This window comes from Nicotiana tabacum, chromosome 22, assembly GCF_000715075.1.
Source record: "Nicotiana tabacum cultivar K326 chromosome 22, ASM71507v2, whole genome shotgun sequence".
Taxonomy (NCBI): Eukaryota; Viridiplantae; Streptophyta; class Magnoliopsida; order Solanales; family Solanaceae; genus Nicotiana; species Nicotiana tabacum.
Genome location: NC_134101.1, coordinates 169564142 through 169636230, shown reverse-complemented (window position 1 = coordinate 169636230; position 72089 = coordinate 169564142). Strand labels below are relative to the sequence as shown.

Here is a 72089-nt window from a genome sequence, read left to right as displayed (position 1 = left end):
ATATGTGTGGGCACTAAAATAAGCCAAGAATTCATGCAACGAGTGGCAGAACGACCAGGAGAAGCAATTGCTTGCATTTAAAGAAAGTTGAGAAGGAAAAAAGGATTTATTCGATCAATAATCCAGCGATAATTACATAACGAATGTACCTAAGATTTCGGAGTATTATCCATGCGACATATATGTTGACAATCATACAGTCGTAGAGGACTCCGGTATAATTTAAAAGAAAGAATTGAGTCCAAGTCATAGACAAAGGATTGAATCCTTAGAAGATTGTATCATAGATATTCCATAACGCCCATGAAAGGCTAAAGTAATAACTAATACCATGAGCTGCAGATCGAAAGATAGCTTAAGTGTACATAAAGGTTGATCAAAGGGAAGAGGAAACTAAAGAGTTACATCAACTACGTAAATGAGGAGTCTGGTTGTTGGACCTAGAAATTATAGACCTCATGATTGAGAACATTACAGGATCACTCTTAAATATCAGAGGTACAAGAGAGATAGTAAAGTAGCCACATACTATAAGGGCGCCAGAAAAGTAACAGCCTCATAAGAAGTCAGTATGAAGCTCCCTACAGATTATGTATGCACCAGAGGTGCAAGTATTATAATAGAGCTCAAGTTGTGATGTGAATTATACTTATGTGGAAAGGAGGTCATGAAAGGGGTAGAAGATGTGATGCGAGATTTTAAGGTAAGTAAGGTAAAGGTGAACAACGTACGAGATTGTCCAATGCAGAAGGTTGTGGATAGTCCATACTTCAGATAGAAGGCTAGGAGAACAAGGATTCAATATCCATGAATGATAGCAGCACCGTTAGTGGCATGTCTTCCAGCCTATGGTTTCTTGGTATCGAGAAGATTGATTAAGAGAGTAATGAAGAGTTAGAGACAATGTGATGTCTCGCTTGATGTTCCAGAATAACATCAAGAAATCTATGATGTAAGCAAGTTGAAAGTTTGTAAGTAATATAAATAGATATGTGTAGGTCGCAAGCTATTGTATGGTAAAACTACAAGGTTGTAGAAAGGGCAAGTGAGAAGGTGACGAGAATGGATAAGTCCTTAGGATTAAGCCTATGAAAACAAGAGAGTTAATGGTTTCTCTAAGTTACAAAAAGCTCAGTATAGCCTGAACAAACTCAAAGGAATCTAAGACTAGTAGCATTTAGAAGAGATGGAATGATGCCCCGGTAGTAGAATAAGGGTGTAATTAGGATAAATAAAGGATGACGTTTGGGCCTTCGATTAAGTAATGAGTGCATAAATTGTACAAGATTAAAATACCCATGTCAGGCGAATCACATTGGAATGACTATGATATGAAATAGGGTTACGGAAGTACAGTATCGCCCCATATGGGTCAGGAAAAATCACTTCAAATGTTCCTAGATGCAACGTGAGCCCTAGTGATTACGTAAGAAATTCCAAGTTATTAGTATTGTAGATCAATATTGAGATGAATCAACAATAGATGGACATAAGTCACAAAGTATGAGATGAGATTAGGCCGTCATTCTTAAGATGAATAGCAATGAGGAAGCATTAAAAGACATAGATTTATACATATGGGATAAGCAAAGAAAGTAACCTAGAGTTTAATAGCAGGCCTCAGTAACGATAAATAAAAGTAGGAGTTATGGTATAATATGAGCTACCTAGATGCAGTAAAGTCATACGAATGAATAACTAGGTCTATGAAATAAGATATAACAATGTTCGTAAGTCGACAAAGTATCGAGCAAAGAACTTCAGTATAGATGCCCAGAGGAATATCTATGTATTTGTTTACAAAGTGAGGCCTAGAGATTGGCTAAAAGCTGGAAGAAAACGAAGAGAGGAGTTGCATAGGCGCACTTACAAATTCAGAGTCGTACAGGTTGGAAGATAAAATATAGCAACAGTTACAAGATTGGAAAGATTCAGACCACGAGTCGTGGTGTGAAAAAGAAGCTTAAAGGGAGGAATGCCCTGGCCCTTAGAATTATTCACAGAACAGTTGCCTAGATGGAAAGGAAAGTACTAAAGTATTAAGAGGACATAAGTTATGAAAATGATAAGTACATTAGTCAACATTCAAGGAGGAATGCTCCAAAGGGGGGAACGATGTTACATCCCGCATTTTCGTACGATAAAGTTTCGTATTAAATTAATCGACGTAAATTCGGGAATGAGATTATTGTGAGATTATAAATATTGTACTATTTCAAATAAGTGATAAGTAAATCCGCGAAGGTGAGAGGTTGAGCGAATCAAAGAAATGAATTTCGCCGAAATTTGATATTTTGGGGTAAAATACAATCTAAGCTATAATACCCCGTATTTATGGACTAATACCATTCAAGGTACCACATGACCATGATAGTGAGGTGTATAAAGTGTGTTAAAAGTGAATAATATTTTAAGTAATTTGAGATAATTCTTAATTATGTGGATAATTGGGTAGTTATAAATTTTTAAGTGGGAGATTAACTTGTAAATGAAATTTTGTGGATAATTATTTGGATAATTGTTGGGGGAAAACCTACGTGTGATTTATGTGGACTTGGAAACAAGCTAAAGTTAATTTTATGACTCTTGAATTATGATGGAGAGGTGTTACACTTAAGTTGATTTGGTGGCTTAGTCATTAGATGTGGGGCCCACACCATATTAAGCATAAAAAACCTCTCTATTTTAAAGAGAGGTGCTTATGTCCATTTGAAAAGAAACAGATATTCACCAAGAATTCAAGCAAAAATATGGTATCATCTTATCAACGTGAAGTGTCTTCAATCTTTCATACAAAGACAATGTAATGTTACAGTAATGGGATTTTGCCATTCTAAGTGAGTACGGTGCAATCTTTCTCAAGGAATATCATACGGATTTTCCTCTACTTTGATCTGCTATTACATGTTTTGTCGTAATCAACGTGTATTGGAGGGAGTGTCAAGAGAATTGATTCAGGTATGTTAAGGCTATTCCTTCTTTCTCTTTGGCATGATCCATACGATACAAACGAAACAAGCAAATGCACAATTTTCATAAATGACTCTAATCATAGAAATGCTAGAGATGCTTATGTTCTTGATTCTCCATGTGTCCTAATATTATATCATTTCTTCATGGGTCTCAAAAAAATGCTTAAGTTGAAAAAAGTTTACTTCATGATACTACTCAAAGACATAATGGTTTTATGACATTCCGAAAGATTTTTTTGGCGTACTTCTCATGCATTACATTCATTTACATTGACCCATGACCAGATAGTGTTATATATATGTATATATGTGTATATATGTGTATTATATGTATATGGGATATGGGAAAAGGTTATGGCGTTATATACGCACCACCACCTGATCAGCTGGTATACGTTGATGATTTTGCCCACAGTGGCCGAGATGATATGATGGGATGCCCTCAGAGGCTTGATGATGGTATGAACACATGTACCTATGCACAACATGATATTCATACACATATTCATGACACTATAAGTATTTCATAATTTACAGAGTTATTCAGACTTACATGTCGAGTCTTTTACTCCATGTTTCTCTCATGTCTATTATTTACTGATTTCATTCCTTACATACTCGGTACATTATTTGTATTGACGTACTTTTTGCCTGGGGACGCTGCATTTTATGCCCACATGTCCCGATAGACAAGTTGAGAGTCATCTAAGTAGGCTATCAGCTCAGCGGAAGATGTTGGTGCGCTCCATTTGCTCTGGAGTTGCTTATTTGGTCAGTATAATTAGGACATGTATTGATTGGTATGGCGGGGCTCAGTCCTGACCTTTATGATACTTATGTACTCTTAGAGGCTTGTAGACAGATATCATGTATACGGATACTTGTATGACCTTGTCGGTTGTGTTTAGTTTACAAATAATCATGTTGGCCTTATACACATGTATAAGTTTTTCTATTAGGTTGGGTCATCCTATATTGAGTATTCCCTTATGTTTATTCTGGTTAGCCCATGACGTCCTGTTTGGCCCATTTGCCAATTAGAGTGCGATAAGAAAGATATGTATGTTGGTACTCGGTTGAGTAAGGTACTAGGTACCCGTAGCGGCCCATCGGTTTGGGTCGTGACAATTTTAAGTAATTTGAGATAATTCTTAATTATGTGGATAATTGGTTAATTATTGAATAATGGGATATTACCCAATTAATTAAGGAATTATTTGGATAAAGATAAGACTCCCCCAACGTGGCAACCCCCTATCCAATTTGAGTGAGTCATTAAGCCTTGCTTAAATGCCAGTTTTTGAGAATTAAGGTGGCTAGTCATCCACCAAGTGGATCCCACACCACCAAGGCTTAAAAGCTTGTGCTTGGCTTGGTTACACTTATTTTTGCATTAGGATGAAGATGATGGAAGATTCATCCTTAAGCTTAAATCAAAGAGATTTTAATAAGTGATGCTTGTACTCTTGAAAAGCAAAAATGATGCATTTTGATGAGAAAAGTGGAAATTTTTATGGCACTAAGCGTGGTCGTATTGCAAGCCACTTTTATATCTAGTATACTAGTGTTGAAACTTGCAATGAAATGTTGTCACGCCATATGAATGAAAGCGAGGTATGTCAAGTGACAGATGAAGTTTCAATAAAATATCACACAAAGTTATATAGATTTTTCCCTACTTCGATCCTCCGTTACGTGTTTCATTGCAAAATACGTGTGTTAGAGGGATTGTCAAGAGAATCTGCTCAGGTATGTTAAGGTTATCCCTTCTTTCCTTTTGGCATGATCTACATGACACAAACGAAACGAGCGAATGCACAACTTCCATAAATGACTCTATTCATAGAAATGCTAGAGATGTTTATATTCTTGATTTTCCATATGTCTTATTATTCTATCGTCTGTTCATGGGTCTCAGAAAATATGTAAGTTGATAAAGTTTATTTCATGATATTACTCAAAGGCATAATGGTCTTATGATATTCCAAGGGATATTATTGACATAATTATCATGCATTGCATTCATTTATACATGTACATTGACACATGACCAGATGGCATTATCTACACGTATATTATATGTATATGCGCATATATATATGTATGTATATATATGTATATGGGATATGGAAAAGGTTATGGTGTTATATACGCACCACCACCTGAATCAACTGGTATACGTTGATGATTTTGCCAATAGTGGCCGAGATGATATGATAGGATGCCCTCAGAGGTTTGATGATGTTATGTACACCTATACATATGCATGACACGACATTTATATGCATGTGCATGACATTATAAATGTTTCAAAATTTACAAAGTTATTTAGACTTAGAGGCGAAATTCTTTATTCCATGTTTTATCTATGTCTCTTATGTATTGATCTTCATGCCTTACATACTCGGTACATTATTTGTTCTGATATCCTTTTTGCCTGGGGATGCTGCGTTTCATGCCCGCAGGTCCCGATAGATAGGCCGAGAGTCCTCCAAGTAGGCTATCAACTCAGCGGAAGATATTGGGGCACTCCATTTACTCTGGAGTTGCTTGTTTGGTCAGTATGATTTAGACGTATATTGTTTGGTATAGTGGGGCCCTGTCCTGACCTTTATGATAAGTATGTACTCTTAGAAGCTTGTAGGTAGATTTCACATATACGGATACTTGTATGGCCTTGTGGGCCTATATTTTAAGTGTATAACGGATCACATTAGCCTTATAGGCTCGTATGTCACCGGTATGCATTTCTATATCAGGTCGAGTCATTCTATGTCGGATATTCTCTCATGTTTACTCTGGTTATCTCATGACGCCCTTTCTGGCCCACTTATCTATGATGATGTGATAAGTAAGATATGTATGCTGGTACTCGATTGAGTAAGGTACCGGGTGCCTGTTACAGCCCATAGGTTTGGGTCGTGACAAGTTTCTAGATGAACTACATAGTACTAAGTACTTTTCCAAGCTAGATCTCAGGTCTGGCTACCATCAAATTAGAATGTTTGAGCTTCATTTTCCTAAGACAGCATTCAGAACACATCACGATCATTATGAGTTTATTCTTATGCCATTTGGCTTAACTAATGCTCCTTCAAATTTTCAGATTTTGATATAAGATCTTCCATTCTCACTTGAGAAAGTTCATCCTAGTCTTCTTTTATGATATCCTCATCTACAGCCCCAACTGGCAAGACCATATGATTCACTTGAAAGAGGCCTCCAACATCTTGAGAACCAATGTCTTGTTTGTAAAGAAGAGCAAGTGTACCATTGGGGTCAGACAGATTGATTATTTAGGCCAAGTCATCTCTAAAGAAGGTGTCTCCATGGACAGACAAAAGGTGGAGTCTATACTCAATTGGCCTTAATCAACCACTCTCAAAAATTTGAAGGGGTTCCTGAGATTAGTTGAATACTACATAAGATTTATCCAAGGTTTTGGCATCATTGCAAGACCACTCAATGATCTACTGAAGAGGGACAACTTCAAGTGGAATGATGCAGCTGCACATGCCTTTGAGAAGCTAAGAAGAGCAATCACTTCAGCTCATGTCTTAGCTCTTCCAGATTTTTCCCAAGAGTTTGTGGTGGAAACAAATGCTTCAGGTAGTAGAATTGGGATTGTGTTGGCTCAGCACAACAGACCTATAGCATTCTTTAGCCAAGGCAAGTCTTAAAGGATCAAGGCCCTTTCAGTCTATAAGAGAAATTGTTAGCACTTGTTACTAATGTGCAGAATTGGAGGCCATACCTACTAGGAAGGTAATTTACTATCAAAACTGATTACCATAGCTTGAAGTACTTGCTAGAACAAAGGATCACTACTCGTACTCAACAAAAATGGCTAGTGAATTACTTGAGAATTGGCTATGACTACACTATTTCTTATAGTTGCAGATGCCTTGTCTAAGAAGCAGGTGCCTATCCAACTATTTAGCATCTCTAGTGTGAAATTTTAACTATTGAAGGTTGTCAAGGATTCATGGAACCAGGATGCTAAGTTGCAGCTTCTAGCTCAATCCATCCAAGCAGGCAAAAACTCCAAACCATATTATAAGTATCAAGGTGGTATCCTCATTAGAAAAGGCAAAATGATGGTTGGAAATATATCTGAACTTAGGAAGGATCTGATATTCTTCTATCATGACAGTCCAAGTGGTGGCCACTCTAGTATTACAGCAACTTTGCAGAGGCACAAATAAGATTTTTACTGGAAAAAGATGAAACAAGATGTGTATTCCTACATTAAATGATGTGATGTCTGCCATAAGTGAAAAGGTAAAAATGTTTCCTACCTTGGCTTGCTACAATCTCTGCCAATCCCTTATACGATTTGGCAAGATATTTCTATGGACTTCATTGAGGGACTTTCCAAGGCAGCTGGCGAGGAAGCCATCTTTGTTGTGGTGGATAGGCTAAGCAAGTCAGCTCATTTTATGGCACTCAAACATCCTTACTCAACATTAGATGTTGCACAACTGTTCATGGATGGTGTATTCAAACTGCATGGAATGCCTAAAACTATTAAGTATTCAAACTGCATGGAATGCCTAAAACTATTATCTCTGATATATATGCTATTTTCACTAGTAAATTATGGAAGGAATTGTTTAAACTACAGAAGTTGTCTCTCCTAACTTCCACCTCCTACCACCCCCAAACTGATGGACAGCCAGAGGTGGTCAACAGGTGTTTGGAGTGTTTCTTGAGGTGTATGACCTTTGAAAATCCAAAAGAGTGGCCTCAATGGTTGTCCAATAGCTGAATGGTGGTACAACACCACCTTTCATAATGCTGTTAACATGACTCCATATGAAGCTGTCTATCACGACCCAAACCAAAAACTTATACATATGAAGTACAGGCCTATAAGACCAAAATAACCACTAGTATACTGAACATAGGCCGACAAGGCCATACAATCTTTTACGTACATGACATCTATCTACAAGTCTCTAAGAATACATAATTTTCATAAAGGTCGGAACAGAGTCCCACCATACCAAACAATACATGTCTAAATCATATTAACCAATCAAGAAACTCCGAAGCAAATGGAGCGCACCAACATCTTCCGCTGAGCTGATAGCCTACTTAGAGGGCTCTCTACCTGTCTATCGAGACCTGCGGGCATGAAACACAGCGTCCCTAGGCAAAAAGGGATGTTAGTACGAATAATGAACCAAGTATGTAAGGCACATAAATAAGTACATAACAGACATGAAAGAAATATAGAGTAAATGACTCAACCTGTAACTCTGGATAACTCTGTAAATTATGAAATACTTATAGTGGCATGCATATGCATATGAATGTCATGTCGTGCATAGGTACATGTATTTAAAACATCATCAAGTCTCTGAGGGCATCTCATCATATTATTTCGTCCACTGTGGGCAAAATCATCAAGGTATACCAGCTGATCAGGTGGTGGTGCGTATATAACGTCATAACCTTTTTCATATCCCGTATACATATATATACATATACATATATACACGTATATAATGACATCTGATCATGGGCCAATGTACATGAATGCAATGCATGAGAAGTACGTCAATAAAATCTCTTCGAGTGTCAAAGACCATTATGCCTTTGAATAATATCATGAAGTAAACTCTTTTCAACTTTTGTATTTTATTGAGACCCATGAACATATGATAGAATATTATGACACATAAAAATTCAAGAACATAGATATCTCTAATACTTCTATGAATAGAGTCATTTATGGAATTTGTGCATTTGCTCGTTCCGTTTGTGTCGTATAGATCATGCCAAAAGAAAGAAGGGATAGCCTTAACATACCTGAGCCGATTCTCTTGACAATCCCTTAAACACACGTCAATTTTGACAAAACACGTAATGGTGGATCGAAGTAGGAAAAAGTCCGTATGATATTATTGAGAAAGATTGCACCGTACTCCCTTAGAATCGCAAATCTCACGCTTTATTGTGATATGAAGTTTCAAACGAGCTATTTGAGCTTCATCCATTAGCAAGTTTAGCATCCAAAGTTGCTGGTCTAATTCACATCCACAATGATGCAAAGTAATAAACATATCCAACTCCTAGGAGATTAAAGCTTCTCCATGTATAATATCTCTTTCCCACTTGCCAAGATAAGTATCAATTTGTTTAGGCTTAAAGGTCATCTTTCAACTATATCTGAAAGGAGTGAAACATAGCAGAAACCATCTACTTTAGCCTTTTGTAAGTTAACATACATGTGAAACTATACAAAATAAGAAACCAATCCAAGGTAATTCCAAGAATTCCTACGTGTAAAGAAGGCATCATATGTCTTGTGACTCATTATGCACATTGTTCCCACTTTGTCTTTGTTTTATTACCACGTGGCAGCCCCAAAAGGATCTTTATCCATTTATCATAATTAATACCATAATTAAGAATTATCTTAATTAGGGTAGTATTTAATACCATAATTATTCTCACAATTAATCAATTATCCACATAATTAAGAATTATCTCAAATTACTTAAAATATTGCTCATATTTAGCACACCTTGTACACCTCGCTATTATGGTCATGTGGTACCTTGTATGCTACTGGTCCATAAATACCGTTTATTTTAGCTAGGGCCATATTTTATCCCGAAGTGCAAAATATCAATGAAATTTATTTTCTTCGACTTGCTTTCCCTCTCACCTTCAAGAACTTACTCATCACTTATAATCTTTAAAATCTCCAAATAATTTTTTCCTTGGACTGATGTCAATTACCTTACAACAAATTCAACGTACAATACTACAGGGTGCAACATCGTCGTAACTTAATACTGCAAAGCGTAACAACACCGTAATGTAATACTGCAAGGCGTAACATTACTGCAAGGCGTAACATCATCGTAATGTAATATTTCAAGGCATAACATCATCGTAATATAATACTGCAGGACGTAACATCATCGTAATATTGCTGGGTGTAACATCATTCTCCCCTTTAGAACATTCATCCTCGAATGTTGACTGATGCTCTTATCATTTTCATAACTTATAGCTCTTGTGAATACCTTAATACTCTCCTTGAGATTTAAGCAGTTTCTCTATGAATAAATCCAAAGTCTAGGGTATTCCCCCCTTTAGTCTTCTTGCTCATATCATGACTTGTGGTGGAAATCTTTCTAATCTCGCAACTGCTGCTACCTCCTGTCATGCGGCCTGTATGACCCTGGCTTTGCAAGTGTGCTTATGCGATTCATCTTCCTTTTTTCCTTTTATCTTTTAGTCGATTTCTATGTCTTACTTTGTAAGCATATACAAGGCTTAATAGGATGCCTCTCTAGGCATCTATAGGTGTACTGAAATTCTTGGCTCGATACTTTGTAGAACTTGCGAATATGGCCATATCTTATTTCATATATCTGGTTATTCATTCGTATGGCTTTACTGCATCTACATGGGTGATACTATACAATAATTATTTACTTCAATTTATCGTTATTGAGGTATGCTTACCAAACTCCCAGTTACTTTTGTTGCCTATTCTTTAGGTATAAATCTCAGTCCTTTAATGCTCCTTCCTTACCATTCGTCTTAAGAAGGATGGCGTAATCTCATGTCATACTTTGTAACTTGTATCTGTACATTTTTTATTCACCTCAATGTTGATCTACAATCCTCCACTTGAAGATTTGAAACTTCTTATGTAATACATTGTCGCTAGGGCTTATGTTGCATTGAGGAATATTTGAAGTGATTTCCATATTCGTATTTCATAGTGTCTCAATGTAATTCACCTTATGGGGGTATCCTAATCTCATTCCGTTAGTGAAATCTTTTCTCCTTCTCTTCTTTTTTTTTCCAAAATCATTATTCAAATGAAGGTCCAAATGTCATTCTTTATCTACCACAATTACACCCTCATCTCTTTCAAATGATATTAGTCTTAGACTCCTTTGAGTTCATTCAGGCTATACTGAGCTTTCTATGACTTAGAGAAACCATTAACTCGCTTGTTTTCATGGGTTTAATCCTGAGGACTTATCCATTCTCGTCACCTTCTCACTTGTCCTTTCATATCCTTACTCTTGCTTTCCTAAAACCTTGTCTCTTTGCCATACTTAAGCTCGCGACCTACCCATATTTATTTATATTACTCGCAACCTTCCTTCAACTTGCTTGTATCATAGGTTTCCTTATATCACTCTGGAACATCAAGCGAGATATCACATCATCTCTAACTCTTCTTTACTGTCTTAATTAGCCTCCTCGATACCTAGAAACTATATGCTATGAGATATGCCACTAACGATGCCGCTATCACTCCTGGGTATTGAATCCCCGTTCTTCTAGCCTTCAATCCGAAGTATGGACTATTCACAACTTTCTGCATTTGAGTATCTCGTACGTTGTTCACCTTTACCTTACTTACTTAAAATCTCGCATCATATCTTATATCTCCTTCATAACCTCCCTTCCACATAGGTATGATTCACATCACAACTTGAAGCTCTATTATAATACTACACTCCGGTGGGCGCTTCATACTAATTTCCTATGAGGCTGTTACTTTTTACATTTTTTAATTGGATTTATCATAGAGCCGTTATAGACTATGGTTATTGTACTATCTCTCTCGTACCTCTGGTTTTAAGGGAGATCCTGCAATGTTCTCGATCATGATGTTTCTAGTTTTCTGGGTCCAATAATCAAACTCCTGATTTACATGGGTGATGTAACTCTTTAGTTTCCTTCTTCTTCTGATCGGCCTTTACGTCGGCTTAAGCTATCTTCCAATCTGTAGTTCCTGGTATTATTTATTATGTTTAGCCTTTCATGGGTGCTGAGGAATATGCATGATATAATCCTTTAATAATTTAATTCTTCGTTTATTATCTGGGCTCAATTCCTTCATTTACCGTATACCAGAATCTTCTATGGTTGTATATGCTGCATGTATAAAATTCTGAACCCTTAAGTGCGTTCATAACGTAACCAACTCTGGATCATTGATCGAATAATTTCTTTGTTCCATCTTAGATTTCTTTCAACGTAAGCTATTACTTTTTCTGGGTTTTTTTGCCCCCTTGTTGCGTCCATACTTAGCTTATCTTAGTGCCAACACATGCCAGAGTTTCCATGTAACTCATATGATCTCAAATATTACTTTTAATTTTACTTCCCGTTCATTAGCCATGGTAGGTGCCACTTTCCTTTGGAGTGCTTACAATGTTGTTATGAGACTGTTGTTACACGACCATTTCCTCTTTAGGTCGTTGTGCTTAAGTTGAAGCCTTCTTCCTTATTTCCTCAGCTAGCCTTTCGTTGTAGTACTTAGGGAGAACCCTTGACCCTCGTAAAGCTGTGAGCTTATTACGGACCTTTTGATGTCCTTCCTTGCCTATAACTATCTATAGTTGCTTACCTCTGTGCCCTTGTGCTTGTAGGGTTTCTTATGAACTTACATTTTGATTGCCTTCCAGTGGCACTTTCTTTTATCCCCGTAACACTCATACGATACCTTTAACTACTCTGACTCATATTTGAATATATCTCAAGTATTATAATGACATTACTGCGAGGCTGAATTCTCTATGTCGGGGTTTACTACATTTATCTTACATGATCTGCTAATTTGTCCGCAACTTCTTGTCTAGCCATGACTAGGCTCTTCCTGAATCAACTACTAATTACTCGTCGTCCCATTCTCATATCCATATTCTGCGTGATCTTTCTTGGGTTATTTTCTTAACATACCTCACTCCTTATCTATCAATAACATCCCGGGCAGGAACCCTTACTTTCCCTTTTTTTTTTTGACTTCGTGCTTACATAACATCCTGGAATCATAGCATATCTGTAACATTTGGATAAGTGAAATCTCATCCCTTTCTCATTTTTATTGCATTCTTCCTTTATCATTTCATATTCCCCCCTTTAGGGGAGTACTAAGACTTGGAGCTATAACAACCTGCCTATAGATGTTTTTCCTCTTCATCTTTGGCGTCTTTTCACATCATCGATGACCCTTACTCACTTGCGATAATCTTTTTGTACCAAGGATAGCAAAATTCCTCACTCACGATGGTGACATTTAGTGTAACTGGCACATACAGTCGTTTAAGCTTATCTTTGCTCACATTGCTTGCTTTAGGGAAACGTCTTCCTGAATGACCATTCTTTGAATTTCTCATGAATCTTCTTCTGTTGTCCATTTTATTATTGATGGCATGAAATCTAAAATTCTCATGTTGTCGACCATTATCAAATCATTAAATCCCTAATTTAGGTTTACTTTATCTTGTTCACCAACCCGTACTGATCTCTATTATTCTGGGGTCTAGCTTTTCCTATTGGTAATCATGTTAAAGTCACGAACTTGCTTCTTAAAATGAGGATATGACTTCATGGCCTATACTTTTTTGTTGTCCTAAGGCCTGTCACCTCTCGTCTCTTCATTTACTTGACTAGACTCTGTGATACTGACATTTCTTCTTTTTTTCTTTTTTTTTGTATCACACCTTATTCATAATGCTTCCTTATCTCTCTTCTCATTACTCTGCTAATATTTCTGCATATCATTTTTCTTGTGAAAACTTCAACACGACATTCTTTTGCTTTTAGCTTTCCTTGCTTCATTCATCAGCTTTTTGGGTTGCTCAACGTCCTCGCTCTACTAGGGATGAGAGTCACCCTAAGGTAATATTTATCCCTTCCAGGTTTTCAGTGCCTATCATCTGAATCTTTTTTTTATCATGCTAGTATTCATATCTAATTGTAATATTCTAGAGTGCACCATCTGGGTGTCTCACAAGAAGATTTATTGGCATATTTGTACCCTTGGGAAATGTCAACTAACACAAATAATCCATTCACCATTTTGGGTTACTCTAACCCGAACCGGATCTTGATGTTCCGTCCTTTTCTTAAACTACACCGGTTATCCCTCATAGGGCATAATTGAGATGGGTACGGCCAATTATATACCTCTGTAATTGTTGAATATAACTCAAAAAGCTTATATTCCTCTGCCTGAATTATAAACATTGTTAACCTTCATTAATTGGGCGCCTCGTACTCTTATTCATCTTGCTTCTTTTGCTTGTTGAAACTTGTATTTATCTTCTGAATCTCTCATTGTCTTTCACCGTTAAGGTGGATAGGCATTCTTTTCTTAAGGCTTCTTATCAGGAAACTTACACCTTTAAGTATACCCATGATCTGCCAAAGACCTCACATTTACTTATCATAGGCATCATACAAAAATCAAATTCCTCTGACTCAGCTTTTCCACAACTATCTCTCTTTCCAACCTTCTTTCTAGATGTAGGTATTCTTATTATGAATAAAATAGAATTTCGGAATTTGAACTCTTATAAGTGAGCACAACCACACGATGTAGAGTAAGAAGAAAGAGTGACAGTCCTAAATACCCTGTAGCCTCTTACTTATAAGTGTGGTGCACGACACACCCATAAATAAGACTCTACTAGACACGGCTTGTGGACTCCCTAGGACAGAACTGCTCTGATACCACTTTTGTCACGACCCAAACTGATGGGCCGCGATGGGCATCCGGTACCCTGCTCAACCGAGTACCAACATAACATATCTTTCATATTATTCTATCATAGGTAAATGAACCGGAGTAAAGCATGAGGGAATACAAACTTATACATATGAAGTACGACCTATAAGGCCAAAATAGTCACTCGTGTACTAAACATGGGCCGACAAGTCCATACAATCTTTTATGTACATGACATCTATCTACAAGCCTCTAAGAATGCATAATTTTCATAAAGGTCGGAACAGAGTCCCATCATACCAAACAATACACGTCTAAATCATACTAACCAATCAAGCAACTCCGAAGCAAATGGAGCGCACCAACATCTTCCACTGACCTGATAGCCTACTTGGAAGGCTCTCGACATGTCTATCAGGACCTGCAGGAATAAAACGCAGCATCCCCAGGCAAAAAGGGACATCAGTACGAATAATTAAGGAACATAAATAAGTAAATAACAGACATGGAAGAAACATAGAGTAAATGACTCAACCTGTAAGTCTGGATAACTCTGTAAATCATGAAATACTTATAGTGGCATGTATATGCATATAAATGTCATGTCGTGCATAGGTACATGTATTCATAACATCATCAAACCTCGTAGGGCATCTCATCATATCATTTCGGCCACTATGGGTAAAATTAGCAACGTATACCAGCTGATCAGGTGTGTGTGTGTGTGTGTGTGTGTGTGTGTGTGTGTGTGTGTATATATATATATATATATATATATATATATATATATATATATATATATATATATATATATATATATATATATATATATATATACATATATACACGTGTATAACGCCATCTGGTCATGGGTCAATGTACATAAATGCAATGCATGAGAAGTACGTCAATAAAATCTCTTGGAGTGTCATAAGACCATTATGCCTTTGAATAATATCATGAAGTAAACTCTTTTCAACTTTTGTATTTTTCTGAGACCCATGAACAGATGATAGAACATTATGACACATGGATATTCAAGAACATAGATATCTCTCATACTTCTATGAATAGAGTCATTTATAGAATTTGTGCATTTGCTCGTTCCGTTTGTGTCGTATAGATCATGCCAAAAGAAAGAAGGGATAGTCTTAACATACCTGAGCCGATTCTCTTGACAATCCCTTTAACACACATCAATTGCGACAAAACACGTAATGACGGATCGAAGTAGGGAAAAGTCCGTATGATATTATTGAGAAAGATTGCACCGTACTCCCTTAGAATCGCAAATCTCACGCTTTATCGTGATATAAAGTTTCAAATGAGCTATTTGAGCTTCATCCGTTAGCAAGTTTAGCATCCAAAGTTGTTGGTCTAATTCACATCCATAATGATGTAAAGTAATAAACATATCCAACTCCTAGGAGATTAAAGCTTCTCTATGTATAATATCTCTTTCCCACTTGCCAAAATATGTATCAATTTGTTTAGGCTTAAAGGACATCTTTAAACTATATTTGAAAGGAGTGAAACATAGCAGAAACTATCTACTTTAGCCTTCTGTAAGTTAACATACATATGAAACTATACCAAATAAGAAACCAATCCAAGGTAATTCCAAGAATTCCTACGTGTAAAGAAGGCATCATATGTCTTGTGACTCATTATGCATATTGTTGCCACTTTGTCTTTGTTTTATTACCATGTGGCAGCCCCAAAAGGATCTTTATCCATTTATCATAATTAATACCATAATTAAGAATTATCTTAATTAGGGTAGTATTTAATACCATAATTATTCCCACAATTAATCAATTATCCACATAATTAAGAATTATCTCAAATTACTTAAAATATTGCTCATTTTTAGCACACCTTATATACCTCACTATCATGTTCATGTGGTACCTTGTATGGTACTAGTCCATAAATACCGGGTATTTTAGCTCGGACCGTATTTTATCCCAAAATGCAAAATATCAATGAAATTTATTTTCTTCGACTTGCTTCCCCTCTCACCTTCACGAACTTACTCATCACTTATAATCCTTAAAATCTCCAAATAATATTTTCCTTGGACTGATGTCAATTACCTTACGACAAATTCAACGTACAATACTACAGGGTGCAACATCATCGTAACTTAATACTGCAAAGCGTAACATCACCGTAATGTAATACTGCAAGGCGTAACATTACTGCAAGACGGAACATCATCGTAATATAATACTGCAAGGCGTAATATCATCGTAATATAATACTGCATGATGTAACATCATCGTAATATTGCGGGGTGTAACACTGTCTATGGCCAGAAACAACCTCCTCTACTGCCCTGCATGGCCTTTGACTCACAACTTAACCTTGAGGATAGAATCTTACAGGCTAGAGAACCAACACTAAGGTGCCTCAAATTCCACCAGCAAAGAGCTCAAAATAGAATGAAAACTCAGGCTGACAAAGGAAGAATTGATAGATTTTTTCTATAGGAGATTGGGTGTACATTAAGGTGCAACCTTACATGCAATTGTCTCTAATGTCCCATAATTTCCAAAAACTATCTGCTAAGTTCTTTGGTCTATTCCAAATCCTTACAAGGATAGGAGTTGTGGCCTATGCCCTGAACTTACCCAAGGACTCTAAGATTCATCTCACTTTGTATGTGTCTTAACTCAAGAAGAAAGTGGGATCACATATAGCTTTTGTCACACTACCTGTAATTCACTTAAAGACGGGTCATGTTCTGATGGTCCCTGAAGCTATCATTGATAGGAGGTTGATCAAGGAGGATGGCAAACCAGGAGCTCAACTACTGGAAAAATGGCTCAATGCTACTGAAGAGGATTGCACATGGGAAGAGTAGGAGTCCTTTTGCCAGCAATTTCCTGATTTCAATCCTTGAGGACAAGGATTGTCTAAGGGGGAGTATTGATATGAGTTGATCCAGTTAGATTTTCAGATTAGGTATTTTAATTGCCAATTCGTATTTTAGTTGAAGCCAATTTGTATTTTAGTTGAAGCCAATTTGTATTTTTTTTTAAAGATTTAATCATTGTATTAGTTGTTAGTTAAGGTCACGTGCAGCATGTGACTTCTAGTACATATATGAGGGAGTTAGTTATAACTAACTTCTGGATTCCTTTTCTCTTCCCAACTGCTCGTGTATACATAGTAGAGGATTTAGTTGTACTATTCATTCAAACATTTTAATCAAGCTCAACTGTTCAGGAGCAATTCTGCATATTTGCTTCTTAGGTTTTGCTTATTCTCTTTCTAATTCTGTATAGTGCGTATCATGTTCCAAGAGAGACGAGTTAAGAGAAATTTGGCAGAAACTCACTCGGTCTGCGCATCTACCGGGGCTGAGAGAAATTAGTGTCTATCGATCGCTATTTGTTTATCCTAAAATTTGGTTATTAGGTAAAACAATTAAATTTATGATATTAAGGCCTATCTAGCATCTAAATAAACTAAATTTAGTTGATCCTTTGACAATGCAAAAATAATAGAAGTAACGTAAATGATAACAAAATAAATAATTAAGAAAAAATAATAGAAAGAAAAAGTAATTCGTGTTTAATGATTTGGGCTGATTGATAGTCAATGAACAATAGTTATAAGCACTAGATGAATATTGATTTTTCTAGAGTTTCTGTATAAGAATGCCCCTACATTTATTAACTAAGAAAGAAATTCACCAGGGCAAAAATACTATAGATGCAAGATAGAAAAGAAGAGTGAATGCTTTCTTTTTGTCATTTTTTATATGTGAATTGTTAATCAACCCATTAATACACTCTATGCGATCGAATATTTCTTACACACATGAGTTTTATACAAGGTATTGGACTAATAAATCTATTTTCTTTGTGATTTTGTGCTTAGTCTTTGAATCTAGAAATACTTCAGAAAAAATATTTATAGGATATCTAGCCCTAACTAACTCCAAGCACATCTCTAGTATGTTGCGAGATAACATCATGGTTGTTGCCCGTGGTAAGACGAAATCCTAGATCTTTAGAGTTTGCCGGTGCTGGGATGACGATTGCTCGGGTACCTTGGACCTTCCGAATAAATTATTTGGAACATTATTATCTGGTATAGGCAAAGCAGACCCGAGACGAAATTCTCGGATGATTAAGAGTTCTTTAGTCTTTGGCCTAGCTGGCACATCTCAGGGTTGATTATGAGTTCCTTCGATGCTTATCACGTGTCCGGTCAAAAAATCGTCATACATAGAGATTACCAATACACTCTTCAGATAATAAAGTAAATACTCCTCCCCCTGCTCCTGTTTTAGTTTACATGATATAGTTTGATTCAACATAGAGTTTAAGAAGAAAAAAAGGAAGATTTTTAAAATTTGTAGTTTTAAAAGCTTAAAGGATAAAGCTTTTGTGGGACTTTCACTTTGTATTGCTGGTAAAAGAGAAAATTTAAACTTAATTTACTTTCAAATAAAAAAATATTTTTTTTAAACAGAGTAAAGTATTCTATATAAATCTAAATAAATAGAGTAACTAAAATAGAATCTCTTTGGCTGCTACCACTAAATAGAGCTACTAGTGAAAAACAAAAGACGATAAGTTTGAATATACTAAGGTCTAACAATGTTCATGGTCAATAAATTTTATAGATCACACTAGTCGTTACTAGAGCCGTCAATATGGGTTTGGCCCATCTGGGCCGATCCTATCCAGCCCGTGATTTAATAGGATTGGGCTAAGATTTTTTGAGCACATTTAAAAATGAGTCTTTTAAGCCCGGACCAAGTAAGTTTGTGGCCCATGAGGCTTGACCGAGGTTGGATTGCGCCGACCTATGGGTTTAATAACGTATTTAATTAAAAATAGAAAAAAATAGAAAATATTAATAACTAAATAATATTGCATATAATTATATATTTAGATGAAAATAAAGATATTAAGACATCTTTATTTTGAACACTTTCCAGTTGTTACGGGGTTGCACCAAGGGTCTGCGCTCAGCCCATTCCTATTTGCCCTGGTGATGGATGCACTGACTCATCATATTCAAGGGGAGGTGCCATGGTGCATGCTATTTGCTGATGACATTATTCTAATTGACGAGACACGAGGCGGCGTCAACGAGAGGCTAGAGATTTGGAGACATGCTCTTGAGTCTAAAGGTTTCAAGTTGAGCAGGACGAAGACGGAATACCTCGAGTGCAAATTTGGAGTTGAGCCGACGGAAGCGGGAATTGAAGTGAGGCTTGACTCTCAAGTTATTCCCAAGAGGGGTAGTTTCAAGTACCTTGGATCGGTTATTCAGGGGATCGGGGAGATTGACGAGGATGTCACACACCGTATAGGGGTGGGGTGGATGAAGTGGAGGTTAGCGTCGGGAGTCTTGTGTGACAAGAAAGTGCCACCGTTACTAAAAGGTAAGTTTTATAGAGCAGTGGTTAGGCCTGCCATGTTATATGGAGCTGAATGTTGGCCGGTAAAGAACTCATACATCCAGAAGATGAAAGTAGCAGAGATGAGGATGTTGAGGTGGATGTGCGGGCATACAAGGATGGATAAGATTAGGAATGAAGATATTCGAGAGAAGGTGGGTGTGGCCCCCATGGAGGACAAGATGCGGGAAGTAAGACTCAGATGGTTCGGGCACATTCAGAGGAGGAGCACTGATGCACCGGTGATGAGGTGTGAGCGACTGGTTGTAGTGGGCACACGGAGTGGTAGAGGGCGACCTAAGAAGTATTGGGGAGAGGTGATCAAACAGGACATGGCGCGACTTAGGATTACTGAGGACATGGTCCTTGACAGGGAATTATGGAGGTCGAGCATTAAGGTTGTAGGTTAGGGGAAACTTGTGAATATTTCTACAACACAATAGAGTGAGACTAGCCGGTTAGGAGTTAGACTAAGAATGTCATTGGTCATCTATTGATGCAGGACTTTAACTGCTAGTTTTACTATACCAACCATCTATTTCGTATTTCGTATTCTGTATTTCATATCTCTTATATTGCTGTTATTTTATTATGCATTTTTATGGTACTAATATATCGGCTCTTGTTGCTTTTATGAGCCGAGGGTCTCCTGGAAATAGCCTCTCTACCCTTCGGGGTAGGGGAAAGGTCTGCGTACATATTACCCTCCCCAGACCCCACTTGTGGGATTATACTGGGTCGTTGTTGTTGTTGGATATGCCATGAGCACCTTGAAAATATTTTTGAGTAGTTTGTTTTGAGCATTGACCATTTTAAGGCCCATCGAAACAGTAGGTCGGCCCAGCCCAACCCGTTAAATGTCAAAGCTCGTGCAGGTTGTGCTAGACGGGGCTAGGCTAGCCTATATTAACAGCTCTACTCGTTACTGTATTTGTATTGAAATTTTTTTTCTCCTTTGCATTTGGCTCAAATGCACTTCTTTTCCATCACCTTAAAGGCATATTCTGCTAGAAATCTCAACCTTTCTACTTTCTCAAAATATTTCCCTTTTCTCTTTTGTTTAAGCAGGGAGGCTGTAGTCTAGAGTTGAAATTGATTTTAGCAGATCACAAAACGTAAACTTTGAAAGTTGGCCTAATTGGGCAGCAAGAGTGGATTGAAGACTCTCACATCTTGGGTCTGCTTTGATCAGTTTGGGCTGGACTGCACAAACATTTGGCAATACTTTTGGAGAAATTTTCACAAAGCACCATCTTTTAGTCCTGATTAGCCATTTATAGATACCTTTTGCTATATTACGCTCTATAGATATCTTTTATGTTTTTATACAATGTATTTCATGTATTTAAACGGTTGTATTCATTAATACAAGAAAAAAAATAGGCGTAAAAACGGGAAATCCAGCTAAGTGTTATCTGTATTTAACTGTATTCAAGCGAAATTTCAGCTGTATTTAATAGTATTCAAGCAAAATTTCAGTGAAATACAGTAACTTTTTTGCGCAAATTCTGGGAACTTAAACTTGTTAAAAACGGAAGAAAATCAAATCACATGATAGTCTCCTAATTTAACTCAAAGAACTAAAACGAGTACACAATAATTTGTATTTTGCTCAAAGAAAGAAACTCAAAAACGTGAAAAGAAGGAAAAACTAGAGCAATACATCTGATCGAACTTCTCAACTCTCTTCTCCTTTTTTCTATTGAATACAATAAACTACAATTGAATACAGCTGAATAAAACTCTTGAATGCAACAAAATACAACTAACTTCTGCTGAATAAAATAGTTGAATATAACAAACTACAACTGAATACAACTGAATGCAGTTGTATAAAACACTTGAATACAACTAACTACTGCTGAATAAAATAGTTAATTACAACTGATTAAATCTGAATACAAGAGAATAATCATAACTTTTTAATACATCTAAAATATATAAATGAATGTTGCTGAATACATGTGAATACAGTTTCACCTCTTTCATCTGTAAACATGGCTTTCGACAAAATCAAGGTTGAAAACCCTATCGTTGAGATGGACGGTTAGATCTCTTTCTCCTCTACTTTCTCTATCTCTATATTTCTTCCGTTTTTCTTGCTGAAATTTGTTGTTTTATAGATCTGTTTTTGTATGCCAAATAATAATAAAGATTGATTATGCTGTGAAAATACAGAGAGGACAAAGAATTTGATTAACGATGTGGGAGAAGAGAGTAGAGGTGACAATGGCGGAGAAATAGAGATTTAGGGTGGGAGAAGATTTATGAAACGTAGGTTTGTGGGTGAAGAGGGTAAAGTGTATGGAAGAAGAGAGAGAAAAGCTGGTCAGAGGAGATATACGCTAATTAGGTGAGAGAAAATATAAAAAATGAGAGAAAAATATTTTGTAGCATATATGGAGCCTTAATTGTAGGATGAAACTATATTTAGATTTTTTGCTATAAACTATAAAAGGTATTTATAGGATGTAATATTTTAAAATGGTATTTATTTAATATAAATAGGGTATTAACCTATTCTATAGGTGGTAAAATTTCCATACTTTTATACAAATGCAGTTTGGGGAAGCCCATGTTGGAGAGTGACACTTCTCTAACTATGCCACGATTGGTACTTTGAGAATAAGATCCCATTGGACATAAGAATTTTTTCTATCTTTTTTCGAAATTAGTGTTTGGCTATAAAATTTCTAGTTTTATTTGAAGATAAATTTTGGAATTTTTCAAAAATTTAAAAACTCCAAAAAGATGTTTTTCAAATTTTTTACTCAGATCACTCACAAAAATTCAAAAACAACCCAAAATTATATTAACGTCTAAACACAACTCTAATTTTTAAATACCATTTTTACTTGAAAAAAAGTTCACTTTTTTTTAAAATTTTACAATTCTTATGTCCAAACGCCCACTAAGTTTGTTCACTTTTGAACCAAAATGTTGTCACAAAAGCAAATAAATAACCAAAAAGAATAAGATAAATATGATATGATTATTTATCAGGGGGGGGGGGGGGGAAGTTTCAGCATTGAAATTATTTCCAGCTTTTGATTCTCTTTAAACTATAGAAACGTTTACCTTCGCACTCCTGTTCACTTGCTTGTATCAATACATTAACTCTTTAGTACTTATTCATAATCACAGAAGCGCGTCTTGTTCACTTTGCAAGGAAGGAAAGGCATCTATGCAGCCCTTAAACCTTTTGTCCATAAAAAAAATGAATAGGAAACCGTAACATGAAGAATAAAGAGGAAAAAAATATGAAGGAAAACATGAAAGGAGCAGGACAGGGCAAGGCTTGGCGATGTAGGACGGGAGCAGAGCAAAATTGTGAAAAAATACTAAACAAAGCAGGGTAAGGCAGATTAAACCTTTAGCGGATAAAGGCTTGTCGTGCCCCGCCCTGCCACATTTACATCCCTATATGCAGGTAGAAAAGGACAGATCAAACTATGGACAAAAGTTGTGAGTTATATCAAATTACTTTTTTTTTTTTTTTTGGTTTGTCATTAAGCCTCAAGTATTTATTGCTTGTTCAGTTGCCCTTAGTGAAAAGTGTATAAAGTAGGCTCTATTATCAAAATCCTGACCAAATTCGTAACCATGTATCTAAATATGTTGAATTTCAACTCAAATTTTTCAAAAATAATAAGTGCTGTAATACAAAGGCGAAATACATAAGTTACCGCCTGATCTATGAACCAAATCTCTTTTACACACTTCCTGACAGCAAAAATCATCTTACACATTCAACCTTTCAAAAGTGTATCTAATACACACTATTTTTTTCTTGACCAGTTTTGTAGAAATGTGTAATGTCACGCACCAATAAAATCGTGACACGTGTCAGTACTGTTTTTCAAAGAATAAAATACTTAAATTTTCAACTCCACCCTTTAACCATCTTCTCCCTCTCATCTCTTTCTCTTCTCCGACAAAGTATCCCTTGCCGACCACAAGAAAAAATCCACCAAAAACTAAAATAATTTTTCCTTCCTCCATTATCACCACCTTATCGCTGTTGTTACCGCCATAGCTGCCACCAACGTCGTAGCTACCACCATTACCATTAATGTTCAAAACAAATCAACAAATACCACAGTCTCCCTTCTCCACACTCATTTAAAAAAAGAATCCTTTGTTTGAAAACGAGAATTCCAACAGCAATTGAAGAGGAAAATACTTTAAATGTTTGTTATGATTCTTTTTATACATGGGAAGAAACATAATATTAAGCTAGATTATAACTTCAAATGCAAAACCCACTTTAAATTGGCTTTAAATGTTATAGTGAGAGTTTGCCGGAAGGTGATTTGCGGAAGAAATATAAAATAATTTTTTTGTGTGTGTATTAGGGGGGGGGGAGAGAGGGGGAAGTGGGAGGATGGATCTTAGCTGGGATGACAAGGAACAAAAAAGAGGAACAAAAAAGAAAGCCAAATCTGGTTTCCCCTTTTCTAGTTTCTTTTTACTATCATATTAAGAAAAGATATAAAGAAAAAAATTATGACATGTGGCATTTAATTAAGGATCTCAATAAGATTTTAGAGGTTATACGCGCACAATGTTTTAGTTAAACACGCGCATGCCATCTGGAAAAAATGGTGTGTCTTAGACTCACTTTTGAAAGATTGAATGTGTAAAATGATTTTGCCGTCAAAAAATGTGTAAGGGAGATTTGGTTCATAGTTCAGGTGGTAACATATGTATTTTGCCTAATACAAATAACATTAATAACTTCCTCAAGAATTACAAGCTACATTCTTGATTTCAACTTCCTCAAACAGAGGAACTAAAACCCTTCAAGACTTGAGACAAATAACTAATAATTCAATTGCTAATTAAAACAATTAAGATGCAGTTAAATTGAGATAAAATGGAAATCCTGTATCTGGTAGCCATTCTTTTCCTTCAATAAAATTCCCCACAGTAAATTGACTGGCCTCAGCAGAATTATTGATAACCCTGTAACCAGACCAATTCACTCTAGCACTTGTATTAGAACCAGGTCCTCTGTTCATATACTCTCCATAGTAAAGTGTATCCAATGCAAATGTACCATTCCATTCTAAATATCCAGCAGGTTCAATTAAGCTACCAATATGTGTTAGCATAATAACTGTCCTTGAATATTCTTTCCAGGGTCGACCAATGTAATTCTTGAACGATGATTGTACTGGAATTAAATCTGCAGCTGCTGCAATTTTGCTGTTCAAGATTGAAATTCCAGTGTTCTGATTTGGATCTTCTCTTCCTTGAGCAGTAAATATGTTCTTTTGGTTCTCGTTTGGTTTACGAGCATATAAGCTGCAGTTCTGGAACACAACTGCTGCATTACCAAAAATGAAGTCGACAGTCCCATAAACATCACAATCGCGATAAAATTGTCGTAGGGAATGGACGTAGAGAGTATCTTGGTATGCCACAAAGCTGCATTGATAGAAGGCTGAGAGATCTGAGCCACTTCTAACTGCCACTGCTTGGTGCTTGCTTGGTCCAGCAAAGTTTTCAAATGTGATGCCCTTTGCTATAAATCCATTTCCCACCACGGCTGCAGTAAAAATAAAAAGTTTTAGCTTCTATGCACTAATAGTATAAAGAAAATTATATACTACCAAGTCACATAAAACATAACTATAGGTAACCATAAAAAAAGTGAAATTACTAACCCGAAGATAAGGTAGATTATCTCCAACAACTAGTTAAACAGTAAATAGTTTTCTCACCACGACTGCAGTAGAAGCTAAAAAATTTAATTTCTATGCACTAATACGGTAAAAAGAAAAATTACAAACCACCTAAGAGATAAATATAGTTAATTATCTATAATAAGCAAGATTAGTATCACAGAAGATAAGGTAGATTACCGTCTACAACATGTTATAATATGCTATATTAAGTTCTTTATACAGTCACAGAATATAAGATAGAGTTAAAGACCAAAAGAAAAAAAATCATTTTTTTAAAGTATTCTTGAAAATTTTATAATTAACACATTAGGAGGAACGAGACAAATGTGTTTGACAGAAAATCCAGGAACCAAACTAGTTTAAGAGTTTTTCCGTGGGACACGGTAACGAATAGATGGCTAGAAGGGTCCTACTAAATAAGATCACCGGCCAGCATGTTGACTAATTATTTTAGCCCTTTAAAATTAGAAAACAGAGTTTCTTTTCAATTTTGTATTTGGACAACTTTATAGTGGTCAACAGTGACAGGACGAAAAAAGCAAAGAGAAAAGGAAACAAAGAAACTTTTTTCATACATCCAGAGGGCCTCCCTTTTTGTCTTATGCATGTAAATGAAAATATTTTTAAATACAGTGTCTGCCAATAGCAGCTTGAATTGCATGCAAACAGAGAAAGTCTTTTAAAACGCCACTGGACATGTTCAACTAGCTGAGTGCGTTTGGAAACAAGCTTTAATGGGATAGCTAGGCCACAAAACCATCATATATGGTGCCGCCTTTTTTGGCAATAAGGAAGAGCAGGGACCATGAAAATCATTTGCTAGCTTGATGAAAAAAGACCCTTCTCTGTTTGCATGCAAATGTGCAATTCAAACATACAAGTAATAGGAGTACTACTTTTTCTTCGTATTATTTGCAAAATTAAGTAAACTTTTGGGTCGACAAACAGTGGCACCCAAGGGGTATCAACCGACGCCCTTCATTGGAAAATTACACTGTTTAGCTCAGTAAGTTTTTTTAAAAATATGTATATATACTATATAATGACACCCCTTAGCTTTTTGATGAGTTCGTTTCTTTATATTTTGACTCCCCTTAATAAAAATTTTGACTCCGTCAGTGTCAGACAAATGTAGCAGAATTTCAGGGTGTCATACTATAATATAGTAGTGGTTTAGGTTTATAAGTGTATCATTTTCAAGATTCTCAAGCTTTAATTGTAGGAAATTTTCTCTAGGATGGCGCATTGGCATTGGAAATGAAACTCAATGTCAATGCATAATATGTGCTTGAAGCTCCAAGATCTTCGCTTAAAATCGGCAAGGCAAAAACCTCCAACAGCATTGAACCCCATCACTTTTTACTGGTAGCAGATTAAAACTTAAAACCTCTAAAGGTATATATGACTAGCTAGCGTTCTAGGTTAACGTTAGAAGTAGTATTTAATTAAGAGAAACATATACTTCATCTTCCCATTTTGTGTGGCATATTTCTTTTTTTAATTTTGTCCAAAAAAGAATAATATCTTCTTATATTTAGAAATAATTCAACTATTATTTTTTTATTTTATCTTTAATGAATTAATTTAAAAACACATAAATATTTATAACTTGTTTTAAACTATAAATTTAGAAAAACTTTTCTAACTCTGTGCAAGTTAAACACCGTCAAATAAAATGGAATAGGAGGAGTGTCATATTGGCCTCTTTTCTCCTAACTGTGTGCGCATTTAAGTGTAGTATATTTTCCCCCAGTGTCTTTTAGATATGATTTCCCCAAATTTAGGCCTCTGTATATTAAGATAGATTGAAGCCGACAATCACGACGGATTAGTGGATAGATGATAAATTGTCCAATTTCCACACACAGTCACTTTAATTGCTGTACTCCAAAATGTTCACCAGGACATCATTGTTCATTTTATGATGCTCAAAATGCATTTTCCTTTTTCTTCCCACCGACACTATCAAATCAACTTCCATACCCTTTATTATGCCTACCATAAGGAATATATTATGCCACTTTTTCAATGGTTACACATCGATCGTCTACTGTGACTTTAATTTCTCGAAAACTTTTAGCTGTAAGTTTTACGAATGCAGATCGCCATTTTAAGGAGTATCTTATTCGGTTGATTTTGAATGCAGACTTTCGGATAGACAACCTTGAGAAATGAGTACCATTGACTTTTAAAAGAAAATCACTGGTTTAATTGTACAAGGCTTCAACTTATGATGCAATACACATAAGTTTCCTCCACTTAGCTTAATATAACAATATAAAAGTATTTACACAATTAATATTAAAAGCTAACAGCAACTAAGCATATGACTATGCATGTTACGCTAAATGTACACTGCCTATGGACGAAACTAAAACTAATTAAGAAAAAAAATAGCCTAGTCTAAACTATTGCAGAAAATGTACTTATGATGATATAGTAATAAACAGTATTATGAGCTATAAAGGTATAGATTATTATTTTCCAATACATACAAAAGTAAGATTTGAAGCGTTAGATTTAAATATCTAGAACACGTGACACTACAGCGAACGCGTCAACATCGAGATCTCGAGCATCTGCTCACGGGGACCATCTGGCTTAGTCAAAATGAGAGACCACTACTTTTCTTAACTTTTTTTTTTTCCATTATTGCACTTTTTATGTAAAACTGTCGTACTCTAATATTGCATGACAAAGAATTGGAAGATTTTGATTAAACGAACTTACAACAGAGATCTTAATGATAAGCGTTTCAAAATACTCCCTGCGCCCTAATGTAAGCGTTTCATTAGAGTAAGCAAAGTTTTTTTTTGTTTCTCACCCGGAGTTCGTTACCTACATTGAAGCCCGACTATATCCGGATTCGCGTCGCATAGGACCCTATTCAGAGGAAAACACTCTCTACCAAGGATTGTTCCATACTTAGGACTCGAAACCGAGACCTCTGATTATCGCCATCCGCTGCACCGCATCCTTTGGTGGTAGAGTAAGCAAAGTTACTAAGATAAAACTTGATATTTTTTAAATTAAAGTAAAAATAGGTTCCAAAGTATATTTTTGATAATATGTACTGTTAAGATGTAATTAACTAAATAATATATTTTCTTTAATAGCTTAAACTTTTAAATTAGATTGTTACACATTTCAATATGATAGCAAAATAGAGAGATTCTGGGTTCAGGGTCTGACATCCAAAATGGTAACATGTTATAATTTTCAAGTTACTAATTAAGTTATCTCTAATTATATATTATCTTTTACATAACATGATAATTTTAAATAATTTTTCCAGCATCATCATATTTAAAGTTAAAACTATATTCAAATTTATTGAGATGATCTGTTATACTTCTAGAAGAAATACTGATATAGTAAAGGTTATAGAGTATTTGTCTCATCTTCTAATACTTAAAAAGTAAGCTATGTCAGTATTTAATTAACCAAATCTATCACCTGAAAAAACCAATTTACCAAAGCAAACAAAAATAAAGCAGAAGATAACTCCAACAGAGAATTAATTAAAGTAAAACTTGGAACTCACCGACGGTAGCAGATCGGAAAGTAGTCCATCCATCGACGACACTGCGATTACCCTTTATTAACGTTTTTCCGATCCCATCTCCGAGGAACATTATCATAGGCTTCCTCCTCACCACCTCAATATATTCATAATACGCTCCCGCCTTAATGTGAATAACAAATCTTGTCCTACTCGCATTAGGAGCTGCACTTAATGCCTCGTTAATTGTACTAAAATTACCACTACCATCTTTAGCTACCACTAAATCAATCTTGGTCTCATTAATTGGAGCTTGCAAAAGTGCTCTGTCTCTTTTCTTAAGCCATTTTGGGAACCCATTTTTTACAGCACCGTACTCAGGGTAAATTTCTTGAGATTTTGAAGAAGCAAATGATGATTTCTTCATTTTCTTGAGCATTGCTAGACAATTACTAACATGGTGAGCAATTGTATGTAGATTATGCTGAACGTAACGTCTTAAATTTTTCTTACAACGCGCAAGGCCGTCAAGGCAAGTGGCCTGATTTGTCATTGCAGCACTAAGAAGAGTTTGTAAGTCATTGTAATTTTGTGAAGGAGATTTTTTAGGGTGGAGATCAGAGAGAGTTGTTTTGAGCTCAATGATAGTGTTATCTAAGAGCTGAACACAATCTTCTAAAGCTCGTTTTTCGTATGGTTCAAGTCGGGGGAGATCCTCACGAATTTCAGTACAGTTTTTGGCAGAGGCTTTTACCTCAGCAACTGTGACATTTATAGTTGAAGAGATGATTTGGGAAATGGATTTTTGGGCAAGATCTGGGATTAGGGAAAGAGTAGAGACGCAGAGTTTTGGGTAACGTGTGTCTTGACAATGGGAATGAGCTATTTGGATGTTTTTGTGAACGTGAATATGTGGGGTTGTTTGGACTGTTTTTGAAGATGATTTTGGGTTGTTTGAGAGACTGAAGAATGTGACAGATACAATGGCTGAAAGAGCGAAGAGAGTGAGGAGAAGTGGAGTTTTTCGTCTGAGATTGTACATTATGGAAACAGAAAGAGTTGCAAAGCAAATTAGCAAGTTCAAAATTTCGTGTAGGAAACTAAATTAAAGAAACAGCTCTCTTAAATATATATATATATATTGTGTGCGGAGGAAGATGACACGGGACATCTACAAATTTGGTTCCTGGTACTTCTGGTTTAGAATAAAAAAGGGACATGTTAGGTTTTCAAATAACACTGTTCCTCTTAAACTTCTTCTTCTAGCTAAGGGATACCAAGAAAAAACTTCACAGCGACAGTTAATAAAAACTTGTAATTTAAACTGTTATACTGAGTTCTATTTATTTTAAGTTACTATATGTAATTACTTTTTAAGTCACTTGATTATGTAAATAATTTTTATATCGGCAATGCTAGAACATAAATTCATTCCATTGATATTTTTTATTATCGTTTGAATGACTTTGATGGTATAGAAAATGTCAATACATAAAATGATTTTCAAAGGTTTTACTGACAGAAAACTACTCGTAATGCAAATAATTAAAAAAGCATTTTTTTTTCTAGAAAAGCACACACTGATTTCGAATCCGGACGCCCATATCTAGATTCCAGGAAGGTGACGAATGTAAATGACAGTTATGAGGGTTACCTTTTTAAATTTACTCCCTATCAAACAAATAAAATAGAATGGACAAAAAAACAAAAAAGTTTCCTCTTTACTTTTGCATCTCACAGATTGGTGGCATAGTCACTGGACTCAAAAAGAAAGAGACTGGTCTTAACTCATGATCCAATGGAGCCGTGCCATATTATTAGTAGTTTGTTAGTCTAAGTGTTTCAAAATCGTCGAGGACTTGTCGCTTGAGTGCCGCACCGACGGATCAAGAATTTCTAGATATGGGTGCATCACTAAAAAGAGAAAAAAATAATATTAAGTAGGAATTGATATTTGTTCCTTTGGGTAAATAATTCAATATTCAACTAAGTGCACCATTCAACCTTTTTGGTGTCTGAGACAAACAGATAATATTAAACCAATTTTGAAAAATACATACATAAAATATCTAGCTTGATGAAAAGATCATAGGTTCACGTTGTATTGGTCTAAATTTGGCGACTTGATAAGGGTAGATAAATAGGGTCGAGTACGGGATCGACCATGGCATAATATCGAGGAGTCGTCCTCAGAAAGATTATTGCCAAGGACGAGCAACTGGAGTAAAGAAGTAACGGTAGGATAGGTTTAGAAATGGATACAAGGAATATACCTTTGAATATTCTTTATGTTGTACTTTTTAGAGTTTCTTGGGAATATCCCTTATAAATAGGAAGAGATAGAGAACAAAAGGGGGATCTTCACTTTTTGATAAGAGCATAGTGTAAAGGGTTGACTATAAAGAATATACGAAAGTTATCTTATTCATTGACGACACTGCTCAAACATATGTTATTCAATCTATGCTTGTAAGATCCAAGGATTCCTTATTCATATTCACGTCCCATCCTTCCACGTTGTTGTCAAGTGGAAGAATCATCCAAGTCACATAATATTTGGGTGACAAATTTCCTCTTATTACATTTATTATTATTGTCTACATTTATTGCATGTTCTTATTATTGTAACATTCATTGGCAATCATTGAGCTCACATACGATATTCATTATTCTTAAACATTATCCGTACCGTTGATATCCTTCAATATTAGATCTAGAATTTATTATATTTAACTAAGATTCATCATTTATTTTATCATTAATTAATTTAGCAAAAAGCTTGACGTTTTTTGGTCAAACACACGTGCCCCATAAGCTAGGTTATAAATCTGTCCTGGTTGATTGGAATGAGTTATGGCCTCAACATAACATTAGGATATCAAAACTACAGTCTACAACTATTACCATTTTAATTTTGTTCATTCTCTTCGCTTATTTGAGTTTGAATTTTGAACTGATGTCGATGAGTTTGTTTATTGATAGCTCATGCGTAGCAATAATTAATGGGTTTAGATCAGCTCCGGTAAATAACTATTCAGTATTCTTCAATGGCCTCTTTAATTTTTGCCACGTGTACACTTAAAAACGAAAGGTCCAAATTGCATCTCCTCTTACTTCCGTTTTCTTTCAACGGGATCGGAGACGTTTCAACCTCTCTTTAAACAATCCTTAAATAATTCCATGGCTTGAAATTTTTTCGTTTCTGCTCTATTACCATCTTAAACCCTTTTTAATATATTATTGAAAGTTGAAACCCATAGTTACCCTTGCTTACATAAGCTTTACTTTGCTTCTCCATTGTAGTCTTCTCTAGGTGTTAGTTCAAAACGTTTTTCCAATATCACCTTTCTATTTGTCTTTTCCTGAATTTTTCAAGGATAATAAATTTAAACTCTTAACTTGATCCTACGTGCATTTACGGGTTTGCTCCAAGGTAAAAGTACTATGGATGCTGAAAGTTCTGCTTTTCTGACTTGGAGGTAGGGAATAGGGGGAGGTTGTAGTCTATTTGGCACTGCAATTGTGGCTTGATCCTAAAAGAGATGTATTACTTAGGCATAAAATGAGTTTTCAGTAGTAGGTATGTTGGAAAAGCCAAGATTCAAGAAAGAAGACGGATGCAATTTGGACCTTTCGATTTTAAGTGTACACGTGGCAAAAATCAAAGAGGCCATTGAAGAATACTGGAGGATTGTTTACTGGAGCTGATCCAATCTAAAATATCATTTATCTTTCCTTAAATGGAATACTGAAGGGTTATTTAGCTCTTCATCTTTCTTCATCAGCTCATCATCTTTCTGTTTAAGCCCATCACGAAGTGCATGAAATTCGCCATCTAAGGAAGTCGGCCATCGTTCAGTGCTTAGTACGGTATTCCTTGTACTTGGAGGTCATCTTCTTGAAAATGGTCGTCATCCGCTCCTCCCGCCGGTCATGCTCGATCTCCATGATAAGAGTCTAACAAGCAAAAAAAGAGGAGTCGATGTGAGAAAATTACACGTAAAACAAATCCTAACATAAAAAAGAGCACTTACTCGTAGAGCCATGCCGGATATGCCCAACGATAAATCCGCATCGTTCATCGCCTGTAGCGCATTGTTCTCAGAAGTTGCGCACAGGGGAGCAAAGGCAGGAACCTCCCGTTCTGAGTTGGCCAAAAGGTCGTAGTCCACGGGAATGACTATGTGCTGGTTGGGACCCTCCGTCCTTATCTCCACACGGGTGTTCCTCTCTAGGAAGGCCCGTACCTCCTCAGGGTCGATATCCGAGCCAGAGTCGTCATCTCTCGCAGGAACTGCTCCATTTCCCCCAGCCGTCAATGATACACCACCTTTTACGACCCGTTTAAGCTCTCCGTTACCACGAACCCCCTCAACCCCAAAGGGCCTCCTCTCCATATGGCACCTATCGTGAAAACGGTCTCTACATCTGGTGTAAGCGCAAATTCCGCTTCCAAAGCGATGAATTTTTCCGGTTTGAAGTCAACGGCAATGGCTTTCCCGATTTCCACCCTTCGCATTTTCCTCGACGGTGACTCTTCGCCGTCAGATGGCTCGTCTACAAGATGATAGATGGGTTAGGAAGAGATCTCATCCCGCAAGGCAGCAGTTTGAGGGGCGGAGTCCCTCATCGACAGAACTTGAGTCTAACTTCCTCGAGCAGAATCAGCCAAGGCAAATTGCATTTCAGCTGACGCGATAACTTGGCGAAACGCAGGCACTGGAGCTTTCTTCTTGGAAACTCGCTGATCTAGCACCAAAGGGAGGTCGCATCAAAGAGAAATGGTAAACAACAATAAACTGAAGTAGAAACAACACTTACTGGATGGGATCTTGGGTCCAAAACGCTTGTGAAAGGACGCCTAATCACGAATTCCCACGGTGTGGGGTATCACGCGAGCCACCCAATATTCAATATCGAAGACGGGAGAAGGTGCACACCTCTCAACTAAAAAATAAAGAAGCCGCGAGTGAGCCAAAAATGAAAGAAAACAACGAGAATACGGTAAGATACTTACGATTATAGTTCCATTGCTCGGGAAACCCAGTAGGGTCCGCCACCAGGTGCTCGGTCTTGATGAAGATGTACTTTTGCCAAAACCGTTGATTCGTCTTATTGTCCTTCCCGTCCACCAATCCTCTGGTCCTACGATGTCGTAGGTGTATCAAAGTGCCTCTAAAACGCTAGGCGAAAATAAATGCAGCAGGTGGCGAATGTCGACCTCACAGCTGGCCAATAGGAGAAATTTATACAAATCAGGGGAGAGTTGCACCGGGCAGACATTGTAAAATCGATAAAACTCCTCTGCCAATGGGAGGAGAGGAAGAGAATAACCAATTAAGAACGGATAGACGTAGAAAGCACAATATCCGGGTCGATGAACCTCTACGATGTCGTTTCCGGCCGGAACAATTTCGTCGTGAGGAGGAATGCGATATTTAGACCGGAGGCCGTCTATGTAAGGCGTTCCCGTCTCAAAAAGCTTCTGAATAGGAGCAGGAGCGGGTTCCTTTGGGAAGTCATGTCTAACTAAAGGGTTCTTGGTGACTATCTCTTCCACGGTGGGGAAGCTTTCTTCCTCTTCAGCCATGAATTCCTCACCACCGGGAGGAAGGCCCACCGATAATGGAGTGGCATCGGAAACCTCATCATAAATATGAGGGGAGTTGGACATATTTCCGTAGTGAAACATATGCAACAAAATATGAAGAAGATATTGACTGGGTAAGAAGTCAGGGATTAGAATTGAAGAAGTCATTGCCTACATTTATTGCATGTTCTTATTATTGTAACATTCATTGGCAATCATTGAGCTCACATCCGATATTAATTATTCTTAAATATTATCTGTACCGCTGATATCGTTCAATATTAGATCTAGAATTTATTATATTTAACTAAGATTCATCCTCTATTTTATTATTAATTATTTTAGCAAACAATTTGGCGTCGTCTGTGGGGGAGATTTTAGTTAAAATTTTAGTTTTTTCTAGATCATAAAAAAGGACAGCCTTCTTTTCCTACTTTGCACGAACTAACAACGACAAGAAAAGGAGATGAAAGACAGAAAGCAGTAGTGGGTGTCACTACCAACATCTTAAACACCATCAACGAGGATGATAGAGAAGACGATGAGAATGTGACGCCAAGTGCTACACCTAGGCGGAGTGATTCACCTCCCCCTCATAGAAGTGTAACCGCTTCACGCGAAAGGGGAGCTTCCATATCCACAGCTCATGAAGCGCCACCAGCGGTGAAAAAATTACTGGAGGAATGGCTGACAAGTACTCTAAATAACATACTCGACAAACCCGTTCAAAGGGCGAATAGAAATGTCGCGCAAGCAGATACCACAGCAACCACCGGCGAACAACCCGCTCCCCCAACAAGTAACGCTCACACCGTTGTTGATGCAGGTAATGATGCACTTGCATCCATTCTAAAGAAAATGGAAGAAATGGAAAACGAGAACAAAGTACTCCGCGACTAGATGAGTGAACATCAAGAAAGGGTCGACAAGATACCGGGTGCCCCAAAACTGCTACCAAAACGGGATGTTGGCCGATTCATCAAACAACCAAATTGCGGGGAGGAAGCCCCGCATGCCATACCCAAGACCTTCAAAATGCCACTGTATTTGAAGACATACGACGACACCACAGACCCTGAAGATCACATCATTCATTAAGTTACTCTAGTAAAAGGCAACGACCTTTCAAAGGAGCAGGTACCATCAGTGTTACTAAAGAAGTTCGGCAAGACCCTAACAGGGGGGCCTTAACCTGGTACTCATAATTACCAGCACGTTCAATAATAACATTCGAAGAAGTGGCTGACAAGTTCGTTACCACCCACGCCGGAGCTAAAAAGGTGGAGGCCAATGTGAATGATAAATTCGTTGTTAGGCAATCGCCCGGCGAGGGACCAGAGACTTCCTCTCTCGGTTAAATAAGGTAAGAATGAGCTTACCAAATATATCAGAAGGGATGGCGGTGGTAGCTTTCCAAAATAGGTTGAGCAGGAATGGGTCGAGAGAGACCAGAAAGTTATTAAGCAGGCTCATAAAATACCCTCCCACCACTTGGGAAGAAATCCACAATGCCTACTGCGCCGAGGTGAGAGACAATGAGGATGACCTTAACGATCCAACCCAACGGTTAATGTCGGTCCAGACAGAGTCGAGGAAAGACCGTCGTAATGACAGTCGAAGAGATCAATCAGGTCCATGACTCAACCGAGACAGGCATCAACCCTATGTCAGAACAGCCATCCCAACATCTCCTCGACAAGCGAAAGGGTCGTCCAGGCCACATACAGGAACTCAGCGAAATGAAAGAGGTATGTCTCCACTCTTATCTACTCATAATTTTTGTGTTTCCCTTTCAGAAATAGTGTACGCACTAGAGAAGCTTGGCACAAAGGTGAAGTGGCCACAAAAAATGAAGTTCGACCCAAGTACCCCGAAAGTCGAACGTCCTCTGTGAATTTCACCAGGAGTGGGGTCACAAAATCGAGGACTGCATAACCCTACAATAAGAAGTAGTGAACATGTTGAACCAAGGGCACCTGAGGGAGCTGATGAGCGACCGAGGACGAGCCAACTTCGGCCGCGGACGAGAACAACACCAAGGCCCTCCAAAGCCACCCTTCCCCGCCCGCACCATCCAAATGACCATCAGCGGAGGTGATGAAGCAGAAATCAACCATGTGAAGTTTACCACCACACATAAACGGAAGCGGTCAATCACCCACGAATGGTATGATGACCTCGAAGACAATATCTTCTTCGATAAGTCAGATATCCACGATTTGATTTTTTCTCACTTCGATGCTCTTGTCATTACATTATATATTTTGAATACTAATGTAAAAAGAATAATGGTAGACGAAGGAAGAGGCGCGTGTATTATCCACCCTCGAGCTCTCATGCAAATGAAACTCGAGGACAAGATAGTACAACATTGCATAACACAAACAGGTTTTAACAATGCAGTTGAGCGAACCTCAGGGGAGATAACGTTACCCGTTCTGGCCGGTGACATCACCCTAGAAACGACATTCCATGTCGTGAACCATGACACAACTTACAATGCCATCATAGGGCGACCATGGATACATGCCATGAGGGCTATCCCGTCCAGCCTGTATTAAGTATCAGGTTCCCTACTCCATGGGGGATATTCAGCATCCGAGACAAACAATGCACAACCCAAGAATGCTATCTCATCGCTCAAGATTGTACATACACTCAACAGTTAAAGGGAACAGACTTAGAAGCGTAGAAATTACCAAAGTCGGGGGCCGAACCCAACGCACAAAAAGACGTCATCAGGGCCCCGACATCATAAAAGTCGCATGGTCAATGGTAGAAGACCTCAATCCCATTCAACTAGACAACAACAAAAAGGCTTACATCGGCCATAAACTATCAGAACCAAGTAAATTTCATAAATTTTTAATTGACAACGCTGATTTGTTTGCTTTATCCCATACAGATATTCTAGGTATCTCAAAGGACGTTGTCACACACAAGTTGAATATCAATCCACTCTACCACCAAATGCAGCAAGTAAGAAGAAAATTCAACGCCACAATTAACGAGGCCGTCAGTGATGAGGTGGATAAGCTACTCGCTAATGGTTCCATCCGAGAATCAAAATACCCTTAATGGGTCACCAATGTAGTCATAGTGAAAAAGAAAAATGGGAAGTGGAGGATGTGCATGGATTTCACGGACCTAAACAAGGCCTGCTCGAAAGACTCCTTTCCATTACCTCATATCGATCAGCTCATAGATGCAATAGCAGGGCACGAGTTGTTGAGCTTCTTGGACGCTTACTTAGGTTACAACCAAATCCTCATGGAGAAGGAGGACCAGGAAAAAACTACTTTCATCACCCATCAGGGAATGTACTGTTACAGAGTCATGTCATTCGATTTGAAGAACGCAGGAGCAACTTATCAAAAGTTGGTCACCAAGATGTTTAAGGATCAACTCTTCAAAACAATGAAAGTTTACATCGACGACATGCTGGTCAAATCAAAAAAGAAGGAAGATCACATCGACCACATGAAAGAGGCCTTTGGTATACTAAGGCAGTACGACATGAAGCTGAACCCCGAAAAATGTGCTTTCGGTGTAACTTCGGTCAAGTTCCTCGGCTTCCTAGTATCAGAAAGAGGCATCGAGGTCAACCCCGACCAAATCAAAGCCATTGAGGGAATACATGAAGTATTAACCAGCAAGAAACAGGAACAAAAATTGACAGCCGAGGTTCATCTCACGATCCTCCGACAGGTGCCACAAATTCTTCAACATGCTCAAAAAGGACAATAGGATCCAGTAGAATTCAGAATGCATCGAGGCCTTAAGAGAACTAAAGGCATACTTGTCCTCGCCACCACTACTCGCCAAAGCAGAACCTGGCGAATGCCTCCTGATATATTTGGCCGTATTAGAGGTCGCGGTAAGCGTAGTGTTGGTCCATGAAAACAAAGGTACACAATCTCCAATCTATTATATTAGCAAAACCCTGGTCAACGCCAAAACAAGGTACCCCCACCTCGAAAAATTGGCATTGGCATTGGTTATAGCTTCACAAAAGCCTAGACCCTATTTTCAATGCCACCCATATCGGTGGTGATGATCTTCCCCCTATGGAGCCTCCTACATAAACCCGAACTGTCGGGAGATTGGCTAAGTGGGCCATAGAATTGAGCGAGCATGATATAACATATCAGCCGCGAACAACGATAAAATCACAGGTACTTGCCGACTTCATCGCCGATTTCACTACCAAAATAATGCCCGAGGTCGAGCAGGAAACTTCTCGTACCTCCCCTAGGATACCAAACCTATGGGTCCTATACACCGATGGTGCATCCAACGCATCAGGATCTGGACTGGGACTCGTACTCGAGGTCCCAACAAGCGAAGTCATCCACCAATCCATACGATGCCCCGATATAACTAACAATGAGGCCGAGTATGAGGTCGTAATTGTAGTACTTAAGCTATCTCTCAAATACAGATCACGACGAGTCGTCCTCATATGCTACTCACAACTCGTTGTCAACCAAGCCACAGGGACTTTCCAAATTAAAGAGTAGAGGCTACAAAAGTACCAGGCAGAAATTCATAAAATGCTGCCAGAATTTGATGAATGTCGACTCGACAAGATACCTTGAGCACAAAACATCAAGGCAGATGGCCTCGCCAAGTTAGCAGCAGCCACCAAAAACATTACAAAAGAAAACGTGGTCACCCTTCTCCACTCGTCAATAGACCAACTTGAGGTACACTCTGTAAATTTGACTTAGGACTGGCGCAACCGTATTATAACATATTTGCAAGAGGGAGTACTCCCATCAGACAAAAAGGAAGCCAAAAAGCTTTGAATGCAGGCGGCCAGGTACAACATCATAAACCACGACCTATACAAAAGAACGTTTGGGGCCCCCTTAGCGAAATGCCTAGGGCCGAACTAAACAAGATGCGTCCTCGAGGAAGTACATGAAGGTCACTGTGGTGCCCATACCGGCAACTAAACCCTCGTTAGATGCCTCATTCGGGCAAGTTATTATTGGCCCACAATGAAGAAGGAAGCTGCCGACTACGTCAAGAAGTGCGAGCAGTGCCAGAAATATACCCCTATGATACACCAAGAAGGAGAGCACCTCCACTCGGTTACATATCCATGGCCGCTCATCAAATGGGGAATGGACATTGTCGAACCCCTTCTAGCAGGGCGAGATAATGTACAATTTCTTTTGTTTTTAACTGACTATTTTTCCAAGTGTGTAGAAGCAGGTGCGTTCGCCCAAATACACGAACATGAAGTAATCACATTCATATGGAGAAACATCATATGCCGCTTCGGCATCCCTAAAGAAATCAGCTGCGATAACGGACCCTAATTCACCGAAAAAAAGACCACTGAATTCTTCAAGAAATGGCACACAAGCGAATACTCTCCATGCCATATCACCTTGCCGGTAACGTGTTACACCCTATGTTTTCATACATAAAAGTACAACATAAGTAAATTGATGAAAGCTCATAAATGAGATATTACATCGCGCATTTTCGTACGTTAAAGTTTTGTCGTAAGTTAATCAACGTATGTTTGGGAATGGGATTATTTTGAGATTATAAGTATTATGCTATTTCAAACAAGTGATGAGTAAATTCGTGAAGGTGAGACGGTAGGAAAATCGAAGAAAATGTATTTTTTCAAAGTTTGACATGTTGGGATAAAATACGGCCTGAACTAAAATACTCGATATTTATGGGCTAGTGCCATACAAGGTACCACATGACCATGATAGTAAGGTGTATAAGGTATGTTAAAAGTGGGTAGTATTTTAAGTAATTTGAGATAGTCCTTAATTATGTGGATAATTGATTAATGGTGGAGATAATTATGGTATTAAGTGGATAAGAGTTCTTTGGAGATTGCCACATGGCATAAGCATAGCCAAGATAGCAAATTATACAAAATGAGTAACTAGACAAAGTGATAACTTGTTTACACGTAAAGATTGGTTGGTCTCTTTATTGGAAAAGTATAGGACTTTGCAAAGTTAAGAAAATAACATTTTTATACCATTAAAAGAGAAATAACAATGATCCAACGTGACATCTCTCTGAAATCTTACAAGATCCAACGCGAAATTTCAAAGAGAAATGCTACAAGATCCAACGTGTTATGCTACAAGTTGGTAAAGTTTATTTCATGATATTAATCAGAGGCATAATGATCTTATGACGTACCAAGAGATTATATTAACATATTTCATATGCATTTCATGCATTTATACATTCATATTGACCCATGAACAGATGGCGTTATATATATATATGGGAAAGGTTATGGTGTTATATACGCACCACTACCTGATCAACTGGTATACGTTGATGATTTTGCCCATAGTGGTCGAGATGATATGATGGGATGCCCTCAGAGGCTTGATGATGTTATGAACACATGTACCTATGCACGACATGACATTTATACGCATATGAATAACACTATAACTATTTCATGATTTACAGAGTTATCCACACTTATAGGTTGAGCCATTTACTCTATATTTCTTCCATGTCTTTTATGTACTTATTTATGTGCCTTATATACTCGGTACATTATTCGTACTGACGTCCCGTTTTCCTGGGGACGCTGCATTTCATGCCCGCAGGTCCCAATAGACAGGTCGAGAGTCCTCCAAGTAGGCTATCAGCTCAGCGGAAGATGTTGGTGCGCTCCGTTTGCTTTGGAGTTGCTTGTTTGGTCAGTATGATTTAGACATGTATTGTTTAGTATGGCGGGACCCTGTCCCGGCCTTTATGATAAGTATGTACTCTTAGAGGCTTGTAGACAAATGTCATGTACACATATATTTGTAAGGCATTGTCGGCTTATATTTAAAGTATATAATGGATCACATTGGCCTTATACGTCCATTTATCATATAGTTTTTATATCAGGTTGGTCATCCTATATTGGGTAATCCCCTATGTTTATTCTGGTTAGCCCATGACGGTCTGTTTTTCCCACTTGCCAATGAAAGTACAATAAGAAAGTTATGTTTTGTTGGTACTCGGTTAACTAAGGTACCGGGTGCCCGTCGCGGCCCATAGGTTGGGTCGCGACAAAGGTGGTATTAGAGTAGTTCTTTGCTAGGGAGTCTAGAAGCCGTATCTAGTAGAGTCTTGTTTATGAGTATGTCATGCACCACACTTATAAGTAGGAGGCTACAAGGTATTTAGGACTGTCACTCTTTCTTCTTACTCTAGATCGTGTGGTAGAGCTCAGTTGTAAGAACTAAACTTCCTAAACTCTATCTTATTTATAATACGACGATGCATACATCCAGAAAGATAGGTGGTAAGAGATATAGCTGTGGAGGAATTTAGTTAGAGGAAATTGAATTTTTCATGATGCTTATAATGAGTAAATGTAAGGTCTTCAGTAGATCATATGTGTACTAAGATGTGTAAGCCTCTCGATAAAGAGCCCTGAAGCAAGAATATCTATCCACCTATGGTGAAAGGAAATGAGAGATTCAGAAGGTAGATACAAGCGTCAACAAGTAAAAAGAACAAGATGAGAAGGGTACGAGGTACTCAGTTAATAAAGATTATCGGTATTTTCAACCCAGGCAGAAAAATATAAGCATTGTGAGTTACCTTCAATAGTAATAGAGGTATGTATCCACACCCATCTCAGTTATGCCCCACTGGGGGCTAACAGGTGTAGTTTAAGAAAAGGACGGGATATTAGGATCTGGCTGGGGTTAGAGTAACCCGAAATGGGGAATGTATTGTTTATGTTAGTTGACATTTCCGAAGGATATTACAAAGGTTCTAATAGACCTCCTTATGAGACTCCCAAATGGTGCACTCTAGAATATTACAATTAGATGTGAATACTAGCATGATCAAAAAATTAAGAAGATAAGCACTGAAAGCCTGAAAGGAATAATTATTACCTTGATATGGTTCGTGTCCCACAACAACAAAAAGGGGATTTAGTGGAAATAAAAAAGGGCATTGGCGGCAATAATAATAGCCGCTATATCATTTACCGGCCATTGATATTTAGCCACTAATGCCAGGGTCGGCAAAGCCTTTAGCTGTATTTCTCATAAAAGCTGGTAAAAGGCCTGACTTATTGCCGTTAAATATCATTTGCTTTAACGGTAATTATTTGCGGTAACTATTTTAGCTGCTTAATCCAATCTAAAACGGTTACTGATGCTCTTTTAGCATCTATTTTTATAGCCGCTAAATTAAAAATAATTACCTCTAAAAGTTCATACTTTTAGCGGTAATTGATTTGTGGCAATTAGAATGACTATAATATTCCTTTTGAAAACATATTAGCATGACCCTTTAACATCCATTTTAATGGTTGGTAAATTTAATAAAATTGCCGCTAAAACTCTTCTTTAACAACAATTATAATGGCGACAATATTCCCTATGGAAACATCATAATTTGCCCTTTTATCATCAATTTTATAACCGGTATATCCTGTGAAATTGGCACTAAAAGTCACAAGCTTTAATGACAACAGTTTAGCCACCATTAATAATAGCTACACACTCTTTTGAAATAAGATCTAAATAATAAAACATATTAATATTGATTCATAAAAATATAATGTATGTTATTAAATCTTAACAAACAAAAGGAAGTAGTAATCCAAATATTAATATCATAGTAACTTAAAAAATAAACTTATATTGTTTGAAGCAAATGGCTAACGTCATTATATAACAAATCCTAACGAATAAGTCTTCAAATAATTTCTGCAACATTTCATCTTATTGAAATCTTCCACTCGCTAATTATGGATCATCAGACTGTATGACCTGAAATTACAAAATAATTATGTAAAGGAGGTGAAATATAAGAGTCTTCAACTGGGATATTTATCGAGCAAAATTATTAAATTTATGTATCATGGCATACTTGTTTGATTTAGAAAGACAATGCTCGATATAATATATAAATTCAACTCTATGTGGGCAGCAAAATATAAATAGTTATATTCTATGTTATAAACGTACCTAAAGAGCATGTAAATCCTTTAAATTTGCCAGCATTTTTCCTTTACAGCAACACTTTCTCGTGGTGAAAAAAAAATAGCACACTTTCTCATAATTAACAGAAGAGCAACACTGAAGTGCTTAACCATATAACAAACACAAACTATAACAAAGATAGACCGTTGGCATATAGCTGAAGTTCTTAGCTTCACAATCACTAGTCTTTCAATGTTCTCAGCTTCATAAGCAGAATTTGAAGGGATTTATCAGAATTTTATTGACCTTCTTAAGGCTCAAATTGTGTTGTTATTCTCACTAAAATAAGGTCAAACTCACTTCTCCTAGAGAATTGTTGAAGATAGTAAGCAATTTACATCTAAGCTTGGGGAATATGTATTGCTACTACTTCTTTTCATGTAATTTCTATTGACCTATCTATAGAATCTCAACTATGGTCTCCTTGATTTCTCAGTTTTTCCTAAGGTCGCCATCTTAATTTTACATTTCATTCTTTTGTTTCCTTAAAGGGATCTTAATCATGTGATTCCAGATCTTCAGAAAAGGCAGAAATGCTTTTAAATGTTCTGGATGATGTTTCAACTAAATCATCTAATATGGACTATCAAGGCCACTGTAAGCCCCTAGTAAATTTGTTTGGATTAACTTATATACAATATGGACAATTCTATACCATAAAGTTTAGAAAGAAAAAAAAGAGTAAGGACCTATGGATATTGTTTCCATTTCTTGCAAGTCTAGATGAACTTGCGGAAAAACACATTTGATGCAGCTTCTATCAATGTTAGCATTATAAGGCCATGAATATAGTTTCAAGCTTCATGTGGCAAAAGTATATAGAGAGAACATTAAGAAGTTGGTTCTTTATTAAGAAAAGTGAGCTAGATCAGTGAGCTAAGAATTGATTCACAGTTCTCCCACGCCCCAAGAAGTAAACAAGGAAGGCTTTAATTTCAGAGTATGATACTGAACCTGCTGGTTTATGAATTATATAAAGCAGTCATGACAATTGTTAAAAATTCAAATTACTGATAAAATGAGAGATACACAAACTTTAACATAACAAAAAAGGCATACATAAGGGAATAAAGATATTACCACATTTCTTTATGTAACATTCTATGACAGAACACTACCATAGAACTATAGCCTTTAAAACATCAAAGCAACATATGCAGCGACTAACAAAAGAAAAGCAAGCAAATGCCTTCAGTAGACAACTAATAAACTTGCTAGATATATAAAGGCTACACACTTTATTTAATTCTGCAAACTCTAAAATTAATGTAATTCACTCACCCATAAGAGTAAGTACTCTGAATGCTAAATTTGTCGCTTCCTATCGTGAACTCCCCCTGAAGAATTGCACTGAAATGCTTGATTATTTCCACTAAAGCATGACCGGATTTTCTTTGCCAAAGCATGTATAATATCTTGAATTAACAAAACATGATTAGTTGAGTAGCTAAACTAATTATACTTTTAATCATCTATTATATACTATTTATCATTGTATTTTATACATGGCCGGATTTTTTTCTTCCAAGGGACTTTTTAATGTGAAAATCAGTGGAGTCCATCTCAGGTTATCCATCACTATGCCATCAAAAGACTCTACAGAAGTTAAAAATCCTATAAATCCAATTTACAAAAAAAAAGGTTACACCCCAAATAAAACAGAGATGGAAAAAGTCAACATTCCATTTGTTCTAAAACATTTCCATGAGAAATCCCTAATCCACAACCCTAACTCCTTTTTAGAACTCAGGTAACTGAAGATTTTTCGCAAATTTTTCAATGTAGTCAAATATAGTCAAATTGTGTGATATTCCTCTAAATAAGTAAAGGACATGAATAGAATGCAATGAAGATAGAAAATTAACATAACACACCCCCAATTATTTTGAGATTGAGGAATAGTTAATGATTTTAGAAATTATCATGAAATAAAATATAGGAACAAGTTAAAAACAATATCAAATATACTTCAATCAGAAGTACGTACCCATCCGAATGAATATTACCCTTGACAGGAAAATTAGCAGAAGAGTCTAACTTAGTAGCAGCAGACATAGACTTGGCAATCTTTTCTTGATCATTGACCAACTCCATAACAATATCAGGTTTAAAATCCACAAACCTCCCAAGTTTGAACTCAACATTTGTCCTTGAATTCCAAATACTACCACGCTTATGATACAAAGGAAGAATAAAAGAACTTTTGAAACTATTATTATCATAACGGTCCACATCTCTTAATTCAAAAAGGGTCTCTTGTGAAAGTGAAGACCAGAATGATAAAGCATTTATAGAGATACCCAAAAGTCCAAGAACGATTCTTGGCGAAAAAGGAACGATCTTTGTAAAGGAACATGAAAAAAGTCTGTGTTTGAATCTTGTTGTGGAACTGAAGATTGACTTTATTGTGGTAAATGATCAGAAGTCCGAGTTGCTATTATGGATGACTACGACATCTATGTCACAAATATTTAATATCCTCAGCCATAAAATACTGCATAGCGCATCACCCTAATCTTGGAACAAAGATGCAGGCGCCATGATTTATTTCTTTAAGCAAACAGAATATTCAAAATGATTTGAAATAGTAACTATTTAAGTGAAATTATTTTCATGCACTTAAATGGACATTGCTTAGATCTAAAAAAGATAATATTGAAGAATAAAAGAACAACTAAATAAATAACACACTTGTCAGGTGCAATTTCCGTCATGTGATAACTGAAGCATTTTGTGCATAGTATTAAAACTTCAAAACTAAAAATAACTATACCGTTCCAAGTTATATCTAAAAAACAAGGGCCTAATTTTGAGATCACCAACTCTTTGAAATAATACTTTCCACGAGCAATAGCTGTGACGACCCGGCCAGTCGTCTCATGGGTTACCGCTCCATTTCCCCCATTTTAGCTTCTTTATGCTTCGTTATCCGTGTTTTTGTGGTATCGGGTTGGTCGGATCGAGTCCGGAATGAGTTTGGTGAAGTTTGAGACACTTAGTCTCTTTTAAGAAGGCTTAAGTTGGAAAAGTTAACTGGATGTTGACTTATGTGTTAGAAGGCTCGGAAGTGAGTTTCGATGGTTCGGTTAGCTTCGGGAGGTGATTTGGGACTTATGAGTGCGATCGGAATGGGTTTTGGAGTTGTAGAGAATATTTAGGCTTAAATTGGCGAAGTTGATATTTTGGCGGTTCCGGTTGATATGCGAGATTTTAATATAGGGGTTGGAATATAATTTCGAGAGTGACAATAGCTTTGTTGTGTCATTTGGGATGTGTGTGCAAAATTTTAGGTCATTCGGACGAGATTTGATAAACTTTTTGATCGAAAGCATAATTTAAGAGTTCTTGGAGTTCTTAGGCTTGAATCCTATGTTAAATTGGTGATTGATGTTGTTGTGAGCGTCTAAAGTTTTGAACAAGTTTGAACGATGTCATGGGATATGTTGGTACAATTGGTTTGAAGTTCCGGGAGTTCCGGGTAGGTTCCGGGATATTTTAGGCCGAAAATCATAGCTGTAGCAGGTCTAGAAGGGTTGCAGGCCTCGGAACCCACCAACGCGGTCCGCAAAAAAAGGAGTGCGGTCGCGGTAAGTGTTGTGCGTATCGCACCAAAATGCAGTGCGGCCGCGGTGGGGGACATTTCACTAGTTCTAATTCGGAAGCTCATATCTTTTTATTTACAAAGAATTTTGAGATAATTCAAAAACAAAAGTTGTAGCCCTTCGTGTCTAGTTTCCAGAAAGATAAAGATATCACAATTTGAAAATCTGTAGCGAAAGTAATGGCTAAAATACTAAAGCCTGTCGCTGCAGAGGAAAGCCTGTGTTGCCGCGGTCGTTTTTGTGCGGACCGCGGTCGATTTTGTGCAGTCCGTGGAGGTGAAAAGTTGTGGGGTACTCTATAAATACGAGATTTTGGGTTTTATTTGATATTTTGACCTACATAGCTCAGTGTTTGGCGATATTTCGAAGGTTTTTCAAGAAATCTATCGGTGTAGGTGATTCTAACTCAGATTGGCTAGAGTACATGAATCTATCATTAAATTTATCATTCAATTCGTGATTTGGGATGGAATTTGGGGAGAAAATTGTGAAATCTTTCAAAAATGTAAAATGATGATTTGAAGGACCAAATGATATCGGAATTGGATAATTTTCGTATGGTTAGACTCGTGAGAGTATAAGGATTCTAGTTTTGGGAATTTTGTCAAATTCCCAGATCTGGGCCAGGGGGTCGGGTTTGACCAAATTCTGGAATTTTGTGGTAATTTGATTGTTTTCGCTTGGGCTTTGTTCCCTTGGCATATTGTGACGTATTCGTTCTGATTCTGGATAGATTCGACGCGCATGGAGGCCGATTCAAGGGGCAAAGGCGTCACGAGTTAGAGATTTAGCCGGTTCGAGGTGAGTAATAATTGTAAATGATGCTGTGAGGGTTTGAAACCCCGGATTGCACATCGTAGTGCTATTTTGTGGTGAGGCACACTCTTGATAACGAGCATGGGGTCGTGTACTATTGGGGATTGTGACTTGGTCCATCCCGACTGATGATTTTACTGCGTATTTGACTGAAACTTATATGTTATCATCATGATTTGGGTTGATTGCCATATTCGGGCTTCGTACCAACTATTTGAACCCTTCGGGGATTTTTATTACTATTTTCTCATTGTTTTGACTTATTAATAGAACTTAGTCATGTTATTTTCCACTTTTTTACTACTCAGCCATTTTTACTCCGTTTTGAGACTTAAATGATATTTTAAATGATATTTTGGGCTGAGAAATACTGTTTTACTAATGCCCGAGGGGATTGTGAGTATTTTTGACTGAGGAAGGCCGAGGGCCTAGTTGTGAGGAAACACTGATACTGATTTGAGGCCGAGGACCTGAGATATATACGCCACGAGGTGGCTTGTTGATATTGTTTATGAGGCCGAGGGCTTGAGATATATATGCCACGAGGTGGCTTTACTGTTATGAGGTCGAGGGCCTAGATTTGATGCCACGAGATGGCTTGATATTGCGCTTGGGCCGTAAGGGGACCCTCCGCGATTTTGTTGATATTGTGCCCGAAGGGCGAACTTCTATTTGTTTACTTACCTGTCAATTACTTGTTTTACTTGTTAAAAAGGGATTTTACTCGATTCTTCACTGTCTACTGGTTTTAAGTGATTTTTACTGCTTCGGTATAGAATGCCTTGTGTTTTACGTGTTTTCTTACTTTCAGTCATTATTTATATTTATTACTCACTGAGTTAGAGTACTCACTTTACTCCCTACACCGTGTGTACAGATTCAGGCGCAGCAGGTCCCGCTCCTGAGTGCTGATCCTTCCAGTCCAGACGGTGTTTCAGAGACTACGAGGTAGTTGTTGGCATCCGCAACCCCTGTGTCTCCCTTATCTTATTATTTCTAAGTTCTTCAAACAGTTGTACCAGATATTGTATTTAGTAGACTCGTATCAGGATCCTTAGTTGCTCATGACTTGTGACACCCCGGTTAGGGCTGTGTCGGGTTGGAAATTCTGCTTTGTTATCTCTATTTCCGCTGATTGTGCTATTAAATCATGTTTGAACTGTTCTTATGCTATTTAACTGCTTAAAAGGACAAAATATGTTAGACTGGCTGGCCTTGTCTTCAAGAGATGTGTCATCACGACCGGGTTCGGGGTTAGGGTCGTGACAAGTTGGTATCAGAGCTTAGGTTACATAGGTCTCACGAGTCATGAGTAGGTTTAGTAGAGTCTCGCGGATCGGTACGGAGACGTCTGTATTTATCCTCGAGAAGCTGCAGAACCTTTAGGAAAAACTTTATATTCTTGAAATTCTCTTTGTGCGAACTTGTTGGTTCGAGTACTAAACTTTTATCATTCCATTCTCTCACAGATGGTGAGGACGCGAGCTACCGGACGAGGTGGGCTATCACTAGTGCCACCAGCTGAGGCCACTAGAGGCCGCGGATGCGGTCGTGGCCGTGGCAGAGGTAGAGCGGCGATGGCAGCACCTGTTGATCCACCAGCTGCCCCAGTTCAGGATCAGGCTCCAGCAGCACCAATTCAGGCACCGGTTATGCCCATTGTGATCCCGGGTCTACAGGAGGCCTTGGCACAGATCTTATCAGTTTGCACTAGCCTGACTCAAGCAGTTTCAACCACCACAACAGTAGCTACTTCACAGGCCGAGGAGGCAATCAGACCCCCACTACTCGCACACCTGAGCAGGTAGTGCAGGGACTTCAGATGCAGGGGGCACCTCCAGCCCAGCCGGTTGCACCAGCTAAGGAGTTTGTTGTACCAACTATGCCGGATAATGAGCAACGTAATCTTGAGATGTTTGGCAGACTCCAGCCTCCGACATTTAGCGGAGTAGAGGGCGAGGATGCCTAGGGTTTCTTGGATAAGTGCTAGCGGATGCTCCGTACAGCAGGGATTCTCGAGTCTAATGATGTGGCATTTACTACCTTTCAGTTTTTTGGGACTGCCTTCACTTGGTGGGAGGCGTATGAGAGGCGTAGGCCTGTGGGAACAACATCCCTTACTTGGCAGGAGTTCTCCATTCTCTTTCTGGAGAAGTATGTGCCGCAATCCCGCAGAGAGGAGCTGCGTAGGCAATTTGAGTGGTTGCAACAAGGGGATATAACTGTGTCACAGTATGAGTCGAGGTTTTCTGAGTTGGCTCGTCATGTTGTCTGGATGGTTCTGACAGATCGTGAGAGGATCAAAAGATTTGTTGATAGCCTTACTTATCATCTCCATATTCTTATGACCAGAGGGAGAATGATGGGTGCTACGTTCGAGGAGGTGGTTGATATCGCCCATGATATTGAGACGGTTCGCCGTTAGGAGCAAGAGGAGAGGGAGGCCAAGAGGAGAGGGAGGCCAAGAGGCCTCAAGGATCGGGCAGTTATAGTGGTGCTCCTTCGAGGGGCCAGTTACAGCATTATAGAGGCCGTTCTTTCAGGCCTGCTCAATCAACCAACCCGGGTCATCGTGGGGCATCTTCGGTCATGGTTATCGTGGATCTCAGTAGGGTCAGTCATCACTCAACGCACTCCCAGCTTAGAGTTCATCTTGTGTCCTATCAGCTTAGGGCTCTTCTATGTCAAGTGCATCTGCTAGTCACTCCAGTGCGAGGGGTTCCCTTCAGTCCCCTTCTCCAGCACTTGGGAGTTGTTATGAGTGTGGCGAGATGTGCCACATGTGGAGGCAGTGTCCTCGTCGGGTTGCTAGTTCGTCTCAGCAGAGGGGTCAGCCCTCGACTTCTGCTCCAGTTACTTCACCACCCACCTAGCCAGCTAGGGGTGGAGGTCAGGCAGCCAGGGGTTGCCCCAAAGGGGGAGGTCGATCAGGCAGCTCGTCTCTACGCACTCCCAGGAAGACCCGATGTTATTACTTCAGATGTTGTTATCACAGGTATTGTTTCAGTCTGCCACAGAGATGCCTCTGTATTATTTGATCCCGGTTCCACCTTTTCTTATATGTCATCATATTTTGCTCGTTATTTGGGTACGCCCCGTGAGTTTCGTGCTTTACCTATTCATGTATCTACCCTAGTGGGTGATACTGTCATTATAGACCGTGTGTACCGATCATGTGTGGTGACTATTGGGGGTCTGGAGACCCGAGTGGATCTATTACTATTGAGCATGGTGGATTTTGATGTCATTTTTGGCATGGATTGGTTATCTCCGTGTCGTGCTATTCTGGACTATTATGCTAAGACAGTCACATTGGCTATGCCGGGTGTGCCATGGATCGAGTGGCATGGTGTGACTGATTATGTTCCTAGTATAGTGATCTCTTTCTTGAGAGTCCAGCATATGGTTGGGAAGGATTGTCTTTCATACCTAGCATTTGTAAGGGATGTTGGAGCTGAGACTCCCAGTATTGATTCTGTTCCAGTTGTGAGGGATTTTCCTGATGTGTTTCCTACAAACCTGTCGGGCATGCCACCAGATAGGGATATTGATTTTGGTATTGATCTGGTGCCGGGCACTCAGCCCATTTCTATTCCGCCGTATCGTATGGCACCAGCGGAGTTGAAGGAATTGAAGGAGCAACTTCAGGAGCTCTTAGATAAAGGGTTCATTCGGCCTAGTGTGTCACATTGGGGTGCGCCGGTTCTGTTTGTGAAGAAGAAGGATGGCACAATGAGAATGTGCATTGATTATAGGCAATTGAACAAGGTAACAATTAAGAACAAGTATCCTTTGCCTTGCATTGATAATGTATTTGACCAACTTCAGGGAGCGAGGGTGTTCTCCAAGATTAATCTCCGTTCAGGTTATCACCAGTTGAAGATCAGGGACTCGGATATTCTTAAGGCGACTTTCAGGACCTGATATGGTCACTATGAGTTCTTGGTGATGTCTTTTGGGCTGACTAATGCCCCAGCATTGTTCATGCATTTGATGAACAACGTGTTCCGGCTATATCTCGATTCATTCGTTATAGTCTTCATTGATGATATTCTGGTGTATTCGCATAGTCAAGAGGAGCACGCGGAGCATTTGAGATTTGTATTGCAGATATTGAGGGAGGAGAAGCTTTAGGCAAAATTTTCCAAGTGTGAGTTTTGGCTCAGTTCAGTGGCTTTCTTAGGGCACATGGTGTCCAGCGAGGGTATTCAGGTTGATCCGAAGAAGATAAAGGTGGTTCAGAGTTGGCCCAAACCGTCCTCAACCACAGAGATTCGCAATTTTCTTGGTTTGGCGGGCTAGTATCACCGGTTTGTTCAGGGATTCTCATCGATCGCATCGCCCTTGACCAAGTTGACTCAGAAGGGTGCTACATTTGTATGGTCGGATGAGTGTGAGGAGAGATTTCAGAAGCTCAAGACAACTTTGACCTCAACTCCAGTGTTGGTTTTGCCATCAGCTTCAGGTTCATATACCGTGTATTATGATGCTTCGAGAGTTGGGATTGGTTGTGTGTTGATGCATGAGGGTAGAGTTATAGCTTATGCTTCTCGTCAGTTGAAGCCCCATGAGAAGAACTACCCCGTTCATGATTTGGAGTTGGCTGCCATAGTTCATGCATTGAAGATTTGGAGGCATTACCTGTATAGCGTATCTTGTGAGGTGTTCACTAATCAGCGCAGTCTTCAGCATTTGTTCAAGCAAAAGGATCTTAATTTGAGGCAGCAAAGATGGTTGGAGTTGCTTAAGGATTAGGATATCACTATATTTTACCATCCGGGAAAGGCTAGTGTGGTAGCCGATGCTTTGAGCCGAAAGGCAGTGAGTATGGGGAGTTTGGCATGTATTCCAGTTGGGGAGAGACCTCTTGCAGTTTATGTTCAGGCCTTGGCCAATCGGTTTGTGAGATTAGACATTTCCGATCCCAGTTGAGTATTGGCGTGTGTGGTTTCTCGGTCCTCATTATATGATCGCATCAGAGAGCGCTAGTATGACGATCCGCATTTTCTTGTCCTTAAGGACAGAGTTCAGCATGATGATGCTAGAGATGTGACCATCGATGATGATGGGGTGTTGAGGATGTAAGGACGGATTTGCATGACCAATGTGGATGGGCTTCGGGAGTTGATTCTGGAGGAGGCCCATAGCTCGCGGTATTCCATTCATCCGGATGCCGCGAAGATGTAGCAGGATTTGAAGCAGCACTATTGGTGGAGAAGAATGAAGAAGATATTATGGAATTTGTAGCTCAGTGTCTCAATTGTCAGCAGGTGAAATATGAGCATCAGAGACCGGGTGGCTTGCTACAACAGATGGATATTCCTGAGTGGAAGTGGGAGAGAATCACTATGGACTTTGTTGTTGGACTTCCACAGACTTTGAGGAAGTTCGATGCTATTTGGGTAATTGTGGATCGGCTGACCAAGTCCGTGCACTTCATTCCTGTGTGTACTACCTATTCTTCAGAGCGATTGGCAGGGATTTATATCTGGGAGATTGTTCGTTTGCATGGCATTCTGGTTTCCATCATTTCAGATAGAGGTACTCATTTTACTTCACAGTTTTGGAGAGCCATGCAAAGAGAGTTGGGTACTCAAGTTGAGTTGAGCGCAGCTTTTTATCCTCAGACGGACGGGCAGTCCGAGCGTACTATTCAGATATTGGAGGACATGTTGCGTGCTTGTGTTATTGATTTCGGACTGTCCTAAGATGACTTCCTACCGCTTACAGAGTTTGCTTATAACAACTACCAGTTGAGTATTCAGATGTCTCCATATGAGGCTTTGTATGGGAGGCGGTGCAGATCTCCAGCTGGTTGGTCTGAGCCCGGTGAGGTCAAGCTATTAGGGACTGATTTGGTACAGGATGCTTTGGAGAAGGTGAAGGTGATTCAGGAGAGTCTTCGAATAGCGCAGTCGAGGCAAAAGAATTATGCTGATAGGAAGGTTCGAAATGTGTCCTACATGGTTGGCGAGAAAGTTCTGTTGAAGGTTTCACCCATGAAGGGTGTTATGAGATTTGGGAAGAAAGGGAAATTGAGTCCTCGGTTCATTGGGACTTTTGAGGTGCTTCGGAGGATTGGGGAGGTGGCTTATGAGCTTGCTTTGCCACCCAGCTTGTCGAGTGTGCATCATGTATTTCATGTTTCTATGCTCCGGAAGTATATCGGGGATCCGTTTCATGTTTTGGACTTCAGCACGGTTCAGTTAGATAATGATCTGAAATATGATGTAGAGCCAGTAGCTATTTTGGGTCGTCAGGTTCGGAAGTTAAGGTCAAAGGATATAACGTCAGTGAAAGTGCAGTGGAGAGGTCGGCCCGTGGAGGAGGTTACCTGGGAGACCGAGCGGGAGATGCGGAGCAGATATCCTCACCTATTCGAGGCTTTAGGTATGTTTCTTGACTCGTTCGAGGACGAACATTTTTTTTAAGTTGGGGAGGATGTGACGAACCGGTCAGTCGTCTCATGAGTTACCGCTCCGTTTCCCCCATTACAACTTCTTTATGCTTCGTTTATCCGTATTTTTGTGGTATCGGGTTGGTCAGATCAAGTCCGGAATTAGTTTGGTGAAGTTTGAGACACTTAGTCTCTTTTAAGAAGGCTTAAGTTGGAAAAGTCAACTGGATGTTGACTTATGTGTTAGAAGGCTTGGAAGTGAGTTCCGATGGTTCGGTTAGCTTCGAGAGGTGATTTGTGACTTAGGAGTGCGATCGGAATGGGTTTTGGAGTTGTAGAGAAGATTTTGGCTTAAATTGGCAAAGTTGATATTTTAGTAGTTCCGATTGATAGGCGAGATTTTGATATAGGGTCGGAATGGAATTCCGAGAGTGACACTAGCTTTGTTGTGTAATTTGGGATGTGTGTGCAAAATTTTAGGTCATTCGGACGAGATTTGATAGACTTTTTGATCGAAAGCATAATTTAAGAGTTCTTGGAGTTCTTAGGCATGAATCCTATGTTAAATTGGTGATTGATGTTGTTGTGAGCGTTCTAAAGTTTTGAACAAGTTTGAATAATGTCATGGAATGTGTTGGTACAATTGGTTTGAAGTTCCGGGTAGGTTCCGGGATGTTTTAGGCCGAAAATCATAGCTGTAGCAGGTCCAGAAGGGTTGCTAGCCTCGGAACCCACCCATGCAGTCCGCACGAAAAGGAGTGCGGTCGCGGTATGTGCTGTGTGGACCGCACAAAATGAAGTGCGGCCGCGGTAGGTGTTGTGCGTACTGCACAAAATGCAGTGCGGCCGCGGTGGGGGACATTTCACTGGTCCTACTTCGGAAGCTCATATCTTTTGATCTACAAGGAATTTTTAGATGATTCAAAAACGAGCTGTAGACATTCGTGTCTAGTTTCCAGAAAGGTAAAGATATCAAAATTTGGACATCTGTAGCGAACGTTATGGCCAAAATACTAAAGCCTATCATTGCAGAGGAAAGCCTGTGCGGCCGCGGTCTTTTTGTGCAGACCGCCTCGGGTTTGTGCGGACCACGGTTGATTTTTTGCGGTCCGCGGAGGTGGAAATCTGTGGGGTATTCTATAAATACGTGGTTTTGGGTTTTATTTGATATTTTAACCTACAGAGCTCGGATTTTGGCGATTTTTCTAAGGTTTTTCAAGAAATTCATCGGGGTAAGTGATTCTAACTCAGATTTGGCTAGAATACATGAATCTAATATTGAATTCATCATTTAATTCGTGATTTGGGATGGAATTTGGGGAGAAAATTGCGGAATCTTTCAAAAATGTAAAACGATGATTTGAAAGACCAAATGGTATCGGAATTGGATAATTTTTGTATGGTTAGACTCGTGATAGTATAAGGATTCTAGTTTTGTGAATTTTGTCAAATTCCGAGATGTGGGCCCGGGGGTCGGGTTTTACCAAATTTTGGAATTTTGTGGTAATTCGATTGTTTTCGCTTGGGCTTTGTTCCCTTGGCATATGGTGACGTATTCATTCTGATTTTGGATAGATTCGATGCGCGTGGAGGCCGATTCGAGGGGCAAAGGCGTCGCGAGTTAGAGATTTAGCCGGTTCGAGGTGAGTAATGATTGTAAATGATGTTGTGAGAGTTTGAAACCTCGGATTGTACATCGTAGTGCTATATTGAGGTGAGGCGCGCTTGATGACGAGCGTGTGGTCGTGTACTATTGGGGATTGTGACTTGGTCTATCCTGACTGATGATTTTACCGCGTATTTGACTGAAACTTATATGTTATCATCATGATTTGGGCTGATTGCCATATTCGGGCTTCGTGCCAACTATTTGAACCCTTCGGGGATTTTTATTATTATTTCCTCACTGTTTTGACTTATTAATTGAACTCAGTCATGTTATTTTCCACTGTTTTACTACTCAGCCATTTTTACTCTATTTTGAGACTTAAATGATATTTTAAATGATGTTTTGGGCTGAGAAATACTGTTTTACTAATGCTCGAGGGGCTTGTGAGTATTTTTTACTAAGTAAGGCCGAGGGCCTAGTTGTGAGGAAACACTGATACTGATTTGCGGCCGAGGGCCAGAGATATGTACGTCACGGGGTGGCTTATTGATATTGTTTATGAGGCCAAGGTCCTGTGATATATACGCCACGAGGTGGCTTGACTGTTATGAGGCCGAGGGCCTAGATTTGATGCCACGAGATGACTTGATATTGCGCTTGGCTCATAAGGGACCCCTCTCGGAGTCTGTACACCCCCCAGTGAGCGCAAGTACACATTGTGATGTGAGATTGAGCCCGAGAAGCTGGCACTGTTCTGAGATTTGAGCCTGAGAGGCTGGTATTGTTCTATTTGAGCCCGAGGGGCTGGTATTGTTCCATGTGATTACCCGAGAGGCTGATACTGTACTGAGATGTTGCCCGAGGGGCGGTTTTGTTGATATTGTGCCCGAGGGGCGAACTTCTATTTGTTTATTTACCTGTCAATTACTTGTTTTACTTGTTAAAAAAGGATTTTACTCGATTCTTCACTGTCTACTGGTTTTAGGTGATTTTTACTGCTTCGGTATAGAATGCCTTGTGTTTTACGTGTTTTCTTACTTTCAGTCATTATTTATATTTATTACTCACTGAGTTGGAGTACTCACTTTACTCCCTGCACCGTGCGTGCAGATTCAAGCATAGTAGGTCCCACTCCTGATTGCTGGTCCCTCCAATCTAGGCGGTGTTTCGGAGACTACGAGGTAGCTGTTGGCATCCGCAACCCCCGTGTCTCCCTTATCTTATTACTTTTATATTCTTCAAATAGTTGTACCAGATAGTGTATTTAGTAGACTCGTATCAGGATCCTTAGTTGCTCATGACTTGTGACACCCCGGTTAGGGCTGTGTCGAGTTGGAATTCCGCTTTGTTATCTCTATTTCCGCTAATTGTGCTATTAAATCATGTTTGAACTGTTCTTATGCTATTTAACTGCTTAAAAGGACAAAATATGTTAGACTGGCTGGCCTTGTCTTCAAGAGAGGTGTCATCACGACTGGGTTCGGGGTTAGGGTCGTGACAATAGTCCTACTGTAACTTTCCAATGAGGCAATCTTCAGTTCTATATCAGAAGCCATCATCTAAGATTAAAAGTGCGAAAGCAACTACTAGAGAGTATTTTCAGCAAGTTCCCACTTTTACTTCTGCATTAGCTTCATTAAAGAGTTGTGCAAAGAACAATTTCAAAATGATACAAAAGAAACCAATGAGTTGGTGTTGAACACACTGAAGTAATTTGATCCAATAGTTAATCTGCGGCTACTCCAATTCGATAATATGAAACTAGAGAGAAATTTGGGAAAATTACCTGTTTCACTAAAACGACTCCAATGGAAAAGATGCACACTTTCAAGATTTTATATTGATTATTATCCAAGTGAACTTACCATACTTGATCTCTCAGAGAGCCAAATAGAGAGGTTTGGAAACCAGGAATGGACCTGGACACGCAAGAAGATATGTTTTACGTGTCATGCTGATGAAATATTGTTTGTACTTTCAACTATAAGCTTTTACATATTTGACATATATAATGAACTAATGTCAAGTACTTGCTGATTTAAGGGTGATACTCTGGCAATAAAGAAGCTAAAATATGACCTTATAAAAAAACTAAAATATCTCTTATCATCTATGATCAATTATTATTATTATCAGAAAAATTGAGCAGCATTGTATATTAGAGAGCTCCTAAAGGGAATTCATAATGACAGAGGTTTAGTTATATATAATTTGCTTACCTGAATTGCATCCTGTAGTTGATGAAAGACTTGATACGCTCTTAGAGGTATTGACGAACTATACGTATAATGAGGCAGCAAAAATGAAACCTATATTTGTTATTACTCAAATTTCCTCCTAGATTGTCCTCTATTCTAAAGAGAGACATAAAACAATTGAAATGTTATATGCTAAGTACGAGCCTAGAATTCCAAATCTTCAACCTCAATGCTCATCACAAAACTAGAAAATGCTAAAGTTATGTCCCTATAATAAAGTAAGGCCACTTGTTAAGTAACAATAATCTAGCTATTCAAAATTTCTTTATAATATGCAACTAAATGCCTTATAACTTACTTCAGATAGGGAAGGGTCATATTCTTTAGAAGAGAAGGATTCTTTGAAGCAAACTCCTTCCACTCTTCTCGATCTATCTTCCTGTCACCCTTTTTATCTGCTTTACTAAATGTGTGGTGCACAAGATAAAACTTAGGCGTTAAATATGAATACCAAAAAGGCACATAGCTACAGCCAAGCAAAAGATAGAGTCGAGCGGTCAACCTTATCTACAATCATTTCAATTATATCATCTGAAAGAATCAGATATGATTCATGCAGCAGTGCTAAAACCATCTCTTTCAGCTGCAAGTAAAACCAAGCAGTGAATACACTATTAACTCCGCCACACGCACTGTTTCACCTCAGAGCAATATTAGAGTTCCTTTTCTTTCCTTTTTGTTTGGATGAGACTTAATGCTCGTGACAACTGACAAGGGGAGCATAGAGTTAACCAGTATAAGTATGGTTGCAACACCTACCTCTTCTCTCTCAATATAACCAGTTTTTCTTAGATCATACAATTGGAATGCAACTGCAAAGACCTGTCATTTAAGCTGAAATAAAGAAATTAGTACTAATTGTTTACCTTACATTAAAAATGGAGAAAAACTTATTACTCCAAAAGGGATTCCACAAATCTGTCAAGTTCAAGCTCATCGCAATATTGAAATCGAATAAAAGAGAATACTGATAATTCAATAGGTTAAAATCCTAAAATCATTAAACTTGCGACAAATTTTCAATATAAATCCAAAAGTTCAATAGTTTTTGATTTTGCCAAAATTGTCTTTTTCTATTGTTACCTTGAGTTGGTGTGGCTGTGTCGCCGCTGCAATCACCATGTTCCCCTACCTTTATATACGTCAGAGAGAGCACAAGAGAGAGAGGAACAAAAAAGTTACAAACGAAGATAAAAGAAAGCGGTGGTAAGATTAAGATGACTCCACAGAGAATAGCGCAGTTTTTTTAATTTTTCAAAGCCCTTTCTGAAGCATTTGAGAGTCTTAGGGTTTTGTCCCTTTTTTGGTAATCTCACATTGACCAGAAGCTCTAGTAGTAATATGTTTTCCTATTGTTTTCTAATTGGAGGGAATGTAATTTCTTGTCCAAAAAAGTTGGAGGGAAATATTTTCTTCTTTTTTGTAGGGAGAGAAAGTTAAAATAATAATAAAAAAAATTCAATTAGTAATTTTTAGCGGTAATTTTTTTTAATGTCGGTAAAAGGAAATCTTTTACCAGCTAATGGTTATGTGCCGCTAATATTTTACCTTAAATAATTCATTAGCGGCAATTGCCTTATTGCCACTAAATAATTGCCGCCAAAGGCCTTTTTTGTACTAGTGTCCCAAGTACAGCAAGAACGATAAGCAACCTGAAGAGCCACTGGATAAAGAAAATGGGAGATAAAAGTAAAAGAATATCTTATTGAAGTTTTCAGAATAATGTGATAGACATAATGTTAGCGGGAAATAAGAAAAAAGTTAATGAAGCATTATGAATAAGATATGATACATGGGTGACAACGGTAGATCAAAAAGACGATAGTATTACAGAGTTTATAGTCAAGTAAAGGAAAAGATGATAGGTGACAGCCCTTGAGACAACAAAAAAATATAGGCCATAAAGTCATAATCTCATTTTGAGAAATAAGTTCGTGACTCCAACGTGATTACTAGAAGGAAAAGTTGTACCCCCGAGTAATAGAAATCAGTATGGACTGGTGAGCAAGATAAACTAAACATGAATTAGTGACTGAGTGATTTGATAATGGTCGGTATCATGCGAATTTTAGATTGCGTTCTGTCAATAATAGAATGGACAAATAAGAAGATTCATGAGAAATTCAGAGAATGGTCATTCAGGAAGACGCTTCCCTAAAGCAAGCAATGTGAGCAAAGTTAAGTGTCACCCTCATGAGTAAGAAATTTTGTTATCCTTGGTATAGAAGGATTACCGCAAGGCGAGTAAGGGTCATTGATGATGTGAAAAGACGTCATAATCTTAGTACTTCCTTAAAGAGGGGAATATGGAGTGATGTGCCCTGAAGTCAGAATTAAGTGATTCTAGTAATCATAAAATGGTAAAGGAAGAATGCGGTAAAACGAAAAAAGGAATGAGATTACACTTATTCAGGTCCTACGTAAATGCTATGATTCCAGAATATTATGTAAGCACGACGTCAAGAAAAAGAAGTAAGGGTTCCTGCCCGGGATATTATTGATAGATAAGGAAATAACCAAGCATGATTACGCGAAATATGGATTTGAGAATGGGCCAACGAGTAGTTAGTAGTTGATTCAGGAAGAGTCTAGTCATGACTAGACAAGAGGTTACATGCAAATCAGCAAATCATGCAAGATAAATATAGTAAACCTCAACATGGAGAATTCAACCTCGTAGTAATGTCATTATAATACTTGAGATATATTCAAATAAGAGTCGGGATAATTAAAGGTACCGTATGTGTATTACAAAAATAAAAGAGAGTGTCACTGGGAAGACAGTCAAAATATCAGTTCAGAAGCAACCCTATAAGCCCAAGGGCGTGGAGGTAACTAACTACGGATAAGTATAGGCAAGGAAGGACATTAGAAGGTCCGTTGAGTATACAATGTAATTGGCTCACAGCTTTATAAGAGTCAGAGGGTCTTCCCTAAGTACTACAATGAAAGACTAGCTAAGGAAAACAAGGAAAAAAGCTTCAACCTAAACTCAGTGACCTAAAGAGAAAACGGTCTTATAATAATAGTCTCAAAACAACATTATATGCACTCCATAAGAAAGTGGCACCTACCGTAGCTAATGAACTGGAAGTAAAATTAAAAGTAGTATTCGAGGTCATATGAGTTGCACGAAAACTCCTGTATGCGTGGGAACTAATATAAGCTAAGTATGCACGCAACAAGGGGGCATAAAGACCAAGAAAAATGATAGCTAGCGTTAAAGAAAGCTAAGAAGGAACAAAAGGAATTATTCGATCAATGATTCCGAGTAGTTACGTTATGAACGCACTTAAGAGTTTGGAGTATAAGCCATGCAACATATATGTTGACAATAATACAGTCGTAGAAAACTTCGGTATAAGTTAAAAGAAAAAATTGAGTCCAGACCATAGACAAATGATTGAATTGTTAGGAGATTTTATCTTGAATATTCCCTAGTGTCCACGAAGGGCTAAAGTAATACCATGAGCCACAGATCGGAAGATGGCTTAAGCCTACATAAAGGCTGATTAGAAGGAAGAGGAAACTAAAGAGTTACATCAACGAAGTAAATCAGGAGTCTGTTTATTGGACCCAAAAAATTATAGAAATCACGATTGAGAATATTGCAGAATTACTCTTAATATCAAAGATACAAGAGAGATAGTACAATAACCATATTCTATAACGGCTCTACGATAAAGCTAGCTAGAGGAAGTACCAGCCTTATAAGAAGTTAGTATGAAGCTCCCACCAAATTGTGTATGCCCATAGGTGCAAGTATTATAATAGAACTTCAAGTTGTGAACGTGAATTATACCTATGTGAAAGGGAGGTCATGAAAGATATAGAAGATACGATGCATGATTTTAAGGTAAGAAGGGTAAAAGTGGAACAATGTACGAGATACTCAAATGCAGAAGGTTGTGAATAGTCCATACTGCGGATAAAAGGCTAGAAGCGCGGGGATTTAAGGAATGATATCAGCATCGTCAGTGACATACTTTCCAACTTATGGTTTCTAAGTACCGAAAGGTCTAATTAGCGAGTAAAAGAAGAGTTAGAGACGATGCGATATCTCGCTTGATATCCCAGAAAAGCATAAGGCAATTGGTCGCAAGCTAAAGTATGGTAAAGCGACAGGTTTAGGAAGACAAGAGTAAGGATAAGAAAGGGCGAGTGAGGAGGTGACAAGAAATGTATAAGTTCTCGAAATTAACCCCAGGAAAACAAGGGAGTTGATGGTTCCTCTAAGTTATAGAAAGCTCAGTATAGCCTGAAAGAACTCAAAGGATTATAAGATTAATAGCATTTAGAAGAGATGGAATGCTGCCCTGGTAGTAGAATGGGGGTGTGATTATGGGATGCCGTTTGGGCCTTCAATGAGTAATGACTTGAAGAGGATTTCATGAATGGTAAGAGACTAAAATACCCATATAAGGTGAGTCACATTAGGATGCTATAAAGTATGATTATGGAAGTATAGTATCACCCCTAAGTGGATCAATCTAATTGCTCCAGATATCCCCGATAAAACGTAAGCCTTATTGACAATATATTATGTAAGAGGTTTCAAGTTATCCGTAGTAGATTGCAAATCAACATTGAGGTGAATTAACAAATGGATGGATAAAAGTTACAGAGTATGAGATAAGATTAGGCAAACATTCTTATGATGAATGGTAAGGAAAAAGCATTAAAGGATTTAGATGTATGCATATAGGATAAGCAACGAGAATAACCTGGAGTTTGGTAGCAGACCTCAGTAACGATAAATCGAAATAAGAGTTATAGTATAGGATGACCTACCTAGATGTAGTAAAATCATGCGGATGGATAACAAGGTCTCTGAAATATGATAAAGCAATATTCGTAAATTCGATAAAGTACCGAGCAAAGAACTTCAGTACACCTATATATGCCAGAGGGACATTTTTTCAAGTTCTGTATATGTTCCCAAAAGTGAAGCCTAGATATTGGCTAAAAGCTAAAGAGAATAGTCGCATAGGCACACATATAAGGAAAACGTCGTACAAGCTGCATGACAGAAGATAGCAACTGATTCCGACCATAAGTCGTGGTGTGAGGAAGAGGCCTTTGGATTTGTTTAAAGCACAATTTCCTAAATGACAAGAAGAATATTAAAGACTTTGCAAGAGCTATGGGTTATGAGAATGATAAGTGCATCAGTCAACATTCGAGGACGAATATTCCAAAGGGGGATTGCTGTTATACCCCATGTTTTCGTACGTAAAAGTACCACATAAGTAAATTGATGAAAGACCGAAAATGAGATATCACATCCTGCATTTTCGTACGTTAAAGTTTCGTCGTAAGTTAATCAACGTAAGTTCGGGAATGAGATTATTTTGAGATTATAAACATCATGCTATTTCAAACAAGTGATGAGTAAATTTGTGGAGGTGAGAGAGTAGGCAAATCGAAGAAAATAATTTTTTTCAAAGTTTGACATATAGGGATAAAATACGGCCTAAGCTAAAATGCTCGATATTTATGGGCTAGTGCCATACAAGGTACCACATGACCATGATAGTAACGTGTATAAGGTATGTTAAAAGTGGGTAGTATTTTAAATAATTTGAGATAGTCCTTAATTATGTGGATAATTGATTAATAGTGGAGATAATTGTTGTATTAAGTGGATAAGAGTCTTTTTGGAATTTCCACATGGCATAAGCTTAGCCAACGTGGCAAATTATAAAAATGAGTCACTAGACAAAGTGATAACTTGTTAACGTAAATATTGTTTGGTCTCTTTATTCGAAAAGTATAGGACTTTGCAAAGTTAAGAAAAATAACATTTCTATATCATTAACAGAGAAATAACAATGATCCAGCGTGAAATCTCTCTGAAATCTTACAAGATCCAACGTGAAATTTCAGAGAGAAATGATACAAAATCCAACATATTATGCTAATTAAAAAAAAAAAGCCAGGTACAATCTTTCTTAAGAATATCATACGAATTTTTCCCTGCTTCGATCCGTCATTACATGTTTCCGCAAAAGAAAATCGGTTCAGGTATGCTAAGTCTATCCCTTCTTTCCTTTTGGCATGATCCATATGATACAAACGAAACGAGCAAATGCACAACTTCCACCAATGACTCTATTCATAGAAATACTAGAGATGCTTATGTTCTTGATTCTCCATGTGTCATATTATTTTATCATTTGTTCATGGGTCTCAAAAATACGTAAGTTGGTAAAGTTTATTTCATGATATTAGTCAGAGGTATAATGGTCTTATGACGTACGAGAGATTTTATTAACATATTTCATATGCATTTCATGCATTTATACATGCACATTGACCCATTACTAGATGGCGTTATATACGAGTATATATATATATGTATATATATGTATATGTGATATGGGAAAGGTTATAGCGTTATATACGTACCACCACCTGATCAGCTGGTATTCGTTGATGATTTTGCCTACATTGGCCGAGATGATATGATGGGATGCTCTCATAGGCTTGATGATGTTATGAACACATGTACCTATGCACGACATGACATTCATATGCATATGCATGACACTATAAGTATTTCATGATTTACAGAGTTATCCAGATTTACAGGTTGTGCCATATACTCTATATTTCTTCCATGTCTTTTATGTACTTACTTATGTGTCGTACATACTCGGTACATTATTCGTACTAACGTCCCTTTTTTCTTGGGGATGCTACGTTTCATGTCCGCAGGTCCCGATAGATAGGTTGAGAGTCCTCCAAGTTGGCTATCAGCTCAGCGAAAGATGTTTGTGCGCTCCGTTTGCTCCGGAGTTGCCTGTTTGGTCATTATGATTTAGACGTATATTATTTGGTATGGTGGGGCCCTGTCCCGACTTTTATGATAAGTATGTACTCTTAGAGGTTTATAGACAGATGTCATATACACAGATATTTGTATGGCCTTATCGACTTATATTTAAAGTATATAATGGATCACATTGTCCTTATACGTCCGTATATCATATATCATATAGTTTTTATATCAGGTTGGGTCATCCTATATTGGGTAATCCCCTATGTTTATTCTGGTTAGCCCATGACGGACCATTTGGACCACTTGCCAATGAAAGTACAATAAGAAAGTTATATTTTGTTGGTACTCGGTTAAGTAAGATACCGGGTGCTCGTCGCGGCCAATAGGTTAGGTCGTGACATAACGGCCAGGCCAAATTCTCCAATAAAACTATACTAAATATCTTGAAGAAAAAGCTTGAGGACGCCAAGGGACTATGGCCAGAATTGCTACCAGAAGTAATGTGGGCATACTGCACCACGCCAAAAACAAGCACATGAGAAACGCCATATTCACTAGTCTATAGGACTGATGCCATGATACCAGTCGAGGTTGGGGAACCTAGTTTGAGATACTCCAATGAAAGTGGACCAAGCAATGACGAGAACAGAAAACAAGACCTCGACGAAGCAAAGGAGCGAAGAGACATGGTTTAAATAAGAATGATAGCCCAAAAACAACAAGCAGAATAGTACTATAACAAAAAAGCCAAAGTACGACCACTCAAAGTCGGAGACTATGTACCCAAGGCCAAAACACAAGTGAGCAAAGATTCAAGAGAAGGTAAACTAGGAACCAATTGGGACGGGCCTTACAAAATCATGGCAACAGTCAACAAAGGATCATTCCAATTAGAAACAATTAAGGGAAAGCTACTACAAAACAATTGGAACGCTACCTACCTCAAATACTTCAAATTCTGAAACGGACGCCCTCCAAGTCGTACTCTTTTTCCCTCGCCCGAGTTTTGTCCTAATTGGGTTTTCTCGGGGAGGTTTTTAATGAGGCGACGAAGGGGACATCTCGATGTTCAAGTATGATTCATCACCCCACCTGCTGACTTCTTCTCCGGGCCGAACGATGAAGGGACTAGGTACACTGGAACTTCTCCAATATGTGTATGGAACAAATAGAAACATGTAATATTCTCCAATGAAGGAAATAAAGCAACATCTTTGCACTCCACCAAGTCACTTTACTTTTTACATTCGACCTCACTCGAATTACTTTACACTTTATATTCGACCTCGCTCGAATTACTTTACATTCGACCTCGCTCAAATTATTTTACATTCGACCTCACTTGAATCACTTTACATTTTACATTCGACCTCGCTCGAATTACTTTGCATTCGACCTCATCGAGTTACTTTACATTTTACATTCGACCTCGCTCGAATTACCCTATGTTCGACTACGCCAAAACACTACATGCAAATAGCCAAAAAGTTAGGGACTTCACCACATAACAAACAAATAAAAAAGAAGGAGAATTCGGAAATACATATCAAAAAGGCCATCATTCCATTTGAATTGTCAAATTACAACTTTTTACAAATGGGTTCGAGAACATCCTCACAAAAATAGCAAAGCAAAACAAAAACTAAGTACAACAGTTTTACGCCACATCATCCCTATCGACGTACTCATCATCGTACCAAGGATCAGAGGCAAGCCTATCTGTGGCATTATCATCCTCATCCAGGGTCGTAACCACAAGCTTCATGAGCTGCACGTGCCTTGACACGGCCGCCCTCAAGCTCTGCTTCGGAAACTTTCCCGACAACCTTCAAAGATTTATACACTTGAAGTTGAGCCTCGGCATGAACCCACATCTCATACAACTCTCGCGGCACGCCGGGATCAATAGAAGTATGAGATATGGACAATTATGACTGCAGTTGCGCCTCCTCGGCCCTCAAGACAACGACTTGCTCGTTTAACCTAGACAACTCCACCTCCAAACCCTGAATCCATTCTTCTAACCTTGCCACCTTAAGCGCCGATGTCTCCACCTCATTAGCCTGCTCGGACCTACAAACGCGGAGGGAATCTTCTAGGGCCACCGCTTCAGCCATAGCGGCCATTCTGCCTTTCTCGGCACGACTCAATTCTTCGGCCTTGGCACTCAGCTCACCCCTTAGATCGACGACACTTTCCTCCCTCTGCCCGAGTTCAGCCCTTAAGGATGCCAACTACGTTTGAAGGTCAACATTCTCAGCCATCACCTCCTTGCTCACCTCGAGCTCGTCCTCTCTGGCCTTTAAAGCTGCCTCAAGCTCGCTGCACCTACCGATGGCCCTCATAAGCTCATTGTCCCTCTCCTTTAGCTCTTCATCTTTTTTCATCAGCTCATCATCTTTCTGTTTAAGCCCACCACGAAGCGCATTAAATTCGCTATCCTGGCTAAGGAAGTCGGACAACGTTCAGTGCTTAGTACGGTACTCCTTGTACTTGGAGGTCATCTTCTTGAAAATGGTCGTCCTACGCTCGTCCCGCCGGCCACGTTCGATCTCCATGATAAGAGTCTAACAAGCAAAAAAAGAGGAGTCAGTGTGAGAAAATTACACGTAAAAACAAATCCTAATATAAAAAAGAGCACTTACTCGTAGAGCCATGCCGGATATGCCCAATGATAGATCCGTATTATTCATTGCCTGTAGCGTCGTGTTCTCAGAAGCCGTGCACAGGGGAGCAAAGGCAGGAACCGCCCGTTCTGAGTTGGCCAAAAGGTCGTAGTCCACGGGAATGACTATGTACCGGTTGGGACCCTCCGTCCTTATCTCCACATGAGTGTTCCTCTCTAGGAAGGCTCGTACCTCCTCAGGGTCGATATCTGAGCCAGAGTCGTCATCTCTCGCAGGAACTGCTCCATTTCCCCCGGGCGTCGATGATATGCCACCTTCTGCGGCCCGTTTAAGCTCTCCGTTACCACGAACCCCCTCAACCCCAAAGGGCCTCCTCTCCATATGGAACCTATCGTGAAAACGGTCTCTACATCTGGTGTAAGTGCAGATTCCGCTTCCAAAGCGATGAATTTTTCTGGTTTGAAGTCAACGGCAACGGCCTTCCCGGTTTCCACCCTTCACATTTTCCTTGACGGTGACTCCTCGCCGTCAGATGCCTCGTCTACAAAATGATAGATTGGTTAAGAAGAGATCTCATCCCGCACGGCAACAGTTTGAGGGGCGGAGTCCCTCATCGGCGGAACTTGAGTCCGACTTCCTCGAGCGGAATCAGCCAAGGCAAATTGCATTCCAGCTGACGCGATAACTTGGCGAAACGCAGGCACGGGAGCTTTCTTCTTGGAAACCCGCCTACCTAGCACCAAAGGGAGGTCGCATCAAATAGCAATGGTAAACAACAATAAACTGAAGTAGAAATGACACTTACTGGACGAGATCTTGGGTCCAAAATGCTTGTGCTAGGACGCCTAATCACGAATTCCCACAGTGTGGGGTAACACGCGAGCCACCCAATATTCAATATCAAAGATGGGAGAAGGTGCACACCTCTCAACTGAAAAATAAAGAAGCCGCGAGTGAGCCACAAATGAAAGAAAATAACGAGCATACAGTAAGATACTTACGATTATAGTTCCATTGCTCGAGAAACCCAGTCGAGTCTGCCACCAGGTGCTCGGTCTTTATGAAGAAGTACTTATGCCAAAACCGTCGATTCGTCTTATTGTCCATCTCGGCCACCAATCCTCTGGTCCCACGATGCCATAGGTGTATCAAAGTACCTCTAAAAAAGCTAGGCGAAAATAAATGCAGCAGGTGGCGAATGTCGACCTCACAGCCGGCCAACTCTGCATACTTCGCCAGCATCAGGAAAACTTTATACAAATAAGGGGAGAGTTTCACCGGGCAGACATTGTAAAATCGGTAAAACTCCTCCGCCAATGGGAGGAGAGGAAGAGAATAACCAATTAAGAACGGATAGACGTAGAAAGCACAATATCTGGGTCGATGAACCTCTACGATGTCGCTTCCGGCCAGAACATTTTCGTCGTGAGGAGGAATGCAATATTTAGATCGGAGGTCATCTATGTAAGGTGTTGTCGTCTCAAAAAGCTTCTGAACATGAGCATGAGTGGGTTCCTTTGGGAAGTCATGTCTAACTAAAGGGTTCTTAGTGACTATCTCTTTCGCGGTGGGGAAGCTTTCTTCCTCTTTAGCCATGAATTCCTCACCGCCGGGAGGAAGGGTCACCGATAATAGAGTGGCATCGGAAACCTCGTCATGAATATGAGGGAAGTTGGACATATTTCCGTAGCGAAACGTATGGAACAAAATCTGAAGAAGAAATTGACTGGGTAAGAAGTCAGGGATTAGAATTGAAGAGGCTGCAAGGAATTGAAATCGGAGCTCGAAGAAGAAGATCAAAGAAGAGCAATGCACATGCGAAATGAGAAATGATGAAAATTTTCAAAAATGAAGCCCCTATCCATCTTTTTATAAGGTTGGGTGGCACCAAAATAAAAGCAGCAGATCATCAATGGCACCAAAATCGAAATGACAGAAGCACATACACTACATCGGAAAGACGCGTAATGATGACGCGCGTGGCCATGACGTCACCCCACGTTAGCCACACCAACCGCAACCTTGCTGGCCACGCCGTTTTTTCGATCTTGGCCGATTCGACTTAATCAACACAACCAAATTTCTTCTAGACGTACGCAGACCAGGTTTACTTATCGAGGGTATGCAGGACTATAACCTCAACAAGCAGAGGGACTAACTGTATTGGTCTAAATTTGGCGACTTGATAACTGTAGATAAATAGGGTCGAGGACAGAGTTGACCACAACATAATAGCGAGGAGTCGTCCTCAGAAAGATTATTGCCAAGGACGAGCAACTGGAGTAAAGAAGTATCAGTAGGATAGGTTTAGAAATGGATACAAGGAATATTCCTTATGTTGTACTTTTTAGGGTTTCTTGGGAATATCCCTTATAAATAGGAAGTGATAGAGAACAAAAGGGGGATCTTCACTTTTTGATAAGAGCACATTGTAAAGGGTTGACTATAAAGAATATACGAAGTTATCTTATTCACTAACGACACTGCTCAAACATATGTTATTCAATCTATGCTTGTAAGATCCAAGGATTTCTTATCCACCTTCACTTCCCATTCTTCCACGTTGTTGTCAAGTGGAAGAATCATCCAAGTCACATAATATTTGGGTGACAAATACCCTCTTATTATATTTATTGTCATTGTCTACATTTATTGCACGTTCTTATTATTGTAACATTCATTGGCAATCATTGAGCTCACATCCGATATTCATTATTCTTAAACATTATCCGTACCGCTGATATCTTTCAATATTAGATCTAGAATTTATTATATTTAACTAAGATTCATCCTTTATTTTATAATTAATTAATTTAGCAAAAAGCGTCACGTGCCCCATAAGCTGGGTTATAAATCTGTCCCTGTTGAGTGGAATGAGTTATGGCCTCAACATAGCATCAGGATATCAAAACTACAGCCTACAACTATTACAGTACCATTTTAATTTTGTTCATTCGCTTCGCTTATTTGAGTTTGAATTTTGAACTGATGTCGGTGAGTTTGTTTATTGATAGCTCACACATAGCAATAATAGTCATTAGATTGATAATCATAGGGATCAAAGGAGCATGCCGTTAGTTTGTATTATTGGTGCTTAATTGGTGGATGATGATATATAGCCAGAATCACGGCGTAGTTGGTTTACTGCGGCGTGAATTTTCAGCTGGGGATTTTGCTTTAGTCCGCTCTAACTATATATGGACAGTCGTTTTGGACTATATGTACGATTCAAATTTCATGGTTTTATTTTATATGTTCTCGTCATTGAATTATTGTACTTTTGAAATTTTGGAGTCAAAGCATAGAATTTGTAGTTTTGCACAATATCTATACTCCATATAGAATGTATATTGCATATGTTCTTAACTTTATTTCATACCGAATGAATCGTTTTAGTCATTATATGTTTGATCCACAATATTTGATGTTTGAGAAAAATAAGAAGTTATTTATATATACGTATCTATACTAAAAAAATTCAATTAGCAGAGTGTTAATTAAATAAGACTTTTAAGGAAAGATAAATGATATATTATGCTAATCTCTGGTGATTAAGGCTGTATAATTAGATTATTATAGAAATGCATATCAAATTCACACTTACCCTATAAAAGATAGTGAATCTAATTATATTCCGTATGCATTGAGAAGTAAAAATTTCCGGTAGTGGTACTGCATGAGATCTCAACACTTCTCTCGTAATGTTGCTAAAAATTTGAAACTCTCTAGTTTGCATGCTCTAATATTCTATACATATTAACCCGATTAATTCAAATTCACAGTCATGTAATATTAGAGGGCAACCCTCTATGCCAAGGGTTTCTACATGAGATGTTAGTGTTTGTCATTTAAATTCGTCCTCTCAATAAATTTTGTTAAAAACTCAAAGCTCCCCAAATGGCACGGTCCAGCTGACAGCGCAACGGCTTTGGCACGGGAATTGATTAACTCCCTGCAGGAATTTAATTCACTTCACATGTGTGTTGCTACCCAAAATAGAACCTTAAATCCAGGTCCAAGAACATGTATTGTCTTACTTTGTCTGTAACAATTAATTTATTTCCCTTCCGCTCCATGGCAAACTTTAAACCAAAATTCAATTACATGTAATGTCTTAGTTTTTCTGTGATTTATTTGCCTTCTGTTTGGAATCCCTACTTCCACGTACAACAATTGACTGCAAATTCACATTAGATCCGATCTGTTGTTCAACTAAATTGAAATAATTCCGGTACGCGTATGCATATGTTTTTGTGATTTCCCCATAGTAGCAAATATATACAACGGCGGTTCTACACGATATATGATAATGGAAAGTATAATTGAG

At 38.5% G+C, this 72089-nt stretch overlaps 2 protein-coding genes across 26 annotated transcripts; both read right to left on the bottom strand.

Moving 5' to 3' along the window:
• Window positions 1-24598: 24598 nt before the first annotated feature.
• On the bottom strand, window positions 24599-30357 carry LOC107818898 (pectinesterase-like). The gene is made up of 2 exons (XM_016644974.2): window positions 29126-30357; window positions 24599-25442 (listed from the first exon to the last, which is right to left on the bottom strand). The coding sequence occupies exons 1-2, from the start codon at window positions 30123-30125 to the stop codon at window positions 24742-24744; spliced, it is 1701 nt and encodes a 566-aa protein (XP_016500460.1). The 5' UTR covers window positions 30126-30357; the 3' UTR covers window positions 24599-24741.
• Window positions 30358-43207: 12850 nt separating this feature from the next.
• On the bottom strand, window positions 43208-59705 carry LOC107818907 (calcineurin B-like protein 4). Of its 25 annotated transcripts, none has more exons than XR_001655555.2 (7): window positions 59438-59696; window positions 59114-59188; window positions 58857-58937; window positions 58653-58749; window positions 57962-58015; window positions 44954-45087; window positions 43208-43459 (listed from the first exon to the last, which is right to left on the bottom strand). XR_001655555.2 is itself a non-coding variant. In XM_016644992.2 (5 exons), exons 1-5 carry the CDS (start codon window positions 59474-59476, stop codon window positions 43432-43434), a joined length of 267 nt encoding a protein of 88 aa, XP_016500478.1. In that variant the 5' UTR covers window positions 59477-59705; the 3' UTR covers window positions 43208-43431. The 25 variants fall into 25 exon arrangements, 4 of the variants coding, with proteins under 4 accessions (XP_016500478.1, XP_016500493.1, XP_075098973.1 ...); XR_001655553.2 differs by having other exon boundaries at window positions 58653-58757; window positions 59438-59695; XR_001655561.2 differs by having other exon boundaries at window positions 58653-58757; window positions 58857-59176; window positions 59438-59701.
• Between the last annotated feature and the right edge of the window lie 12384 nt (window positions 59706-72089).

Excerpts from the sequence above, each read along its gene's own strand:
- LOC107818898 (XM_016644974.2), bottom strand. The coding sequence starts at position 30,125 with ATGTACAATCTCAGACGAAAAACTCCACTTCTCCTCACTCTCTTCGCT. Across the intron at positions 25,443-29,125 it reads TTTCCGATCTGCTACCGTCG|CCGTGGTGGGAAATGGATTT; the intron begins GTGAGTTCCAAG and ends TTTTTACTGCAG.
- LOC107818907 (XM_075242872.1), bottom strand. The coding sequence starts at position 59,476 with ATGGTGATTGCAGCGGCGACACAGCCACACCAACTCAAG. Across the intron at positions 58,938-59,113 it reads GTTATATTGAGAGAGAAGAG|CTGAAAGAGATGGTTTTAGC; the intron begins GTAGGTGTTGCA and ends TTTTACTTGCAG. Across the intron at positions 45,088-58,856 it reads TTGAAATGATTGTAGATAAG|ATATTATACATGCTTTGGCA; the intron begins GTTGACCGCTCG and ends TGTTAATTCAAG.